At 34.0% G+C, this 72,089-nt stretch overlaps 1 protein-coding gene and 2 long non-coding RNA genes across 5 annotated transcripts; 2 read left to right on the top strand and 1 right to left on the bottom strand.

The window, feature by feature from the left end:
- Positions 1-14,604: 14,604 nt before the first annotated feature.
- LOC149937639 (uncharacterized) lies at positions 14,605-21,117 on the top strand. The gene is made up of 2 exons (XM_090178401.1): positions 14,605-14,789; positions 20,171-21,117. Exons 1-2 carry the CDS (start codon positions 14,736-14,738, stop codon positions 21,113-21,115), a joined length of 999 nt encoding a protein of 332 aa, XP_090034527.1. The 5' UTR covers positions 14,605-14,735; the 3' UTR covers positions 21,116-21,117.
- A 7,106-nt stretch (positions 21,118-28,223) lies between these two features.
- On the top strand, positions 28,224-33,586 carry LOC149937638 (uncharacterized). 2 transcript variants are annotated; one of them, XR_016481268.1, is made up of 4 exons: positions 28,224-29,110; positions 29,758-29,873; positions 31,651-31,680; positions 33,097-33,586. It is a non-coding gene; the product is annotated as an uncharacterized LOC149937638 (long non-coding RNA). The 2 variants fall into 2 exon arrangements; XR_016481267.1 differs by lacking the exon at positions 28,224-29,110 and having other exon boundaries at positions 29,503-29,873.
- Positions 33,587-39,613: 6,027 nt separating this feature from the next.
- On the bottom strand, positions 39,614-54,801 carry LOC149937637 (uncharacterized). Of its 2 annotated transcripts, none has more exons than XR_016481274.1 (4): positions 54,574-54,801; positions 42,881-43,055; positions 40,908-40,991; positions 39,614-39,957 (listed from the first exon to the last, which is right to left on the bottom strand). It is a non-coding gene; the product is annotated as an uncharacterized LOC149937637 (long non-coding RNA). The 2 variants fall into 2 exon arrangements; XR_016481275.1 differs by having other exon boundaries at positions 42,885-43,055.
- Positions 54,802-72,089: the final 17,288 nt, after the last annotated feature.

Below are 72,089 nucleotides of genomic sequence, written 5' to 3'. Positions count from 1 at the left end.
TAATAGTTACGGCGGAAACGCCTGATGTCGTTTTTGACAACTTTTCAAATAATGGAGTTCCGGATCCAGGGTGGTCGATTTATATTTAGAAAGTGTCACTGTCATTGCTCTACCACCAACCCTACCTATGATTTCATCCTCCTTGACTCAGTTTGTCAGTAGTGCCGAGAACCGCCGCTAGGGCACACATATAACAATTGTTAGCCGCAAAATTAGCTCTGAAAATCGTTGTTTTGTTTGGTTAGTCCATGGCTGTTAGATTCTCTCCGGTAATGAAGAAATATTTTCGTTTCAATTAAATGTACCTTTTTAACCATTTTTAATAACCTTCTGCAGCATTTTGAACCAAATTATCATAACAACATGAAGAAAATATCAATTTATTTTTAACTTAACGAAATGAAATGAAATATTATAAAGAATCAATTCATCAAATTTGGAAATTGTAAAAATTAAATCTTATCACTTCATTTATTTCATCAAATAACGACAAAATATTCAAAATTACCGTATATTTTTTAATTTTATTTTTTGAACTTCACACTGTTACCTCGTATTTGTTGGAACAGACTGGCCTTTGACAAAAGTGTCAGGCATGTGATTATATTAATTTAAAAGGTTTTCGTAAAAATGTAGAAATGCACTCGAGATTTTGACATTTCAATGGAACCACACGCAATGCAGTCACAATACGGTGGCCTAGGCGGATAATGTCTAGGGTCCCGAGAAGTCATTTCGTGGGTGGGGGGGGGGGCAAAGAAAAATTTGCCATGGGCTCATCTTATCATTGCTACGCCACTGACCACACGACTCCATGAGCCAAAATTTAGGTTTTAGGTACAGAGCTAAGACAAATAACAAAATAAAATCATACCAACCAATTTTTTTGAAGCAGTCTTAATATGAGAATAGAGCCTGAGGTTTATGATGTGGAACACTAACACAAACAACGTTGGCCATTCCCTTCTATGACTTTCCATATTTGTGGCGCTTGTTAGTGAATTGTCCATAAAGAACGTCTTGAGATTTAATTCCCTTTTAATTTTATATCGATGCTGGAAATCACTTTTTATTGATTTATTATTTTATAGAAATCGCAATACAGAGGGTTAATGCCGCGTCGGTGTTGAACACTTTTCCGCCCGGCACCTCCCTCGCGAAATATCTTTATTGCCTGTAAAGCCATTTTTGTGTCCTTCTATGTATTTACAGACTTCATGAAATAAATGAGATAAACTTTGTATTCATCATTTTCGTAACTTCTATCACCAATAAATTAGGTTTCTGTATTATATATTTAAGCTCTTTAAAAATACTCAACTTTTATTTTTTAATTTACGTACTTTACAGTCGACACATGATTAGTTAATGGGAATATAACATCCAAGGCGTTCTTTATGGAAGACTCCCTAATTTATCGCATTACCTCTCTAGTAAATGACTAAGCAACGATTAACAAAGGAACCCTTGGAGGGCGACAGAAATACAAGAAGTGGTATTCTCTTTAAAAGAGAATTGAATCTCAGGTATTTGATGGGGAACACAAATTTACACTTCCAACGTTGGCTCGTCCCTTCTATGGGATTTACATATTTGTGGCGCTAGTTAGTGAATGTTTCCTATATTTTTCTAATGTCATACTTAGCGGTGTTATGTTACTATATTTCGTTAAACAGATGCAGAGCATGTATAAATATTATTAATTTTTATAAAACTCGAATTAGCTTATTTTTCATAATGTATATGCGAGGTTTCTTTATTCATATTTATTTTGTTCATAGCCAAATTGTTTTCCGAATTATGTCTTTTAAAATTAAGACTTTGTGACCAATAATATGGTATATTTACGGATTGGCCTATATTTTTTACAGTTAAACGTTTGGATAATTTGAATTTTAATAAATCGTGTGTAACTAAGGGAAGTTTAGCGTTTGGCCAACAACAGGTTTAGACCCGAGACTGCAAGAACTCAATTGTTTATAAACTAGTGAGCTACATTCATACAAGTTCCCCCTAAACGTTATTAAGGAGGGCTTAAACAGTTGTCTTATATAAAAAATTATTAATGAAAAAATAATTAATTTACATTTTGTAGTAATGGCTTGACTAGTTTGGTTAAGTAGAATTATTTTAATGCTATCAGGGACGGCGGAATAGGGGGGTACGCCAACACGGTGTTCTCCAAGTCGAAATTACGCTGACCAACACATCGAAATCTAGGTTATATATTACCATACTGCAGAAAGTCATTGACAGCTCGCCTCACTGAAGATACGGACGGTCTTCTATCCGGGTGAGGTTGCTGGAAAATCGCACTCACTCTTCTTAGATTTATATCACCTTCTGCGTATTAAATGTCTGGCTGGCTCTTGCCAACCCTGCGAAAAACGTCTCTAACATCACGGCCAGACAGATTTTAAGCAATAAGACTTATTTAAGTAACCCAGTTTGGGGATGCACAATGGACCTTAGGTCGAAGTTTTTGGCTTGTACCCCACTCAATAATAATTATAATAATAACATCCTCACTTTGGGCCAAGCTGAAAAGCGTAATCAAGAGCAAACCTACCAATCAGCTACTATTCATTCGTCATCTGGCGCGATTGATGAAGCAAACCGCGCCACCAATGCATTTAATAAAATTCCCGGAACAAATCTTTTAAATATTCTCGGGGATACTCTACTAACTTCACACAAGGAATCTGGCATTCGTAGAGTGAAGAAACGTAAATCTCAATTACGCCGTATACGAGCGAAACGAAAAAGAACCAAAACGGTTTTCTCGACAAAAACATTACGTAATTTGAATCAATGAATTCTTAATTGGAGCTATTTAGCGAGCCTATGCTAAGTGCAAATATTGAAGGGAATAAATTAGAAGACTATTTTCCCATTGCGCTATTGACAAATGCTACTCAAATTGATTTTTAAATCCCAGGGGGTGATTATTACATTGAATTGTTCAACCTAATGTTAAGAGTTCGAATTCGAGTAGAAAAGAGCAAATGGAAGTTTAATTGATATTCTAGCGGCGTAAAAAAACGATTCCCCATGTAATCTTCCGCTTTATTCTATTTTTAACCAAAATGATGTATTTATAAATAAAACTTTAATTTAGAGAAGCAATAATTGCTACCCATACTTTGCATACCTGGCAAAACTTTTAAATTATGATAATGGCACAAAAAATCATACAAAACAGCCGATGGCTATTACGAAGACAGTTTTTTAGATCCTACCCAGGCCTTTGATGAAAAAAATAAGTCCAAAGAAAACAATGGAATTTTAAATTGAAGTAAAGATATTGCAGGAAAAAGAGTGTGTGAATTTATAGGTAGATTTCATGTTGATTGTTGTAAAATAGACCAATTTCTTCTAAACATAGTCAATTTAAGAATTTGACTTATAAAAAACTCCGACGAGTTAGTAATTATTTCCCAAGAAGCGGTGCAGAATAAGTATAAGGTAATTATTGAGGACGCTATTCCTACTGTTAAACATATTCTTCTGAACCCCGATCTTCAGCTGGCACATAATGCGATATTCAAAAACCGAGAGCTTTGTATGATCTCACCCAATCTGCTGTTTAAACATTTACAATTTCAGCTGGAGCGAGTGATTTAGTGAAATAAAATATTTTCTTAGTTAAAATACTGAATAGCGTAATAAAAGGTATGGTGAACAATTCCGCATACAATGGCTCACGCCAAGAGAATCCTTTTTCATTTCGACACAATAATTTATCCTATTTTCATTTATCTCTAGACGACCAAAATATTCCGGAAACTGCTCTCACTCCAGATTTTGGTAAAAATCTATACACTAGATCTTTCTACACTTTATTCTCGACAATGGATTTAAATGGAAATAACTCTGATAACTGTTTTAATTACGAATATTATATAAACGGAAATACGCTATTCGCGTTTGACCTAAACCATGACTCATCAGCAAATTCTAATAATCTTTAAATCCAACGGAATGGTAGTTTACGAATGGTAATGAAATCCCCCCCCCTTATCTAATATTCAAAACATAATTATTATTGGAGAATACGAAAACCGATTTGTCATTAATCAAGAACGGCAAGTTACATATATTACGGAATAAAACCAAAAGGACGAACAGACATTGCTTGGTTGCCTTGAAAATCGCTTAAGCAGGAAGTAAAGGTGATAGGATACGTTAACCCATCTATTAAAATATATCGACTAGACGCTTGCGCCGAATTTGAACTAAGTTTAGAAGTCTGGCAATCCCTTTTTACATTCGAAAAGGATATACCGGACTTCTTTCAAGATGATGTCACGAGTTTTCACACCTGGCTTCCTTTTGAAGGATTAAAGATTAAAATGACTGTTTCAAGGGTCAAAAACAAAAGCTTGCCGACGTGCTAGCTTACGCAAGATGTAAAAATCATTTGTATCGCCTCTTTTACTCAACAAATAATGGAGTCACCCTGAACCAAGCAGCGTGGAATAGATTAAAACATTGGTAACATATAATTGATCAAGCAATTAATTTAACCCTGACTCTGGGAGTAGGGGATATATTTTATGGATTACTTTATGAAAGATTTTTACTCTGAACGTCATTAAATGTGAAGTTTCCAAATTTGCGGTTATTGTCTTTTAGACAGAATTATTTTATTCTTTTCAATGGTTAGAGACCAAGAACAGGTAGTTTTTTTCCTCTTGATGCGTCAAGAATGTTTGTTTCAGCTGCTCAAAATTATCCAAGCTGTCATAATCGAGGCACTTGATTCGGTAATTTGGACCAGTTTATCCAGGAAAAATATGTAAGTATCAGACCTCTAATTCAATATTGCTCCTTTGGCTTAACAATGTTATTAACGGTGGAGATTCCCTGTTTGTACGATCGTTGTAAATTGATTCGTTAACTTGGCATGGTTTACACTGGATAAATAGAAAAATATGTATATATCAGACCTATCATTTACCGTTGCTCTTTTGGCTTACCAACCTAGCAAACACAACAACGTCCTTTGGACATCCGATAGACGTCACACTCGGATCTTGCCTTCGTCCGTAGGACATCCCAAAATCCGGGGTTGACGTCCGTTGGACGTTAAAGGACGTCCAAATGTCCGGTTTGTCTATAGCCGTAGTACGTCCCGGGGACGAGTTTTCGGACGTCCAACGGCGATTACGGCGGTCGTCCCCTGGATGTCTTTCTATAAAACCTAGAGATGTCTTTAGGCCTTTAATTTGGTTCAATCATGGCTCAATAGGGATGGAACTAGGACGTTCATTGGATATCGTATTCTGAACAAATAATTTAAAAAGCCAAACTTGATATTAAAATTTTATTCGAAACATTAAAATACAAGATAATGGAAAAAATCCAGCAAAAAGTGTACAATTTGATTGTAATAACACGGAACTCTGCAAGTATTAGCAGTTAACATATAAATTACAAAACTTATATAGTTATTTAAATTTTAGATAAAATAAATTTGGAACTAAACTATTAAAAAATTAAATAACCATCCTTATACAAATTCAAAAAACAATAAAATTAATTTTTAAATCAGAAGCAAAATAAAACTAAGCCATTTAATACTATTCTTTAAAAAAAATAGAGACTATGGGATGAAAATGTACTCTAGAAATTGCTGTTTCTCGAAGCTTAATTTTGATATCTATCCAAATCTTACTTTTGGAATTACAATTTAACTATTTAAAATATCACAGTATGAAATAAAGCTTTAGGCGAACCGTTCAGTGAGAGTAATGAATAATAAAATTAAAAAGTTAAATTGAAACATGTACAGGTCTAAAATGAACTTAAAAACAGCGAACCTTCCCAAACATTCGGAGAATTCAACGCAAATCTTACTTTTGGAATTCCAAATTCAATATATAAAATATAACAGTATGAAATAAAGCTTTAGGCGAACCGTTCAGTGAGAGTAATGAATAATAAACTTAAAAAGTTAAATTGAAACATGTACAGGTCCAAAATGAACTTTAAAAACAGCGAACCTTCCCTAACATTTGGAGAACTCAACGCAAATCCTACTTTCGGAATTCCAAATTCAATATATAAAATATCACAGTATGAAATAAAGCTTTAGTCGAACCGTTCAGTGAGAGTAATGAATAATAAACTTAAAAAGTTAAATTGAAACACGTACAGGTCCAAAATCAACTTTAAAAACAGCGAACCTTCCCTAACATTCGGAGAATTCAACGCAAATCTTACTTTTGGAATTCCAAATTCAATATATAAAATATAACAGTATGAAATAAAGCTTTAGACGAACCGTTCAGTGAGAGTAATGAATAATAAACTTAAAAAGTTAAATTGAAACATGTACAGGTCCAAAATGAACTTTAAAAACAGCGAACCTTCCTTAACTTTCGGAGAATACACTGCAAATTTTACTTTTGGAAATACAAATTCACTAAACTATTCACGGAACATATTTGAGCTATAAGTCCACCGTTCAGTGAGAGTGAAGATGAATACTCCATAAAGGTGAAGAGTCAAAATAGACTTTGATCAAACATATTTTCTTCCTACCTCTGTAAAAGACACATTAAAAAAATCGAGTTAAAATCATTAAAAAATCAAACAGTTTTTTAATAAAATACTTACTCTTATGATATATTATCAGCAATACTAGAGATTACTATGTTATAATCTTTAACGTTTGTGTAGAACGCATTATGGACTTTATGGTGACCGATTCCAAACTATCGAGTAATGGCGTCGTACAAAAGAAACTACAAACTGGGCTACCAGATATTTTAAAAGGCTTTTTCGCAGTAATTGGCTGTGATTGTAGAAATAATTCATCAAATGAAAATAATGGAAATAAAAATTAAGAAAATAATAATATTAAAAAAATATAAAAATTAAGAACAGATAAAATTAATTAAATAATTTAGTAATTTTGATTTTACACGTAATTTCATTAATTCACGTTAAATAAACTCGTAAATTTAAATAATAATATTCTAAATAAAATTAATATTTTGTGGTTCATTAATCATTATCAGCTCAAATACAAATACAGGTGAAACAAATTAAAATTAATTGCTGATAAACGCATTTATAGCATTGATGGACGAAACATTTCGGAGGAATAGTGGAGATCCATGCGACGTCGATTGGGCTGAATATCGGATGTTGCGAAATTGTTACTACGAGGACTAAAATGGGACGTCAGTTATTCGTCCCGTAGGACGAATTTTGGACGGGACCAAGCTGGGCTCTATGGACCATGCTGGGACGTCGCAGGGACGATTAGTGTTTGCTGGGAATGTTATTGACGGTGGAGATTCCTTGTGGGTAAGACCGTTGGAAGTATGTTAGTTTACTTGGTATAGTTTATCCTGGAAAAATGAAACCAATTGTAAACAACAAATCTTTCACGTTAATTAAGTATTCTTACCTTGTCATTGATTCCTCTGTCCCAAATTGTTTGTTAAGGTAATTTCTACCCCCACTTTTAGTTCTAACATTGGTCTTCTAACAGTGTCTAAATTATGGAAAACTGGCTAAGCCTTGTTCAGTTTGAAATATTTAATTTGCGCGCTACTTATAGGCGTGCGCACGATAGGGCCAGGGTGGGCCATGGCCCGACCTGAAAACTGAAAGGGCACAAAAAATCTGGGAAAAAAGGGCGCAAGCCTTAACATTGTAGGTGCCCAAAAGTTCCTAAAATCCACCAAAATAAGATTCTAAACTAGAACAAGAGTAAATCGATTAAAAGATAAGAATGTTAAAAGTATAGTTATCGGTGACATGCTAAAAAAATAATTGTTATTTGGTGATATTCTAGATTCGGACACGTATTTTATATTTTAATAAACTGTTTGTGAAAATGGCGACTGACGGACGTTGTCGTGAAATTAGTCGTTTGGAGCTATGATACGTTTTATGGGACTCTGTAGCGATTCGATAGTACATATTAAACTAGCTGCTAAAACGGTTTAACCGTTTCAATGCTAGTTTACTAAATGTAGTTCACACGAACCTTAACAAACAAGTAGTATTCGTTGTACAACGTTGTAACTATATTTGCTACAGCGAATTACATGACGACGGCTTATTAAGCATGGACTGTAGTCAGGGACGTCATTAGAGTGAGGCAGGGGCATGTCCCCCGGCATTTTTGTGAGCCAAAAAGGTCAGAAAAATTGCATATAACTACGTTAGAAAGGTCCTGTTTAATTTCATATACACATTGTCTTCGCTTGAATGCTATTATTTATTTCATTCTTAAGTAGTTGGCGATATCCATTTACGCTATGCAGATTCAGTGACTTAACACGCGATGGTCTAAACATCGATTTTTTTTTACATTTTAAACTGGAAAGTTTTGGACGTGTTGTTGCGTTTTTAGTAGGATTGAGCTGTAAGAGGAAACTATAACCAAAACAGCGGTATTTTCAGTAGTATATTCCATGAACAATTATACCCAAGGCTATTGGTTGTAGTCGGTGTACTATCGCTGGGCTGCTGGTTGTAGTCGGTGTAGTGTAGATAAAACGACGCCGGCAGGAAGCCGTAGAATTCGCGATGACTAAAATATTTAAAGCAAGGGTCGGCTCTGGGTGAAGTAGCTCTTTTTTCAACAGATGTCGCTGGTGTCGAAATCAAAACAAGATGCTTAAGCTACATTTTGACCCAAAAGGCGGGACATAAAAGTATGCTTCGCGTTGATTGGCTCGTTTGTAAATTTGTCAACAATTTCAATTATGGTAATTGTTTACAATATAATTTATATGGGATATATAATTTAGGTAAACTTCACTAAGAAGATTAAAATTTGTCTAAATATAATACTCTATAATGACTCTGATAACGTTATTGTTTCGCTATTTGGAATTTTAGCTTCCGTTTGCAAGAATAGATGGCTCCACGCTCTCCACGAATGTAATTTTTTTCGAAGATTCGGATAGATTTATGACCATCTCTAATAACAGGGGCATTTTCATAATACACGTGGCAATGATAGAGCCGACATTTGCTTTAAGCTTCAGTGAGTAAACAAGCCGTTGATTTCGTTTTTTTAGATTTTTAACTGGGAAGTTTTCGACGAATTGTACCGCTTTAATTAGGATCGAGCAGTATAAGGAAACTGTAACCAAGACTGCGGCATTTTCGGTTGTCCGTATTGCTGCAAAATGTAGCCGAAGTAGTGTAACACTGTCGGGGAGTTTCCCGAGTTTTTTTAAGAAAATAAAAAACGTAATTTCTTGCAAATTGTAATTATATCAAGTTCTGAACCCTCCTGAAAAATCCAGAAATGACGTCCCTGACTGTAGTCCAATGGGATTTATACCATTGCTGCAGTGTCGTTTAATCACTTTTTCTTCTTCGTGTATCCTGCTTTATCAGAAAAAGGTGCAAGCGAGTGCTTTCCCCGCCGAAACTCAAGCCGTAACTGCTCGCCGAACCAAAGATAATATATATTTTATCTATATTATTCTTGGCCCTACCGTCTTCGCATTGCTTCGCGAACCAACGCGTAGAAATAAATATGTTAAATCGAAAACCTTAATCGGGCAACGATTTTAAAAAGGAACGTCTAAAAAGGCTATAGGTAGAAAGCTAGTAATAAATCAAGCACGAAACTAGATACCTGGATTAAAAAGGATAAAGTAAAAGGTTTGACGGATTTTTTTTAATATAGAAAAATGTGATATTATTGGATTATGAAAATCAAATTTTAAAAAGTAGAACACGTTTTTGTTAAGCAAAATGCGGCAATGTAATTTTGTAAACTATATTGGTGTTTAGTCTATTTTAAAATAAAAAGTACTATTGTTTCGTGCCACATCTATTGAGGAAGAAAGGAACTACACAGGAGCGCCGTGGTATTTATTTATATTTATACCAATTTCTAGCAGTGGCGCCGATCCCATGGGGGCGGCGGGGCCGAAGCCCCCATTGGGAAAAATCAATGGGGGCAAAGGCCCCATTAGTAAAACCGCCGATGTTAAAGGCCGTTTACTTTTAAGCATCCGTAGCAAAAAAGTGTTGCCAGCAGCCGTATTCCAAGTTTATTAATAAGCTTCGGCCCCCATTGGGAAAAAAAAGCGATCGGCGCCATTGATTTCTAGCCACATCTATTGAGAGTAAAAGGAACTACACAGGAGCGCCGTGGTATTTAAAAATCTTCAGAAAAAAGGATAGAGGGCGCAAGAGCTTAAAAGGACGTAAAAAATAAGCTGGCCCGATCGGCTTTAAATGCCTGCGCACGCTTATGGCGCTACGCACGTTTCGACTAGATCGCGAGCTATTCCAAGTGCCAAAAATTGACCCCTTATCCGCGATTAATTCAATGGGGCTTATTGCTGGGAGCAGCGTTGCCAGGCAGAAATGATATTGCAAAGACAACAGAGTGTATTAAAACAGAAGTCTCGTAGCCTTCTTCAATGCAACTGGAATATTTAATATTCTTTGGTTTGCTTTAATTGTGTCAGTAATGGCTTGAATTTACGCGTATACAGATTATTTTGACCACTATGAGGTAAGTTAAATTATTTTTTTGAATGCTTGCATTTTTGCCGTTTTATTTCCATCGAAGGGCTTTAATTAGAAAACGAAATATGATATCGCAATATAATTTTTGAAAACCAAGGCTTAATAATCAGTAGTTTAACCAATGAAGTGAAAACAGATAATTTTATGTAGAGTGGAACCGGCGACGAACTAAGAAATATTGAATATTTTTAATACTTTTGGTTATTTAATAAAAAAATTTTATTGCTGAAAATGAAAGAGCACCCATTAGTTAAAATAATAATAGTAATGTAAAACTATCTGAGAAATAATATTATTTGTTCTCTTTGCCATAAGGCTAGCTCTTTTTGTATAGTTACAACTGTATTTTACGTTAATGGTTTCAATTTGTGGGGCCGGTCTAAGCAAATACTAAGTTTTAAAATAAATATTTAAATATATAAACTTGTAAAAATTTGTCTTGAAAGTTCAAAAATTTGTCTTGAAAGTTCAAAAATTTGTCACGAAAGTTCAAAAATTTGTCACGAAAGTTCAAAAAGTTGTCACGGAAGTTTAAAAAGTTGTCACGGAAGTTTAAAAAGTTGTCACGGAAGTTTAAAAAGTTGTCACGGAAGTTTAAAAAGTTGTCACGGAAGTTTAAAAAGTTGTCACGGAAGTTTAAAAAGTTGTCACGGAAGTTTAAAAGGTTGTCGCGGAAGTTGTTTTGATACATACATAAATATGTGTTGATATATACATAAATATGTGTTGATACATACATAAATATGTGTTGATACATACATAAATATGTGTTGATACATACATAAATATGTGTTGATACATACATAAATATGTGTTGATACATACATAAATATGTGTTGATACATACATAAATGTGTGTTGATACATACATAAATATGTGTTGATACATACATGTATGTGTGTTGATACATACATGTGTGTTGATACATACATATATGTGTCGATACATACATATGTGTGTTAACACACACGTATGTGTTGACACACACGTATGTGTTGACACACACGTATGTGTTGATACATACATATGTGTGTTGATACATACATATGTGTGTTGATACATACATATGTGTGTTGATACATACATATATGTGTTGATACATACATATATGTGTGTTGATACATACATATATGTGTGTTGATACATACATATATGTGTGTTGATACATACATATATGTGTGTTGATACATACATATATGTGTGTTGATACATACATATATGTGTGTTGATACATACATATATGTGTGTTGATACATACATATATGTGTGTTGATACATACATATATGTGTGTTGATACATACATATATGTGTGTTGATACATACATATATGTGTGTTGATACATACATATATGTGTGTTGATACATACATATATGTGTGTTGATACATACATATATGTGTGTTGATACATACATATATGTGTGTTGATACATACATATGTGTGTTGATACATACATATATGTGTGTTGATACATACATATATGTGTGTTGATACATACATATATGTGTGTTGATACATACATATATGTGTGTTGATACATACATATATGTGTGTTGATACATACATATATGTGTGTTGATACATACATATATGTGTGTTGATACATACATATATGTGTGTTGATACATACATATATGTGTGTTGATACATACATATATGTGTGTTGATACATACATATATGTGTGTTGATACATACATATATGTGTGTTGATACATACATATATGTGTGTTGATACATACATATATGTGTGTTGATACATACATATATGTGTGTTGATACATACATATATATGTTTTGATACATACATATATATGTGTTGATACATACATATATATGTGTTGATACATACATATATATGTGTTGATACATACATATATATGTGTTGATACATACATATATATGTGTTGATACACACTTATATATGTGTTGATACACACTTATATATGTTGATACACACTTATATATGTGTTGATACACACTTATATATGTGTTGATACACACTTATATGTGTGTTGATACACACTTATATGTGTGTTGATACATACATATATGTGTGTTGATACATACATATATGTGTGTTGATACATACATATATGTGTGTTGATACATACTTATATATGTGTTGATACACACTTATATATGTGTTGATACACACTTATATATGTGTTGATACACACTTATATATGTGTTGATACACACTTATATATGTGTTGATACACACTTATATGTGTGTTGATACACACTTATGTGTGTGTTGATACACACTTATGTGTGTGTTGATACACACTTATGTGTGTGTTGATACACACTTATGTGTGTTGATACATACATATATGTGTGTTGATGCGTACATATATGTGTGTTGATGCGTACATATGTGTGTTGATGCGTACATATATGTGTGTTGATGCGTACATATATGTGTGTTGATGCGTACATATATATGTGTTGATGCGTACATATATATGTGTGTTGATGCGTACGTATATATATATGTGTTGATGCGTACATATATATATATGTGTGTTGATGCGTACATATATATATATATATATGTTGATGCGTACATATATATATATATGTTGATGCGTACATATATATATATATATATATGTTGATGCGTACATATATATATATATGTGTTGATGCGTACATATATATATATATGTGTTGATACGTACATATATATATATATGTGTGTTGATACGTACATATATATACGCGTTGATACGTACATATATATAAGCGTTGATACGTACATATATATACGCGTTGATACGTACATATATATACGCGTTGATACTTATATATATATACGCGTTGATACGTACATATATATATACGCGTTGATACGTACATATATATATGTGTTGATACACACTTATATATGTGTTGATACACACTTATATATGTGTTGATACACACTTATATATGTGTTGATACACACTTATATGTGTGTTGATACACACTTATGTGTGTGTTGATACACACTTATGTGTGTGTTGATACACACTTATGTGTGTTGATACATACATATATGTGTGTTGATGCGTACATATATGTGTGTTGATGCGTACATATATGTGTTGATGCGTACATATGTGTGTTGATGCGTACATATATGTGTGTTGATGCGTACATATATGTGTGTTGATGCGTACATATATATGTGTTGATGCGTACATATATATGTGTGTTGATGCGTACATATATATATATATGTGTTGATGCGTACATATATATATATGTGTGTTGATGCGTACATATATATATATATGTTGATGCGTACATATATATATATATATGTTGATGCGTACATATATATATATATATATATGTTGATGCGTACATATATATATATATGTGTTGATGCGTACATATATATATATATGTGTTGATACGTACATATATATATATATGTGTTGATACGTACATATATATATATATGTGTTGATACGTACACATATATATATATATATATATGTGTGTTGATACGTACATATATATACGCGTTGATACGTACATATATATAAGCGTTGATACGTACATATATATACGCGTTGATACGTACATATATATACGCGTTGATACTTATATATATATACGCGTTGATACGTACATATATATATACGCGTTGATACGTACATATATATATATACGCGTTGATACTTACATATATATATACGTGTTGATACGTACATATATATATATACGCGTTGATACGTACATATATATACGCGTTGATACGTACATATATATACGCGTTGATACGTACATATATGTACGCGTTGATACGTACATATATGTACGCGTTGATATGTACATATATGTACGCGTTGATATGTACATATATGTACGCGTTGATATGTACATATATGTACGCGTTGATACGTGCAAATATATATACGCGTTGATACGTACATATATATATACGCGTTGATACGTACATATATATATTATACGCGTTGATACGTACATATGTATATGCGTTGATACGTACATATATATACGCGTTGATACGTACATATATATACGCGTTGATACGTACATATATATACTGTAGCCATGTCAGGCACCCTTTTAAGGTAGTCCGGGATGAGCTGGTAGCCCTGTTACAACTAAGCTACCGTCGGCTGCTTTACCGAGACATATACTCATTCCCAATCCTGAAGTCGCCCGGTATAGAAGCTCTTGTTTTGCACCCTGCCCGACATGTCTACCGGTTCATGCCCAGCACCAAGGGACGCCACGTTTGTCATACCAGCTGTGAGTCCGTTCCTTATTACCTATACATTCTAGTCTAGGCTTACGGTGAAGCTTAGACTTGGTTCTTTTAACATTGTGTAGTCACACCTTAAGCCTCCTGGGCCACGTTACCCCAACCTTATATCGAGTGTGGCTACATAATTGGTGGCAACGGTAAACGGTTATTTTATTATTATTATTGTGTGATATGCAGTCTGGTGGACCTCATGTTTGGTAGTTTTCGTCCATATTTATGCATTTTCGCCGTTGTGCGGTAGTTTTTGTCTCTTGTTTGGTCGGTCGCCATATTGTTTTTGCGGCCTCGGTAGTTTCGCGGTGAAGCCCCCTTCCTTACTGTTTTAGGGTTAGTTGAGTTGGTAATTCTCCGTAATTGCGTTGCAGTTATTTTTTAATATATTTTATTTAATTTTGTTCTTTTAGTTGTGTTGGGATTAATTTTTTATATTAAATTATTTACTTTTTTTTGTCGATTTATGGAAAATAAGCCTGTTGGCATTGGTTTGGTTCGGGCTGACGCATTTGACGTTTCTTCAGTCGATTCTACCGATTTGAGAATTAGCAAATTTAATACTGCCTTTTATAAATTGTGTGGAATATCAAACAGTGAAATGAGTCAGGAAGGGGAGCAAAGTGTGTCAGAGGGTGCTGATATGGGGAAGGTCGTAGAGCTATTGACCGAGATGGTAGCCGGCCGTAGGCCTAATAAGCGTCCGCCTGTGCCCAATTTCTGGTTTTCAGGGAAGGCTGATGACGACCCTAAGTTGCACTTACAACGTCTAAAGCGTTTTGCTCGGTCATATGACCTCACCATGGATGAGCTACTCGTTAAGTCAATTCCTTTGACCCTTACTGATCAGGCGGAGTTATGGTTCAATAACAATGAATCTAGATTTACTTGTTATGATAGATTTCACGCGTTGTTCTTGGAAAAATATTTCTCTCGGGAGTATGAAAGGGAGTTAAAAAGGCGATTAGCTCAACGAAGGCAGCAGCCGAATGAAGATCCCGAAAGTTATGTTGCCCAGATGTTAGCCCTAAACAATCAATTGACCACCCCTTGGGACTCATTAGATCTATTGGACCGCGTTTACGATGGGCTTAGTGCTGAACTAGCCTCTTGTTTGAACCTCAGTGTCTGTCACTCGGTACATGATTTAGAGCGTGAGATACCGATTGCTAAGCGTATTCTAGCACGGAAAAGAGAAGTTGATTCCTATATGTTGAGTAATAATAAGCCCATTCCCTCCCCGGTTCCTCAAGATCAAAGGGTATATAATGACCGTGGTCAGGTTGGTTATCAGCCCCAGAGACCCAGTGTGGGTCGCGGTTACCAAATCCGTTGTTTTAACTGTGGGGAAGATGGTCACATGGCAAATGAGTGTCGAAAGCCGAGGGTGCCGAGATCGTTTGGTAGTGATCATAATGAGACCAGACCTAAGGAGGTTATTAGCGCTCAGGCTCCAAAAAACTTGTAGGGTCGGGGACAGGCGATGGTGGCTTGTCTCCGACAGCGGTTAGTGCGATTAACGCTATTTATAGTTTTTCTCAGCGCATGGCGAGAATTAATGCCGTTTTACCAAACAAAATTAAGGTCGAATGTCTAGTTGATACGGGCGCTGATTTCTCTTTTCTGTCTGAGGCCGTATGGTCTCTGTTGTTTCCTAATTGGTCGCCGCGTGACGTGTGTGACATGGTTATGTTGGCTAATGGCCAGCAGTCGCCTATTTTGGATGAACAGAAATTAACAATTTATATTAAGGATAGACCTTTTACTCATACGTTTCGTCTAATGGCTGATCTTCCCCTCGACGCTGTTCTTGGTAGGGATTTCTTAGTTTTGCATCATGGTAAGCTCGATTATGAGAGAGGCACTGTGTCGTTGGGAAAATCTAGACCTATCAGTTTCTTTTTCTTATCGGATGGGGATGTTGAGGGGGTGTCTGAGGAATTTAAGACGTCTATTGATCGGGTAATGGGAAGAACTAATGTCCCGGCCGAGATGGGAGTGGCGTTATGTGGCTTATTGAGTAAGTTTCCAGAGGTATTTGCCCCCAAAATTGGTTTAGCCAAAGATGTTCGTTATCATATTAATACTGGGTCATCCCCACCTATTGCGCAAAGACCCTATAGGGTGTCAAGACAGAAACAGGTGTTAATTGAGAAGCATTTAGAGGAGATGTTAGCCCATAATGTTATTAGACATTCGCACAGCCCCTGGATGTCCCCGGTGGTGGTCGTCCCCAAGAAGGATGCTCCGTTTGAGTGTGTAGGTCAGAAACCAGTTGACGTGTCCACCAGGTTATGCGTCGATTTTCGGAAGTCAAACCGCGTAACTGTTAAGGATCCTTATCCGGTGGCGCGAATAGACGAGCTGATAGATGTTTTAGGCCAGCCGCGCTTTGTGTCGCACTTAGATCTTAGGTCGGGATATTGGCAGGTGGCCATGCATCCTGACAGTATCGAAAAAACCGGTTTCACCACCCATGCTGGTAACTTTGAATTTTTAAGGATGCCTTTCGGTCATATTAATAGTGGGTCAACCTTTAATAGGATGATGCAACAGGTGTTGAAGGATAGGCGCCGCTTCGGTGTGGTATTGTATTTTGACGACATTATTTTGGGTCATGCGACATGGGAAGAACACTTGGTCGCTTTAGAATACGTGTTACAATGCCTTCTTGACGCTGGGCTAACTTTGCGTTTAGAGAAGTGTGTGTTTGCTCAGTCGGAAGCCAAAGTCTTGGGTCATGTTATTGACAAAGACGGAGTGCGTATTGATCCGGGCAAATTGCAGGGCGTACGAAGCTATCCAAAGCCCAGGAACGTCAAGCAGTTGGAAAGATTCTTGGGTTTTGCGGGTTGGCATCAGCGTTTTATTGAGCAATATGCGTTCATTGCGAGCCCGTTATATGATCTTAAGAAAAAGAGTAGGAAGTGGGAATGGTCTGCACAACATGATAAGGCTTATGATGATCTAAAATCGGCTATGTTAAACGCTCTTCCATTGGCCACGACTAGAGATAACTGTCCTTTTATTTTGGTGACCGACGCGTCAGAGGTGGGGTTAGGTGCATCATTGTTGCAGTTACAGGACGGCTTAGAGGTACCTATTGGCCATATAAGCCGCATATTGCAAGCGGCTGAGCGTAATTATTCCACTACGGAGAAAGAATGTCTCGCAATAGTTTGGGCTGTAAAACAATTTCGTCATTTTCTGGAAGGGTCCCGTTTCGAGGTGATTACTGATCATTCGTCACTTCAGTGGCTGTTGAATCTTAAAAATCCACAGGGTCGTCTGGCACGGTGGGCACTTTTTTTACAGGAGTTTGATATGTCTGTTAAGTATAGACCGGGTAAACTGAATGTAGTGGCAGATGCTCTGTCCAGGGTTCATGAGCCGTGTGACTCGGGCCTGGTCGGGGAGGTGTTACCATCAACTGAATCTTTGATAAGCGAACCTGGCATGTTGGGTATGGTGACCGACGCTCGGAATCCGGCGCCAGTTGTTGATGGGTCGGGGAGTGCTTTAATCCCAACCCTAACGATGGTTGACTTCCGGAGGGCACAGGCAGCTGATGCTGAGATCAAGCGACTCTATGATATTGTAGTGTCCAGGGTTGACCCCTGTGTTAGTAAGGCGGCTCGATACTATATCGTTATTGATCGGGTTCTGCGCCGCAAGGTGTCGCGGGGTGGCCATAGGATAGTTGTTCCATCACGTATGCAGAAGGTTGTGTTACGTCAGGTTCATGATCATCCCCTAGCCGGGCATCTCGGTGTTGACAAAACCGTTGAGCGTATTATTAGCACTTTTTGGTGGCCTGGGTTGAGAAACAGCGTTGCCCTTTATGTCAAGTCCTGTATTGCTTGCCAGCAGAGAAAGTGTCGAAATTTTCGGTCTCCGGGCCAGATGGTTTCTAATTTGGTAGTTGCTCCTTGGTCTATGGTAGGCGTGGATCTAATGGGCCCTTTACCCATGAGTCGGAGAAGAAACCGATTTTTACTTGTTTTTACGGACTACTGTTCGAAATGGGTTGAATTTGTACCCTTAAGGGTGGCTAATGCGATGACTGTTTCCGAGGCGTTGGTCGAGCGGGTGATTCGGCAGTGGGGTAGTCCTAGGCGCCTGCTCAGCGATAATGGCCCCCAGTTCATCGCGCACGTTTGGAGGGACACTTGCGCGCAACTGCGGATAGTCTGCACGTATGCTTCGCCATATCACCCACAGACCAACCAAACGGAGAGGGTGAATCGGGTAATTGGCGATATGATCAGCGTCTTTGTAGGAAATCGGCACAGGGAGTGGGATGAGTGCCTTCCCTTGTTGCAGTTAGCCTATAATTCTGCTAAACATGAAGTGACTAAACAATCCCCTTTTTGGGTAACCCAGGGTAGGGAAGCCAGACTCCCTTGGTTGGAACCCGAGGACGTCGATCCAGATCTTGATATTGACGCTAATGCAGCCGATTTTTCTGCCAGTGTGCTGGAGCCTTTAGAGGAGCGTTTAGTTTCTATCAGAGAAGTGGTCCGGTTAGCCAAACAAAAGCAAAAGAAATACTATGATAAGACTAGGTTGGACTGGGCTCCGGATGTGGGTTCTTTAGTATGGAAGCGTACTCACCCTCAGTCTAACGCGGCTCTTGGGTATATGGCTAAGCTAGCCGCTAGGTGGGACGGTCCGTATCGCGTTGATAAAGTGGCAAATTCAGTATCTGTCACATTGATAGACTTGCGAACTGGGCTTAACGTAGGCCCGTGGCACGTCAGCTTATTGAAACAGTATTACTCGGGGGAGCCCGATTTGCCCCTTTTTCCGGCGGACTCGAGCGGCGATGGAGCTAGCGTTGCCGCTGATGATACTATTTTGCATCCACCTGTGGGTTTGGAGGCCCTGGGTGAGTTGTTCGGTGATCCTGATGAGGATGACGGTAACGAGAGTGTCGACTGCCATGGTGCTGCCTCGGACCCTGCTGGTGGTGCGGTAGGGATCGCGGAGATGCATAAGGACGGAAATGGTCTGGCTGCTCCCCAGGGAGGCCTTGGCGCCGTGGATCCGCTGATTGCTCCTTTTTTAAACGGGTGGTATCGTGCGGTAGTACACCGGTCTAGGCCATCTAGTGCTGGAGTAGCGCTGGACATTTACTATTTTTCTCCCAGAACTAATAACCAGGGTAACGTCGTAAAACTTCGGTCAGTTAACGATGTCTCACGGGAATTGCAGATAATGGCGGACTTGGGTCTCCCTACCCATGGCTTAGCCACACACAATTTTTGTTTCTCCAGGAAACCCATTTTTAGGGAGCCTCAGGAGTTCGTCAGACGGGCTGGTGAACCTGATCGTTTTTTGTAAAATCACTTTTAATTGTTTTCTTTTTCCTCAGGATGCCTTTCCCTCCGGTCCTGGTTTGAGCTATTTGCGCACACGATTAACTGACAACAAAATTGAAATGCCGGTGGATCTCGCTTTTTCCTCCGTTCCTTGGATCTCTTTCGCTGGTGTGGTGTCCTTGGGCGTTCGTTATAAGCTGCTCAGTAATGCTGAGTTGGCCTACTATAGTGACCGTGCTAAAACCCGTTTTGTAGGGGTTTTATTGGATATCAAGGTGTTTTGGCCTCGTGCTGAATGCGTGTTGCCGTTTCTGTTTGTCCAAGAGGAGAACTTGTCGCAGCCGAAGGTAGTTTTCGATCTTGGTACTCTTGCCAGGATGGGCCTGCTTATGGACTTCCGGTCTGGTGTCTTTCGGCTTGAGCCTTTAGACCATGTGTCGCCGACGCCAACGCCGTTTCAATTTATTCCGGCTCCAGCCCGTATCCGTTGCTATTTCTGTCGTGGCAACCACAAAGTTTACCATTGCCCTCGCCGGCCTAAGCCCTCAAGGAAATCCGCGGGTGGTCATACTAATCCGTCTACCGACGCTCCGGTGCCCCATTTGGATGAGATGACTGTTCAATCACGCCGTGACTACATGCACGCCGCCATGATTTCGCCTACTGCGTCGCCCGCTGTTCCTGTGGTCCAGTCGTCGTCCTCGTATGCCCACTCGGTTTCCCCGGGTGTGGCGCCTTTTTCGCCCGCCAGCGCAGCGAATGCTCTCTCCATTGATGATGATGTGCTACTCTTACATCCTGATCACACCGACCACGATACAGCCGTCTCCGTTGTATCTTCTTACACTGATCCTCGTTCCCATTCGCCGCCCAGGCGTTTTCACCGTCAAGTCAACTTTCCTCGTCCGCGTAAAGCCATTTCTCGGCCCCGGGTACCCAAACATTGCTCTTATTACGGTAACACGTCGCGTGTTTATCGTGGCCGTGCTCGTTTTTAGCATTCGGGCTATGTTTCTTTATTTCGTCCGTGGTGCGTGCTATGCCGGTTCGCGTTGTGTTTTCTTTTTGAGTGTTTCATCCGGATCATTTTTTCTTTTTTGTCGGTATTTGCTGTCAACTTATCAGGCCTTTATTTTTTTTTTGTTCAATAAAGTGGCGTCTTTTGGAATGGGGGGGTATGTAGCCATGTCAGGCACCCTTTTAAGGTAGTCCGGGATGAGCTGGTAGCCCTGTTACAACTAAGCTACCGTCGGCTGCTTTACCGAGACATATACTCATTCCCAATCCTGAAGTCGCCCGGTATAGAAGCTCTTGTTTTGCACCCTGCCCGACATGTCTACCGGTTCATGCCCAGCACCAAGGGACGCCACGTTTGTCATACCAGCTGTGAGTCCGTTCCTTATTACCTATACATTCTAGTCTAGGCTTACGGTGAAGCTTAGACTTGGTTCTTTTAACATTGTGTAGTCACACCTTAAGCCTCCTGGGCCACGTTACCCCAACCTTATATCGAGTGTGGCGTTGATACTTATATATATACGCGTTGATACGTACATATATATATACGCGTTGATACGTACATATATATATATATACGCGTTGATACTTACATATATATATACGTGTTGATACGTACATATATATATACGCGTTGATACGTACATATATATATACGCGTTGATACGTACATATATATACGCGTTGATACGTACATATATATACGCGTTGATACGTACATATATGTACGCGTTGATACGTACATATATGTACGCGTTGATATGTACATATATGTACGCGTTGATATGTACATATATGTACGCGTTGATATGTACATATATGTACGCGTTGATACGTGCAAATATATATACGCGTTGATACGTACATATATATATACGCGTTGATACGTACATATATATATATATATACGCGTTGATACGTACATATATATATGCGTTGATACGTACATATATATACGCGTTGATATGTACATATATATACGCGTTGATACGTACATATATATACGCGTTGATACGTACATATATGTACGCGTTGATACGTACATATATATGCATAATCATAAATAATAATATATTTTGTTTTTTCGGTCGCTTATAAACAAAATATATTTAGTGAGCAGAATTTAAAAGTAATATGTGTAAAATTATGGAATAGCTTAGATAATGAGATGACAATGAATTTGTCGCTCTCTTCATTTAAAACTAAATGTAAAGAGACAGTATCTCTAATTGACTCTTGAATTTGTTGACAATAATTATTTTATTATTTATTTATTTTAGTATTTATTTTAATTTAATTTAGGACTCCTTTGTAAAACAGTTTTAACTGAATGGGAATATCCGAATAAAGCTTTTTATTATTATTATTATTATTATTATTATTAATATATGTATATATATGTGTATGTTTAAACACCCATATATATGCATGTATAAATACGTGTTTATATATATATATACATATAAGTAAATTAGATTCAGTAACTGATCAGCTCTTATTTTAAATCAAAAAGTAGACTATAATTGATCACCTTAAACTGTACTATACACGCTTAACCAGAAATCAAAATTTGTTTAATCCTATTGATAAATATAATACTACCATTTTTAGTAAAGATAATGATTTGTTTATGAAGTGGAAGATCTAAAATACGAGTATAATTCTATCTAATATGTAATTTGAATGAGAAAATTTTATGCAAATTTTTATTTTATTTAAGTAGTTATTATGGCTAATGAGATATACCTGGTATTGAGGGGATTTGTAAGGAACTAATTTTTCTACCTTGGGCATTACAGATTTATATTCAAAATTGTAAGTCATAACTGATGTAAGTAAAACTAGTTTCTAATAGGTTAATGATGAGTAATTAATCACGAGAGCGAGTGCTTCGTAAAAACAAAAGGGCTAAACAACAGATAATTAAAAATGGGTTTAGTACAATTGGAAAATATCTAAGTAATAATGGTTATCAAGTGATGAGCTAATACTTTGTGACCTTAATGCTGTATTACTAGTGGTCAGGTAGGAGGGTAGAAGCAAGCCCTTAATGGATCGCATGTTGACAGCTCTCTACACTACTGTTATTTTATTTTGTAAATATATCTAAGTTAGTTGAAATACAACAGAATCTACAGCTCTGATTTTCAAACTCTCTGCCCTTTTGAAAAGTCTTAATTCTTAAGTCAAATTCTTTATGCTCAAAAATTAATAACTAAACAAAAGTATCATCTAATCACTTTGGTCGTCGTGTATCTTGACTTAAGGAAGCGAGTTGTAATATTATTTAATCAAACTTCCTTTAAAAAGTTTTAAATCTAAAACAATTAAATTTATAACTTTGACTTCTCATAATTTAAAAAAAAATACTTGGTTTTCCCATGTACCTAGTTTAAATTTAAATAATTCTTTTATAAAATGAAGAGACACGCATGGATTTTGTTTAACAATTTTAATTTGGTTGTAAAGGGACCTAATAACTGAGCTTTCAGCCCGTAGGCCTTCGTCAGAGTAAATGAGGTAAGAGCCACAAGATTGAAAATGTAAATACATCAAAGAAAAAAAATATCAAAAGCCATGTATTTTCACTTTTTTATTTTTAAATTGATATTTCTTATCTATAACCCCTCAACATTTTGCATCTTCAAACCCCTTATTCAAATTCATTAATTCTTTTTTATTATTATTAATATATACAACTTCAACAAGCCTACGTTTAAAAATATTGCCTTCTTTATACAAAACAGTGGGGTCATCAAAATTTACCACACAATCATTATTTGATTTCCAAACATGAACCACAGGACCATTTTCCTTGTCACCTTATGGCCATAAAAATGCTTGTTCAGAGGACGCTTTGTTTCACTAATATATTCAACCCCACACTTGCAAGAAACATTATACACCGCGGCATTCATATCAAGAACATCAAAATTGTTTTTTTGACAATTTTTTTAACCATGTGGATTAAATATTCTTTTTAAATTCATAAAACCCTTATTAACTGAAGTGATACCATTCTTTTTTAACAGACGCGACACTTTTTCACTGGTACCTTTGAAATATGGTTAAACCAGGACATTTCTATTTTCTTTAACATCACTAATAATTTTTAACAAAATTTTCATCTAGAATGTTATTTACAACCTTTGGGGAATAGCCTGAATCAACCAACTGTTTTTTAATAATATTTTTGTCACTAACAGGATTATCCGATATAAATTCAATCCTATGTTTTAAGGCTGTAACAACACCAATTTCAGTTTGTTTAGGGTGATGCGAGTCAAAATGTAAAAAACGATTACTATGAGTAGGTTTTTGATATAAACTAAACACTAAACTTTTACTTTCGAAATGTCTTTTCCAAGGGTAAATTTAATATCTTGATCCAGTGAATTTATGTAATTGAGAAAATAATCAATATCACCCCTATATTGTTTCTAAAAATTATAAAAATTTCATCCACGTAACGAAACCATTTTTTAATATGCCTACTATTCCTTTGGTCACTACAAACCTTCTCTTATTCTTCTTATTCGCTAGAATGGAGGAAAGGGGATTACATACCTAATTTCTTATTGTTTCATTTCCTTAAGAGGGGATACAAGTATGTTGAGTTTTACTTAATTATAAAGTTAAAATTTTTGGTTTTGTTTCCATTGCAACTAGTAATATATTTAAAATTGCCTAGACCTCTCTGTAGTAGCTAGTCCAGGATTTCTGAGAGATATATTTTGTGCTGAACTTTGGCCTAAATACTAGAGAGTTTTAGTGATATTTTAATACATTGAAATGGTCTAGGTCATGTCAATTGGAGAACCTGACTATGAGGAATAGTTTGAAAGTCAGGTGTGTCCACCCTTTGAATTTCAATATGACTAGAATCAGCGCATCTTAACACCTAGTGTAATGTCTCTAATTCATAAAAACCCAGTTTTAATAGTTTTGTTCTAAGATTTCGTACCGTCATAAAACTTCACTCAACAGAAATTGTAACAGCTGGTGGCGTGGTTTGCTCATAACTTTGTTCTTATTGTTAAAACCAGTGGACAGTGGATACTCTTTTATTAAAGTTCTTTACTGGTCAATATTGTGCTAGCTAGCTTCTATTGAAAGCCCAATCATTTCAGCTAATGTAATGTTTTGCTCCCATTTTTTTTATATGGCGATTTTTGTTTTGAGTCAATTTTTCTAAATAGAGAAAAGTTAATGTTTTTCTAATAATAATAATAATAATACACCAAAATTAGTTAGGAATTTGGCCGCAGTAATTTCAAAGTATTTTTTTATATTTAATTAATCTGTCACTTATGACGGCAACGTTTCCCGACATTTGGAAAACTGCAAGAGTAACGCCAATTCATAAAGGAGGAGATTTTGAAGATCCTGAAAATCTTCGACCAAGCCTCTCATTCAGTGGCGTAGATGAGAACTCAGAGCCCCCCCCCCCCCTGCAAAAATCTCTGTGGCCCCCTTTTTATTTTTTTATGGTGAGGGGGGCGCCCTCCCGAAGCTCGAGGCCCCCCTTGAAGCTCGAGGCCCCCCGCACCGCGGGCCCTGCGGACCATCAGCTACGCCTCTGCTCTCCTATAAAAACGTGTATAAATACTTGGAAGATACGAGTGTCCTGTATGTAAATCAATCAGGTTTCCAGACGGGCTACTCTGTAAATACAGCTATTTTTAATTTATATGAACAGATTATGCACCATCTAACAAATGGAGAGAATGTGATGGTTATTTTTGTAGACCTATCGAAGGTATTTGATACAGTGCAACACGATATAATCATAGATACTCTGAAAGAAAAGGGTGTTTCTGGTAATGTTTTAGAAGGGTTCATTTCTTATCTTAAGGACAGATCCCAAATAGTTGAAAATGATGGTACGGTTTAGAAGTCCCTGAAAGTCAAACATGTTGCCCCGCAAGGGAGTGTAATGGGCCCGCTTTTATTTAATGTGTATACATCTGACCTTCATTGTTATATAAAAAATGGTGTTCCAAACGAATATGCAGACTGTAGGGACCACCTATAGATGGCGATAGATTAATATATGACGTCACCATAAGTGACTAAAGGTAGTTTATATAGGGTTCCCTGGAGTAGGAAAAGAGGTAATCAAGTGAGACCACTCTTAGAAGCTAGACGTGCCCGTGCAAGAAACGAAGAACAGTAAAGGTGGAGGTATGAACTAATAAAGTGTTGATTAATAATTATATTGGCGTTTACCCTAAATTTAAATATAAGACGTGTAATCTCTCTGTAGTTTCATAATTTGCATTATTTGAAGGAGAGTTTATTACAGAAGATATCGCAATAGTAATTGCAGGTTTAAAATTAGACGAATTGGTAAAAAAGGCGAAGTTGACTTATATTGTTTAAATGAAAGCCTTAAATAGATAAAAACAAATGTGCTATTTTCGCCAAATAGAAAAATGAAAAAAGATGCCCTATGTGTTCGAACAATTTGAAATAATACGATAAAAAGAACGTATTCTTTCAAATATCTTGGCCTATGGATTGACGAGAATCGTACATGGGTCACGCATGTAGATTATCTAGCAAGTAAAGTAAAGTCAAGGTTATGGCTCTTAAGACCTTTACAGAATTCTGTTAGTGTTGATATTCTTAAACTGCTGAATGTAAGCTTAATTAAGTCCCTATTTGACTACGGTAGCCTCTTTTATAATCAAGCGACCAAAACTAACTTGCAAAAACTAAACTGTGTCCTAAATGCCGCCATAAAATTAATTGCAAATAAAACAAAATATTCATCTTTAACTGGGGGTAGTGAAATAGCCCAGATAAATAGCCTGAAGTTTAATTATTTCTATAGTCTTTATCAATTTATGTGTAAAGTGAAACAAGGAAATGTTCCACCATGTGTTGCCAAATGGTACCAAACTGAAATTAAGGGACCAATTACAACGGGTTGTTTAACGAATTTTTATGTAGAAACATGCTATACCCTTAGGAGCAAGAGTGTAATAGCCACGACTATAAAATATTGGAATCAACTCCCCACTGATTTAAAATCAGCTCAATCCTTTAGTATCTTTAAAAGTCAAATATATCTATATATGCAGGGCTTAGAATTGTAAACTTATAATTTATTATTTATGTAATGTAACTTTATTTAACTAACTGGACCTGGACCCTTTTGTAAACAAGTTAAACTTAAAGGGGTTTCCAATAAAAAAAGCATTTTATTATTATTATTATTTTTATAACCTAGATGACGTGCATAACACCCTGAGCACTCCAAAAACCTGCCCAACGTTTACGTAAAGTACACTAGATGTTTAGCTTTAGAAAATTAATTAAAACATGAGTAGTCTTGAAAATAATAGTTTAAAAATAAATATGAAAATTAAGGAATTATAAATTTTTAATGAAGTTTATATTGTTAGTTCAATATTGTTTGAATTTGGCATTGGGATGTCAAAAACTAAAGCCAAAAGATTGCATGTTAAGAAGAGATGCCCTCTTCAGCTCATGCCCTTGGACATATACTAACCGCATATTACTAACCCCTCCTAAAATAGGGCTTGCCTATTCTTCATCAATTAAGCTCTGTGATAACCACTAGCATTGTTATTAACTTATTGTCACCATATGAAACATACCAATTGTATTTTTAATTGTAAGAAACATAAGATTCATAGACATACGAATAGTACATAATAATACTAATATACATTTCTATTGAAATTTATCTTTAATATTAACATGTGCGGCTATTGCAAGAACTTGTTATAGTGTGCTCTAACAAGCGCTCACAATATAACAATTGTTATATTGTGAGCTCTTGTTAGAGCACACTATAACAATTTCAGTTAATTGTGAATTTTTAACCCCTGTCCCTAAAATGTTTTTCTGAGGATGGCCTACAAAGATGAGTATCAAAAGCAAATATAGCAACCCACATTTGAAAGCATCGCAAAAGAGCTCCATAGTGTTAAACTCTATACCATTAAATTTAACTACTTTGATCTGGGTTAAAACATAGAATTTATAAGAAAAAGATTCTCATCCTTCTGATTTAAATGTCTGCTGGAAAACCCAGAAGGATGTAAAGTAAATTACTGTTTTAATGCCTCAAACTATTTGTGGTTAAATTAAAATCATAATCCGGTACTCTGCTAAAAAAATTTAATTTAAGAAAGTGTTAATTAACAAGTAGGTAAATTAGCAGTTAATGGAAACTAGACTTGTGAATCATCTCACCTCCTTTTGGCAAAGTGATGTTTTTCAAGGAACACTAGAATGTTTCACCAATTCTTTCATTTTTTTAATTTTGCTTAAATTGATTTAGTAGTAGTATTTATAATAATAATACTAATTTTACGCTAAGGCACCACCTTAGGCGTAAGTCATCGAGCGACTTTTAAAGCCGTTAATTCAGGTGGCCGGGTTCCAATGCGTAGGAGGGTGGTGGCAAGCCCTGAAAGCCACGCGAGCCAACAGCTCCCTACACTTAACTATTACCGATAACCTCAACAAGTTTTTATGGAAGGGGAAACCGAAGAGCTCGAGGAAAACCTCTTAAACCAGTGGGGAGAGAACTTGCAAACTCAACGCAGAAGGAGTTGTTCCGAGTTTTCACCCTGTTGCATTAAGTTGGCAAGAAAATACTTTTAAGTTTGTAATTAGTTGGTTTTTAGTAGTCTAGTTAGTGTAAAGTTGTTTTTAGGTATGGTTTTAGTTAATATTAGTTTGTTTGTCTCAAATACAACATTTTTTTGTACATGAATGATTTATTAAAAGAAGTTTTTTAGTACTTTTAATTCTGGGTGATAACATTAATCAAAATCACAAAGTGTTGCAAGATTTATGGGTGCTTAATATTATCAGAATATTTTTTATATCATATCAAACTGGAAGCCAATCCGCATATGTCCACCTGAGTAAAAGGTTCCGAGTCTGTCTCGATCTGCAATAGATACAATCTGAATTTGGTCATTATCTATGGAAATGTAAGCGTATTTTTTCACTGTGTTGCTTTTTTGTGTTCGGCATTTCTTGTGTTTTATGATGCATCCATCATAGATGTTCAGTCCCAATTTACCTTAAACATTAATGTGCATAACTTATTTGTACCTAGAACGTATATATGTATAAGAACGTTGAACAAAAGGCATTGCTTGGGCCATGATTTAATCTCTCTCAGAATAACTCCGCCGTAAAATCCGTGTGCAGCCCGCGCTTGAACTAGAAACGGTTTTAACCTGTTGAGTGCGCTGCACCTGGTTTTTTGGGCGGAGTTATTAAATCATGGCACCAGGCGCCAATTTGATCGTTCAACGTTCTTATACATGTATACGTTCTTGGTTGTACTTAAAAATAGAAAAATTTCAATTATTCTTGACAATTGTACTCATTAATTCTGCTATAGCTATAATTTATTTTTCTCACAGCTTTTCTAACTTATGTAACTTTTCTCAGTGTAATTTTAATTTAATAACATCATTTGCAAATTATAATATCAAGAAATTATTATAATTTCCAAAAATGAATTAGCATTTTTATTTCTTTATCTCACAATAAAAATAAATAAAAAATTTTCTTCGAAAAATAATGATACATTTTTATCACTTTAGGCTTACTCATTATATCCTTGCAGAGAGCCATAGATTGTCAAAAGAATCCAACTCACAAGTTCTCAAGCTAATATCCCCAGAGAAGAACAATGTAGTTCCTTAACAGATGATTTATCTCCTGGATCACAAATTGTACAAGGTATTACTTCAATATTTCAAAACTGGGAACCTCGTATGGTGATATCTAGAATTATGGAATTAGTGTTACCAGTATTTGAGTGATAATTGCACACTTTTATTGGATAAATTAAAACATAAGTTACCTTAGTTTTCTTCGTATTACAAGGAAATTATTGTCATTAAGTAAACGTGTGACTAGGTATACTTTCCAGTTTAAATGAAAATAACAAATTAGAATTACCTACAGTTGTAAGCGGTGACGTTTTTAGTTTCAATTAACAAAAGAATCCTATTATCATAATTTGTGACTTAAAGTTGTATTCATTTTTAAAACGTCATCAACAAAACTTAATTTTAAGTACTTAATTTCCTGTTAAGTAAAGTGGTATTTTACATGTTTAAACAAGCTAGATCATGTTTCACCTGCAGTGAATTTCCCCAATACTTCTGAACGTGTTTTAAATGGTGAAAGTTCTTACAAAGTTGCACACCACTCACTTGCAAATTCAACTTCTATAGATCAGATTAATTCTTTTCACAGATGAGTTTTGAATGGAAAATAGACCTTTTCATAAATTCGCTATGATTGCCCAACTTGTTCTTGAAATTGTGCAGTCAAACCTATTAACGAATTCACTCGCTCTCTTTAGTGGGAGAGTAGGGGAAGCATTGTAGAAGTGAGGAAAAAACAGTAAACAAGAAGGCCACGTTAATTTATGGAAAGGCCTATTGTGTGAAATTTACCACAATGCATTTTACAGTTGGATATATTTTAATATATATATATGTGTGAGAGTTACAAAGCTACAAAACAGTTTTAGATTTTTCAACATTTGGATGAAGTTCTTTCCACCAGGGGCACTACAGTCTTTGAGCTTTTTATTGTTTTGAAAAAACATGTTTAGATTTATAAACATGGGTATTGGGTGGCTGAGTGGTTAGCACTTTCGCCTCTCAGCAAGGGGGGCCGGGTTCGATCCCAACTTGTGGCACTGGATGAAAACTCGAAACTACTCCTTCTGTGTTGAGTTTGCAAGTTCTCTCCTAACTGGTTTAAGGGGTTTTCCCCGAGTTCTTCGGTTTCCCATTCACATAAAAATTTGTCGAGGTTAACGGTAATAGTTAGTGTAAGGAGCTGTTGGCTCGCTTGGCATGAAGGGCTTGCCACCACCCTCCTACGCATTGTAACCTGGCCACCTGTTTAAAAGGCAATATAAGTCGCTAAATGACTTGGTGATTATTATTATATTATTCAGTAGCGGCCCTAACAAGTTTTGCGGGTGTTTGAGATCTTTTTGTATACAATCGCTTATTCGTGACAGCACGAGGTTAGGTGCGTTTTGGTCTTGTGTTCACAATTTACTGGTCCCTATCTATTGTTGAATTTCTGGTGCCCCCCTCCCCCCCTTGTTTGTAAAATCTACAAACAAGAATCATTCGCTCCATGATAAAGATCGCAATTATTTAAAACTTCAACCTACAGCTGCAGTAAGTTTTCTAATATTTTTATGGACTTAAATTGGCAAGTTTGAAATTTTTAGTGTGTAATTTCTCTTTAATGACCTACATAATATGGTATACTAAGTATACCTTGATGGGAATTAGTCTTGTGCAATTTATGTAACATTTTGGCCACAAAAATATTTAATTCTGAAGTGCTAGACACTTATTGTGTATTTAGAAAGAGAAATTGTCAAAGGTTTTCTCTTTCAGCTGGATTTTATAAGAATTTTACTCCACTCCATTTATTGCATAAATTAGGTTTATTAATGTAATTTTTTTTATCATGCTTACAGGTGTGCACAGATCCTAAAGAGTCTGACAAAGTATTTGTTTCAAATTTAATTTTTTGACTTCAATTGTCTTGGCTTCTGTTAAACCTTTAAGAAAATTATATATGTGTACACTTGGAATGTCTACACAAGGCCAGTGTAGGCCAGGTGCCTCTCATAGGAGGCATTATAATGAATTAGAGACTAATTTAAGATTAAGCATTGTCTTGAATAGAAGCAGTGCACTTACAAACTAATTTAGTCTTTTTTCATCCATAAAAAATCTTCAATTTTTGTAAATAGTCCAGCTATGTAAAGAGCATTACAAATGTTTCTAAAACTTTTGTGTGAGTTCGAATTAGGGTATCTTAATTGCATTCCCTGGTAAGTTAATTTTGTTGAAAGTGTCTTACATTTTTTAACGCGACAGCAGCCAGTCAATGATTTCATGCCCCTGCCTGTTGGTCAAAATCCATTTCAACTGTATACATATATTTTTTAGTTTGACCATTTCATGTTTAATATGTAATAAAAAGGTGTATTTAACCACTGAACAGTTTGGCCTTGGTTAAGGCTTAGCGGATATGTAGTATAATCAGTGGGTACCATGATTAAGAACCTTAACATTTGTGAATAGGAATTAGTGTTATATTTATATTTATTATGTTACTCATATTGCACCCTGATACTTACCAACAACAAATGAAATGTTAGTTGAAAAATACTTAGGCATCTGAATAGGGATCGACGCTAGTACTTATCTGTGGCAGGGCTAGTCACAACCCTCTCACGTGGTTTAAAATTCCCGGTATCACTATTTAAAGGGCCTCAGGACTGTTGCAATGAAGGTTATAAAAATAGCTTATAATTATTTTTATTCGTTTGCGTTATATTTTTGCTTTAAAGATTTGTCCATAGTTTCCCTTACCAAAAAATAAGTTGGCTAAAAACCACTTAGGACAACTTGTATTTCAACTTGGTTTTCAGTTTGTATTTGGGACAAATGCCTACTTAAAAATAACTTAAATCCTCTTTATTAATCAACTTATTTCCAACTAAACCAGAATCAACATTTACATTTAACTACTTAACACCAACTTAAATCCTACTAGGGAAACATCTAAAAACCAACTTAAAAATATTATGTAATTTCCTGACTACTAAAACCCAACTAATTATAAACTTAGCAAAAGCAGCATTTTCCTACCAACTGAATAACAACTTATTACCCCTTTAATAGAAACTTGAAATATGCTGACAACTTGAGCCTCCTTAATACCAACTCAATATCAACTAATAATGTGTATACAAACTAAATACAAACTGAAATCCAACTTATTTTTTGGTAAGGGTTATCATGTTATGAAAAAAGCTTTTATTTATAAATTTAAATTGATGTTCTTTTAAGTGATTATATGTTGCATATGCCAATACTAGAATTTGGATTAATGTATATTTTTTAATAAACAGGTTAAATCTGGTATGAAAAAAACCTACGGTGCTTTTTCTGAAGAAATATAACTTGTAGTGCTCACCTTATATTTATGTTATATAATTACACTGAAAGAAGCTCTTTCCTTAAAGAATTCATTACTTACACACACTGTCTAACATTCTCGCTTAGTCAAAATTGTTAATGGTTTTTGAGTTATGGTAGTTAATGCTGTAGAGTATGAATCCAATTTTTGATTAATTTGTAAAAATACATTGTTTAAAGTGTCGGCACTATAACAACCTAGGAAACCTGCAGTTTCTAGTTGAAACTAAAATCACAACTATTTTCCCAAGTACTTATGTCATGTTTTGTAACTTGTTTCATCTATGCTATGAAGTATTTTTCCTTGAAGATTTGTGTCAAAAAGAAATGTTATGAAAATACTTGTAGCAGCTAGTAGTATAAGTTTTTGAACTTGGTTTTTGGTTCTTTATGTAATGAAAAATATATCTTTTGAATTTAGCGTCTCTGATAATTTTCTTGTATTTTTAAATTTGTAATAAAGCCTAAAGGCATGCACTGCTTGTGTTTTTCTTCAATAAATATGATAGTTCCAATAAATTTTAAACATAGTACAGTGGAAAATCCGGTAAAGATGTTACTTTGACATTGTATCGACACATTCCACCATCTGTAAAAACATTGAAGGTGAAACACTGAATATTAAGTGAAAGTAAGTAATAAGACTAATAACTTTTCTTTAGCTCTTTGCTGTATCGACTGGTATCACAAACATTTTATAATTTGTGTATAATAAAAGAGCTATTGACTGTGTAGCCACCAAACAATTTCAATGATTAATAATTTTTATGAATAAATGTCAAGTCTGACCTGTGGATCTATCCAAAGTTGCTACTCTCAAACTCCGTGAACGGAAAATGGCCGGTTGCTTACACAGAGGCGTGAACGTAGAACGATGCTATAGCGACATTCCACCCAATCGTTACCTGCTATAACTACCATCGTATTTCGTTGCTTTTAGTGTCAGGTGGTAACAAATTTAGTTCACAAAAGAACATCGAGTACTCGTTTTTTTTTACTCAAACTCGACCTCGAATAAGTAATTGGAGAATACTCGTTGATTACCGCGTACCTAAATATTGCATATTCGGGTACCCAATTACTCAAATAAACTGCTCTCTAAACACGTCGAGTATTTATTTTTCCCATCGTCGTTGCTTCAAAGTTCAAAGAGGGGTTTTTACAACTTTCTGGTGGGCAATAAACAAAGTTATGGAAACTTTGGTTCATTTAAATTAAAGGAATATTTTTCAACATTGAAAGTTACTTCATACTCCTTTTAAATTTAATTTCATAATTACTTGAATAAAACCAGCTTCTAATCAAGTACTCGATAACCTGACTCATTAAAATTATTACTCAAGGTTTTTTTAAGTTACTCAACTCGAATAAGATAAATTTTCCCCTTTATCAAGTACTCGATTACTGGACTCGAATACTCGAAAAAAAATTAACACTTGATAACCGACTCAATTGCCTGAAACCACTAATCCAACAACCCTACAAATTGCTATGTCCACACCCTGTGAAACTCCTAAATTCTGTTTTTAATGCGTTAATTTCGATATTTAATTGGCAATTAAAGGGGAATTTTTGGCATCACAAAATTCCAGCAGCTTATGAATTACTACATACGATTTTTGGATATCCATTGGATATCATAAATAAAAATGGATTTGGATGTGTTTTTTAGATATGCATGGGATATTCTATGAATGAATAATTAGTGCTTGCTGGGTAATTATAGTTTTTATTTTTACATTTATTTTATAATTTAATTTTATATATTTAATACATTTCATAACTGTTAGTATAAACTGACTCATTGGTTGCATGCAAAACTCTTACGAAATAAATATTATTTTCCGATGGTATGCTTTTCCTGATGAAATAATTTAAATTAAGCTTAATTATAGGATCACTAAAATTTGTAATTGATCCTAATTTATAATATTACTGTTTATTTTTGTTTATAATATGCTTCCGTATTTTTCAGAATATCTTAGCTATTTATCTAAATTTAACTCAAACTGAGATTAATATCGATAAAAACCCAAAATATTTAAGAAAAAAAGTAGTCTAGCCCGAACTTTTATTTTCAACTTTTAACAACAACCATACCTCTCGTTGAGGTTTTACAAATAAAACTGTTCGATCCTCCAATATTTTCTTTCTTCGCGTTTTAGAGTTTTTACAAGATTTCACTTATAGTTTCATCTCAAACCCGTAGACTAGACGTGATTTATTTAGTTTTACATTCAATATTATTAATTTTAAATAAGTTTAACCATTGGAATTCAAAATTCCCGCCAAGATTTTCATTTCGAGGGTAGCTTAAATCTGCATTTAATAGTCTTAGGATCTCTAATTACCTTTGTAAATTGGGTTAGTTGGAAATATTTTCTATCGTTTCCGTAAATCGCGAAATTTCGCCCTTTCCGATGGTAATAAATTTCTGTGGAAAATTTACAGCACTAAATAATATAAACTAAATAGTTTTTAGGCTAAAGAAGTAGAAATAAAAAATTAATCTGCTAGAAAATAGCATTTAAAAATTGGACCAACGCCTGTAATTTCGTTCTTCACGCATTGCATAGACGTGTCGAGTGAAGCTCGCTACCAGTGTTTAGCTTAGTATTGCCTTCGCTATAGGACCCCTGTAAAGGTGTTACTTTTGCCGCATTTCGCTGCTCGAGGAGAAGTTGACATACACGTACTTTCAGCGAAATTTCGCGTTTTAGGAAAACGATAGAAAGGCTTCAAACTAGCCCAATTAATTTACAATTGAACAAGTAACTGTTTATAGTTGGTATTATATTGGTAGATATAAATAATTGAAAACTAATTAACTTATAATTTAATATATAAATAACGCGTCAAGTATAATGACTACATGCGATTTATAGGTAATTGAATACCAATAAACGAAAAAGTAATTGTTACTGATTGCAAAATAGATGCTGATTGAATGTGCTTGTTATGGATTTGAAACTGCGTGTACGTAATTGATGAATTAAATATTTCGTTATTATTGTAATCATTATACTAATGATATGAAACGTAATAATTTTCCAAGATTAATTTTACACAATTCTTAATTAATAATTGTTACTGATTGCAAAATAGATGCTGATTGAATGTGCTTGTTATGCATTTGAAACTGCGTGTACGTAATTGATGAATTAAATATTTCGTTATTATTGTAATCATTATACTAATGATATGAAACGTAATCATTTTCCAAGATTCATTTTACACAATGCTTAATTAAATTAATAACCATTTTGGTTATAATTCCTTGATATTTTATAATTTTAATTAAAAAAATTGAACTATTTCTTTTGCAATACATATTAACAATTTATAGATGAGCTGAAATAGCCGCAGTCGTATCTATCGTTTTTCTAAAACGCGAAATTTCGCTGAAAGTACGTGTATGTCAACTTCTTCTCGAGCAGCTAAATGCGGCAAAAGTGACAACTTTACAGGGGTCCTATAGCGAAGGCAACACTAAGCTTAACACTGGTAGCGAGCTTCACTCGACACGTCTATGCAATGCGTGAAGAACGAAATTACAGGCGTTTATCCAATTTTTAATTGCAATTTTCTAGCAGTTTAATTTTTTATTTATATTTCTTTAACCTATAAACTATTTAGTTTATATTATTTAGTGCTGTAAACTAAAGGAATTGTAAATTTTCCACAGAAATTGTTACCATCGAAAAGGGCGAAATTTCGCGATTTACGGAAACGATAAAAAATGTTTCCAACTAACCCAATTTACTAAAGTAATTAGAGATCCTAAGACTTTATTAAATGCAGATTTAAGCTATCCGCGAATTTAAAATCTTGGCGGGAATTTTGAATTCCAATGGTTAAACTGCTTTAAAAAGAATAATATTGAATGTAAACTAAATAAATAACGTAATCTACTGGTTTGAGATGAAAGTATAACTGAAATTTAAAAAAAATCTAGTAAAAACTACTTTTTTTTATAAATATTTTGGGTGTTTAAACGAAATTAATCTCAGTGTGAGTTTGATTTAGATAAATAGCTAAAAATGAAGCCATTTTAACTCGTTAATACATTTTCCCGAATTCAAATTTCCCGCTGAAATTTCAAATTTTAGGATCGCGCTTAAACTTAATTTGACGATTAAATGCTTTTCTTTGTATATAAATTTAACTACTTCATTGACGTGCCCTACAATTTCGTTTATGAATGCTAAGTTAATTTAATTTTGGCTTTAATTCCCATTTAGGGAAATCTAAAATTTTTGATGATTACAGGCGGGAATTTGAAATAACTTGTTTATAAACTAACAGTATTTTTTTATATTTAGTTTTGTTTATTCGCCTTTGGGTAGTTAAAGTTAAGATATTCTGAAGAATACGGAAGCATTATAAACAAAAATAAACTCATATTATAAATGATTAGTGATCCTTAATTAAGCTTAAATTTAAATTATTTCATCAGTGTTTTTTCAAACTTCATATATTTACCTGAGCAATATGCAGTCCTTTCGGTTTTTGGTTTTTGAGTACAGGTGTATATTGGGGGAGACAGTAAATTTTCTAAGACAAAAAGAAAGATTAGAAATATGACTGTCTCCCCCAATAATCACCCAGGGACCCTATGCAAAAACCGAAAGGACTACATATTGCCCAGGTAAATGTACGAAGTTTGAAGAAACACTTTGGTGATGTGATTAACATAGTCCGATCTAATAACTACGATACATTACTTATTTTGAAACCTGGCTAAGTAACGAAAATAGTGACTCTTTGGTGGAAATTGATGGGTATAAAATAATCCGTAAAGACAGAGAAAGAAACACCTTCCAATACAACTTCACAATTGGTGTCACGTTAACAACCCAAAGGCTCCATATTGGTGTATGCTAGTAACCTTAAGTGTAAATAATGTACATATAACTGAACCTTTTGATGTTGCTGAAGCTTTTAACCATTGCAGTTTATCAATCTCTGATAACAATGAAATTATCCCTTCAATATTTCCTCAATTTAGCTTTGAAAAAGTAAACGAGAAGACTTATCATGTGTTATATCAAGAAACTAAAAAATAGTACCGCAATAGTTACTGACGGTATCTCTGCTAAAACAATAGCGACCCATTATCTCAAGTCCTGGCCACAATTATAAATCTATCTTTTGAAACAAATCGTTTCCCAAACCTATGGAAAGAAGCCAAAATAGTCCCTATCTTTAAGTCAATCTGGGAACGACGAAGATCCCAACTCTCTCTATCTCTATTACAATAGATATTATTTTTCCAGACTATATTTTAACTATCTTTAATGACGCTTGTTCGCATTACCACATGACAAGAACCGACAGGTACGGTTTCACTGTGAAAAGTAAAATGTAAAAAAATGTGCAATATTTAGAAAAACAAATATGGAATAAATTACCAACCAAACTAAAAATTATTACTAGTCTGAACTCTTTTAAAACTGAAATAGCTAATTATGTAAGAAGTATTTGATTGCCTATTTCAGGTAATTTATATTGTAATTTAATACACACGGAACCTCATTGTAAAACAGTTCTTCTTTCTGCCAAGGCAAATAAAGACATTATTATTATTATTTTGTAAGAGCTAGCCAATGATTCATAGTTTATACAAACAGTTATTAAATGTATGAAATATATAAAATTAAATTATAAAATAAATGTAAACACTAATCCCCTTCAGATGTTCTAATGATATACAAACACATCCAAATCGATTTTTAATTATGATATCCAATGGACATCCAAATATCGTGAGAAGTGATTCATAAGCTGATGGAATTTCATCTGCTAAGTAGGCGATAAATTAAATACAAAAATAATTTTGACTCCAAACCGGATGAAGGTTACCAGCAGTCTGCAGAGAATGGTGTAAAGAAAACCATATCAGAAAAAATGTATGATTTAAGGCCTTTAAAAAAGTTTTAAGAGGAAAAAATAAATACATTATTTTATAAATTTTAAATACAATTCATTTACAGGAAAGAAGCCAAATGCACATTCAAACATGAATTTCTGGTATTAATGAATTGGTAGGGCTAGTTAGAGGAACATAATATACATTGTAAGGATAGGGGAAAGTAAGATAAAAACCTGTAAGAGTGGTTACCAGTGAATATACCATTAGGGGTTGGCAGATATAGTCATTGTCCAAAACAAAAAAACCACGTGGGAAAAAACTACTGTTATTTTTATAAGGGGGATCCCATATAATTTAGCGATAGGCTGGGAATAGTGTAAATACCTTAAAGAATAAGTGACTCAGGAATGTCATCAAGAGGTATAATGTCTTCAGATGAAATGGCATTCCACAACTGACGATTATATCTTGACGTGTAGTTTGAAGTAAAGCATATAGGGTTCATAATAAAAGATACGATTTAATTAAGAGAGATTAAGTTTTATTCATTGGTATAAAGTATTTACAACTGCGCGAAAACAATTTTGTCAAAGTTTTTTATTATACCATACGCTTATTTATTTTTTAAGTTTTCTATTTTATTAAATTTTTACAGTAATCATACTAAAGTAAAAATTAAAGCGTTTGTTGACAACCAAGTAAATAAAATGTTAAAACGGTGGACAATGTTATAGATATTTGGGACCTCTGGATGATGATTATTATTTCCTTGATAAATGAACTAATGTAATCTTCAAAGATCTTGATTTTAGGCTTTCAGATTTGCACAGGCCATATTATTAGCTACAGCAATGGGCTTCAAATGCACCCATCTTGAAATTGAGTGTGAAAAATTTTTAAACGTCCATGATACTCTATTTACCTGAAAAATAAAAAAACTATTAGAAATCAGTAATTTCTACTTTTCTTATTTTTACCAACACACAATTTAAAAGTTTTGAATAGTTTAACAAATGAACAACTCCACCAAGATCATAATCCAGTTATATTTGCAACCCACAAAATTCTTTATCAAGTTAACATAGTTAATTCACTACCAGATGGATATGTTATGAATATCAATAGACATAATAAGGAGGTAAAAAATATTTCTTTGATTTGGTTTCTTCCTTCTGTTATGGGAATATAAGTACAGTTGGCCATGAATCATAAAAATTTTTTCATTCATGAATCTCAAAATATGCTTTATTTTTTCAGTGAAGAATTAATCTGTTTATTGATTTGTGTGTTTAATGTTCGATATTGAATATACTTGTCTAGACAAAAACCAATAGAGCGCCCTAAAACAATAAATTGTTGTAATATGAAATAATAAGATTTTTTTAAATTACAGAGAAATACCCGAATGATTCTTCCAATGTAACCTATCTATTAAAAACTTTGTATTTTTAAAAAAGGAAGGGTCTCTGTTTAGACAATATTCTTGTAGCCCACAAGCAAAATCATAAACAAGAACACGTGGACCTACAAATGAAGTCAAATATACAACATTAAAAAGCGAAAATTCAACTAGTAACAGGTAGTAGAATATTAATTATTTTGAATGCTAGAAAATGATTTCTTATAAGAAAGATTGTCTTAAACATAAGTTTGTATTTTCTGATAATTTATAGGATATAATTAGGGCATGTTGTAGTCCATGGAATTTTTTGGGGAGCACATGATATGTGAGGGTGCTGTATATGCTGAGATTTATCGTAATCCAAGCTCGTACACAGTGGGAAAAAACTTAGAAAAAGACTAAGAGTATGCTTATATTAATGGAGCACATCCTATGCATGTTAAAAGTCTAGGAAAAACAATTATTCATACAATGATAAAATCTTGTCCTCAGTATAGAAAACTGTATGTTCACCAATTCAGATTTATGCGAAGCTTGAAAACCATAACAAACGCCTGAAAGAAAAAATATGTATATAAACATTGAAGAATCTCACCTAACATTCAGCTTACACTAGTTAGATCAACCTATTAAAATATATTTACTAAACATTTCATGCAATTTGGTTAGTTAAAAATGGTGCTGGCATGTATTTCAATAATAATAATTTTTTTTTCTGGGATCATAAATACAATGATGTCACCATAGGTTAAGAAATTATTGCCAAATTGTATACACATTTGTTTTTTTTTAAACTACCATATCTGAATTTCAAACAAAAATATGAATGCAGTTTTGGATATACGGCGCTGTAAGCATTACCCTAAATTATTGTATTTCCCTAAGTTCACTGTTAAAAATGTTTCAAATTTTACTATAGTATTGCAATTTAAAATTCCCTGTTAATGAGGTCAATGATTAACCCAACTTCTATAACTTGGCTATTTAGCTATTTTCTTCATGCTGTCAACATGAAAAACTTAACTCGGTTATTTTGGGAGCATGCAGCTTATAAAACTAAAATTACGATACACTATTTACTTAACACAATTACTGAAATAGCTTCAAAAATTTAAATCTTCAAAATAATGAGTATAACAAAGGAAAACATCTTTAACATGCTTGGAATAGATCGTAAATATCCCTGGCGCAAGTGTGGAATGCTTTCCGTAAAAATAGATCGTAAATATCCCTGGCGCAAGTGTGGAATGCTTTGCGGAAAAATCTTTCGAATAAGATTTGTCATTTGCTGACTTATCCACTACAAAAACTCCCCCTTTGCATTTCTTTGAGATTCCTCGAATGCATGCTAATTTATCACTGCTTTCAGCTAAATTATCTTGAGGATTTGCCAAATCTATTTCCTTTGACACATCCTGCGGGAAACAAGCTTTGGATTTGTTAGAAATAAGCGTTTTAGATTCAAAGGCATTTGACTCAAAATTTTCATTCCAAATCAAGTCATGCAACACTGGACATTCCATTGCTAAAGTTTCAATTGATCAGGATGTGCCTTATTTGCAATCCATTGTTCAATTTCTCTAACAAGTCCTAGAGTTGACTACATGGAAAAATTGCTTATACTGCCAAATCTTTAGATAGAAATTCTAAAAAGGACTTTTAGTTCTTTGGACAACACAGGTTTTCAGAATTTTCTACCATTGAAACCAGTAGGCACGCCAAAGTATTTGCAGCACCATCGGTGCTCTCAGCTTTTAACAAATGAATCCACAAGTACTATAAAATCCATCTTTGCTCTTAGAATTTACAAAGTTGTTGAATAATTTTCTGGTTCGAGGAAACTTTCGGAAGCACTGTCAGAGAACCTCTAAATGTTAAATCCTTAATAAAGTTAAATTATACTTCCAATGATTCTGTGGCACTACTAATGTTATTTAATAGGCCACACGGGCATTTGAAATTAACCATTTTCTAGAGTATGATCAGTCATATCTTCCAATTTTTTTTCAAATACTGGTGTGATCCTTAAATATCATACGAAAATAATATAATCTTGTTAGACACAACAATAGAACCAATATAAACAACAATTTATAAATAATATAAATGCAGTCTAGAGATAAATTTGTCATGATCTTTGTAATTTAACTATTCAGTTTGTTAATACCTTTTTCAAAAGATGTCTAATTACATCCTAGATGTCGGAGATTCTATAGCATTGCTTGCATTCAAGTTGCTTTATTAACATTCTTTTCAACAGGAATTTGTGTTTTAACTTCTTCACATAAGAAAAGTTAATTTACGTATGTTTATCTTTTTCGTTACAACTTCATTGTATACTTTAAAACATTACTTATGCAGATATTTCTCAACCTTGAACGCGGTATATTGCAGTTAGAAAACCCCATTTACACTTTTTACCCCTTCTTCCCATGGTATATACCTACTGCTCTCACAGGGGGCGTATATGTGTTAAACTTGAGCTTCTGGTATTATATTAAAGGGAGTATGAAGTGTTTGGAAAATTTGGAGTCGCAATTGACAAATCTTCATTCCAGTGTGGTTTTTTTTAAATGCATGGCTTGAGTTGCTTAGCTGAATCATCATCAACGACGATCCTAGAGGCGAAAACAAAATTATAGTTATTTCATGGAAAATGCTGATACCATTTTTATGGGAGTTTTAAAACATAATAATATCCAAATACGGGAACACATGGGTTGTAATATCTAACAACTTTTTACTTTAACATATTTAACATTGGCTGCTATGAGAGGTTTTTGGCTTCTTGATTATTGGTTATAACTCTGTACCAGTATTGAGTTACCATATCAATAAAATAGGTATCAGTTAAACATCAAAATCACTTTACATTATATTACATTACCAGCAAACACTTATTAATTATAATACCTAAAATTTACTTTGGGAGTTAATAATGCTTGATCTTAAAAACAGTTGCACAGTTGAATAAATAAGATTATCTTTGGGAATTATTTTTTGACAGACTGCACAGCATTATTCAGAATATTCAATAATAATCATTCGGACAGGCCACAGATAGTTGATCATTTGTTACGACAATACACAAATTACTACTAGTTTATACAATTGGTTCATTTACAGTTTATTTTTTTTAGTCTGCATAACCAATAATATAGCTGCTACAATTACAGATACGGGTTCCAACTGCTCTTCACTGAATTCTCTAAAATGCAATTTATGCCTTTAAATAAGTCAAATAAAAATTAACTAGCTATTGTAACGTTGTATGTTATGGCTCTCAAACCTTTATAAATGTTCCCCTATATTTTTTTCTGCTGTGTTTTGCTCTCTACGCTGGGTTTTACCCAATATCTCTCAAAATCCAAAAAACTATTATCCTAATTGCTAGCTGGTATGCCCAGTCTCGTAAATTTAAAAACAGTGGGAAGACTAACATGACCCTGTATAAATTTTCTCCTATCGAAAAAAATTCTTCTTCCCTATGCCCAGCCACTTGCCTTGCCCTTTAAACTACAGCTATCTAATTTTAGGTTTCATAATGACCAGGTAAAATTGGGATAAGCCAGCTAATGTTCTTAAAATAAGTTATTTACCACTCATAGCAGATTCTAAGATTTTAAGAACCCCATTTAGAGAAGTGGCACTAAGACTAGGTTAACATTTAGTCTGATGACCTCAATCTTACATTTTGTCCATCAATAAGGTGTCATAATAAAAAAAATTACTGCTGTCATTTTATTGAAAGAGTACCTACATTCTATAATATCTTGAGTGAAATATTAACTAGGAAAAACTTGGCACATCTCGTATGGATGCAAAAGTTTGCCTTTGCCATAAACTCTGCAAATGATCTTGTTATGCTTATGCTCTCAAAATGTACCAAAATTACAATAAAGGCAGAAATGTAGCAAAAATTTGCAGTAAAACTAAAAAGTTAGTTTTTACAAACACAATTTTCATTCCATACGGATTCACCAAGCCATGCCACCATGGGTCGAAGATCCCAACAAAGTTTTTAAGACATATTTCTGTGCTTATGAAACTAATTTTGATAGGTTTTTAGGTTAAAATAATAATAATAAATTTTTAACTAATGGTTATATCAAACTGTAATCGGTGGAATAACTTAGCTTATTTAAAGGAAAAGTCCAGGTTCGGTAAAACTTGGGTCTTTTTGAAAGATCATGTTTAAATAATGACGAGAAATTAATTTATAAACGAGCGAAATTTAGCCGCCAAGCGAGCTGCCATTTTCTTTCGCCATCCCTCCGCAGACCGCACGCGGAGCAAGCACGCGCAGGGAAAAGAGCGCTGTGATAGCGCGAACAGCGCGTGATTTAAGTCCTAAAACGTCACCGCTAAACCAAATGGCAGATCGCTTGGCGGGTAAATTTGGCTCGTTTAATAATTAAATTCTCGTCATTAAAAAAGATACAATTTTACGACTGATATTTTTGAGTATATTTAAACATGATCTTTCAAATAGATCCAAGTTTTATCCAACCTGGACTTTTCCTTTAAGTATTTTAAATAATTTAATTGTTTGTGCTCTGAGTAGAGAAGTATTCATGATTTTTGTACGGTTTTAAATGTGTTAATGAACTATTTGGATTTGAACTTTTTTCTGTGTATGATATTTGTGTTAAAGACCTTGATTTATTAATTTAATCTGGGAGCAAGTGTGAAAAAGAATGTCGATATGAAGTGATAAAGTCAAGAAAGTTTATTGCCATTTTTTATTCCTGGTTATTATTGGGGAAATTTGAAATTTTGTAACTTAAACTGTCGAAGTTAAGCCCCAAGAGGCTAGTGTAGTTAGGGTATAAATGAGTTGAGTAAATTTAGGTAAAGTTCTCAACTACGAGTACTCAAAAAAGTTTTATTATAGTCTGGTAGTAATATAGTTTAGTAATTAGTTAACTCTGAACTTCTTAATGTTGAAATTGAATCAATAATAACTTGTAATTATTATATGGTAATATTTTAAGAAAATCCAATAAAATCTAATTTTTCATTCTGAATTTGTTTCTAATCTTTGGCACTTACTCAAACAATTTGGCAATCTCAAATCAAATAAATTTTTAACGTAATGACAACAAGTGAATTGTTGTCAATTTATCGAGCAGGTTAGGCAAAATACTTCTTATTTTTAGCTCTGATTCCATAAAAGTTCAAATCTAGTAGTGAATCATTATAAAATTTAAAAGCTTATTTAACAACAGGCATAAATTTTAGATACAAACTTACTACCAGGTGCATGCAATATCTAAAAAGAGTAGAGGGAGGCTCTCTGTAGTAGATAGAAAGCTATTAAGTGAAAATCTAGCTTTCTTTGGTGACAGTAAGTTTACTATAGAAAAAAAATGACGGACATGCAAAATGGCCCTAATCATGTAAAAACTAAATAAGAAAGCATATCACATGAACATGTATAACCATCACAAAAAGTGACAAAAATTTACAATGAAATAAATTTTCATTCTACGGAAGGAAGGGTGGATTAAATATTTCCTCTTTGTTAAGCCATGCATATCATTCAATTTTACCTATGTAAGAAATTTAGAATATTCACACACTATACTATCTTAAACAAAATTAGCATCACCAACTTTATACATGGGAAAAGTTAGCATGAATACGATGCAAAGCTTTTCCAAGTGTTTTTGGCCTTGTAAAGTCAACTTTGATATGCATCTTGCTTTTATGTTTTCAAAAATTAAAGGAATATATAAGAGTTTCTCTTTTAAACAAAATTAGCATCACCAACTTTATACATGGGAAAAGTTAGCATGAATACGATGCAAAGCTTTTCCAAGTGTTTTTGGCCTTGTAAAGTCAACTTTGATATGCATCTTGCTTTTATGTTTTCAAAAATTAAAGGAATATATAAGAGTTTCTCTTTAGGAAAGAAAAGTAAAAGAAAAGACAGTTAAAATGTGCACAAAAATATTTTAAATAATTTTTTTTTGTGCACAATTTAACTTTCGTTGTCTTTTACTTTTCTTTACTAAATTAATTTGCACAAGTAGCTAGAATTATTAAATTAGAGTTTCTCTTTCCAGTCAACTTAAGATCTCATTAAAATGTCTTCTATTGAGATATTGTGCATAAAGGCATACCTATTATTGTGTTTGGTTTACTCTATAGGAGAAACTAATTTCGTACAATACACATTTGGTATGTGTATTATATGCAAGGTCAAAGCGGATCTAGGCCCAATGGCAAAGAAAATTAGTATATATATTTTACGCATACTTTCAGTAATATCTTTGAACAATTTATATGTCAATATAATCAATAGCTAAATTTGTATTCATTTTATTCTACAAAAAAATCCTTTTAGCATATAAAATTATGACCAGGTTATAATTGTGGGGTGATAAATCTCTCTAGTGACAGTTATTTTTAATTTCAACACGAAACCTATTTATCTAATTTATGAGAGTAAATTTAATGCAAGTCATCCCTTACCAAAAAATAAGTGGTTTAAGAACTATTTAAGTTGGTTTTAAGTTTGTATTTGAGACAAATACCAACTAAAAACCTACTTAAAAACAACTTAACACCAACTTAAAACCAACTAAAAACTTACTTAAAATGTTACTTAATAAAGACCACTTAAAGCCAACTTAAAACTTACTTAATAAAGACCACTTAAAGCCAACTTAAAAAATAATATGTAATTTTCTGACCACTAAAAACCAACTTAAAGAAAAAGGCATTTTCCCACCAACTTAAAACCAACTTATTACCAACTTAACTAGTTTACTGAAATATGCTCACCACTTAAAACCAACTTAATATCGACTTAAATGTCAATACCAACTAAAAACCAACTAAATACCAACTTAAAGAAAAAGGCATTTTCCCACCAACTTATTACCAACTTAACTAGTTTACTGAAATATGCTCACCACTTAAAACCAACTTAATATCAACTTAAATGTGAATACCAACTAAATACCAACTTATTTTTTGGTAAGGGATATGCAGGTTTTAATTGAGGAAATGAAAAAAAACTTTGTTAAGTTTAAATGTGGGAAAATTAATTAGAAAACTAGGGGTCCGACACATTTCAACTTGCTTTGGGGATCATCAATTATCAGCCACCTCCGTTAACACTGGATGCAAGTTCTGGTTCACCACTGGCAAAACCCTAAAATTTTTCAATTAAAAATTGTAAATGTTAAAATTACATCGCTAAATAGGTTTCCAATATTTATTTTGAACTGCATTTTTAAAAATAAAACTCTGTTCAAAAATATAATTTGATTTAATGCAACCAACTTCTGTTTGTTTTTGGTTTTGTTTTTCATTTATGGTTCTAAAGCACCATATATTTTAAAAGCAATGGGACAATAAGAGATTATGTGTCACTATAGTCTTAACATTAGTCACTAGATAATTTCACTATATCGCGAATCAAATCAATTAATAGAAATGAACTAATTTCTATTAAAAAACTCAATTCTTCAACCTATGTACCATCTTGTTATTGCGTCATGCAAAAAGAGGTAACATATAAATTGGTAATGATACCAGTTAATGCTGTTCTTAGAATTAAAAGCACTCAAAAATTTTAATAATAAGTAAATGAATTATTAATTATGAATTAAAATAAATTTATTAATAATTAATAAGATTAAAAATATTAAAATCCAAAGTTTATAAAGGACTTCCTTAAGGATGAAGCCTCTAAATTTTTATCTCAGTGTAGCATTAACTACTATTCAGACAGTGTTTAAAAGAAGCCAAATTTTGGTAATATTTAAAAAAAATTGTAAGAATGTAATATTTAGTTGAAGGAAAGGATAGGAGTGACGCAGAACATAATTAAATTAGCTTTCCTGCATACAGTTTTCATTGGTGCCATTCGATAGCCCTATAGCGATGTTAGTAAGTTGGAAAAAAAATTCATAGTTAAAAGTAATTTCCAATATGACGCCTACAGATGGTTTAAGAGTTGGAAAAGTTTACTCTCAACCATGTTTACATGAGGTTTAAATTATTATATTTATTTATAATATTATTATTATGGTAATCAAAATATTATTTTATAAGTGCTGGACAACAATGTGCTAACAACAGCTAACTTATGTATTTATTATATGTATTTGTGTGAAATATATTTATGGAAATGTGGATGGCCAAAAGTTGTACAAAAGGCCGCAGTAATTGTCCATTAAATTATTTTTATTTTAAGTGACATTTTCATCTTTCAAACTTATTAATTAATTTATTTAACTGCTCTGCAGCTAACTGTAAAATTTATTAGAACTTAGGAGCTAAACATTTTTATATATGTATAAATAACGACCAAAGATATTTCATACTTGTTATGTTATTTAAAAGGGTTAGGTTGATGACATAACTCGAGCTGATGGTCGACCATAATGAACCAATCCACTGATTTAGGGCTGCCAGATACTCAACATATTTTTCCCAATTATTACCGATTTGTATTGCGGGACAATATTATTACTGGATGAAGTAATTTAAGCTTCTTTAGTTTCACGTATCTATACATCTCACTGAGTCTAATGCCTAACGCCGGCAAATTTTGGGTACAGTGATTTTAGAAATCCTTCAATTAATTCGAGATTTTAGCCGTGATTTCCACCCAGATTTTGAGATTTCCAAGTTAATTTTAGGATTATGTAAAAAATCTCAATCACTAGACCAATAAGGGCTTCCACAGAGATAAAAGACAATTAACTATGTAGGATTTATCCCTTACAAGTAGGCTTCTGGTAAGATGTTAATTACTAAAAACTATGACCATTTATCAAGCTATAATCTAATTGAAGGGCAACGCTAGTGGGCTGGCCCTTACCAAAAAATAAGTTGGATTTTAGTTGGTAGTTAGTTGGTATACACATTTTAGTTGACATTAAGTTGGTTTTAAGTAGGCTCAAGTGGTTCAAATATTTCAATAAACTAGTTGAAGGGGTAATAAGTTGTTATTAAGTTGATGGGAAAATACTTTTTTCTTTAAGTTGGTAATTTTAGTGGGTTTTTAGTGGTCAGAAAATTACATATTATTTGTAAGTTGGTATTTAGTTGGTTTTAAGTTGGTATTTGGAACAAATACCAACTTAATTTCCTAGACCACTTATTTTTGGTAAGGGGCATATGTGTGCGAAATGCTAAATTTAAGGTAGATTCTACGTGGCCTCCATCAGTCCGAGTGGGCGTTAGCCTTTAAGGGACAGCAGCCCGAGGTTCTAAACCCCAATCCTTGCATGCTTTGCTTTACATTTTTATCACATTGTTTTGTAGGCCTACATCTATCCACATCCATGTTTGTGTTTTGTAACTAAAAAGCAGATAAACTTTTGCCACAAAGTATGTGAAGTGGTACTAGATAAAAATGCTATGATCCTACATTCTTAGGTACCTGAATTCATTCTTAGTTTGAGTCAAAAATGTAATTAAATAACCATGCTGGGAAAAATACTGTAATGTTACATGTTTTGCATAAAAAATAAGTTTTGAGATTGGTCAATGTCAATAGAAGAGTCTTGTTTCAGGGACAAGATTTATGGCATAAGTCACTGATTTAAATTACAAAGAATTGATTATTAAATCAAATAATAATTTCATGTGAAATAAATAAACCTTAATTTTTTATATTTAATTATCTACAAGGAATACAAAAACTTACTAAATGCAGTGAGTTAGTTTCAATTTTTTTTAATTAGGCGCTTTTTAGCTAGATCATGCATGTTTTATTAATATTTGATTCATTATTACAGTTGGTAATAGTTTAAAAACTATGGAAACTGGTATACCTTAGTTTTTAGTAAGAACGCGAAATTTATTTTACTCTATCTGGTCTAGCTATTGGCATAGATGCTCAATAGGGGATAGCACTGTCTTCCACTGAACTTGGTGCCCCCTATTTGGAATGCTCCCTGCTGCCCCCTTACCAAAAAATAAGTTGGATTTTAGTTGGTATTTAGTTGGTACACAAATTTTTGTTGACCTTAATTTGGTTTTAAGTTGGCTAGTGGTCAGAATATTTCAATAAACTAGTTAAAGGGGTAATAAGTTTTTATTAAGTTGTTATTAAGTTGATGGGAAAATCCTTTTTCTTTAAGTTGGTAATTAGTTGGTTTTTAGTGGTCGGAAAATTACATATTATTTGTAAGTTGGTTTTAAGCAGTTTTTAAGTTGGTTTTAAGTAGTTTTTAAGTTGGTTTTAAGTAGTTTTTAAGTTGGTTTTAAGTAGTTTTTAAGTTGGTATTTAGTTGGTTTTAAGTTGGTATTTAGTTGGTTTTAAGTTGGTATTTGTTTGAGTATGTGTTAATGAGAATGTGTGAGTATGTGTTAATGAGAATGTGTGAGTATGTGTTAATGAGTATGTGTGAGTATGTGTTAATGAGAATGTGTGAGTATGTGTTAATGAGAATGTGTGAGTATGTGTTAATGAGAATGTGTGAGTATGTGTATATGTGAATGCGAGTATATATGTGTATATGCCCTTACCAAAAAATAAGTTGGTTTTTAGTTGGCTTTTAGTTGGTTTACACATTTTAGTTGATATTAAGTTGGTTTTAAGTAGGCTCAAGTTGCCAGCATATTTCAAGAAACTAGTTAAAGGGGTAATAAGTTGGTTTTAAGTAGGTTTTAAGTAGGCTGGAAAATTCTTATTTTTTCTAAGTTGGTAATTAGTTGGTTTTAAGTGGTCGGAAAATTTCATATTATTTTTAAGTTGGTTTTAAGTTGGCTTTAAGTTTGTGCTTGTATCGCGAGAAGGTTTAAAATGTTTTGACGAATATTTTTCTACTAAATAACTACGCTCGTCCAAATATGCAAAGAACGTATTTATATTTCTAAGAACCTACGAGGGTACTTTGTAACGATCCGTCCAAGGGTCGCTCTTTATCAGAATATTTCGGGCACATTTCATGCTTGTGACTAGTGTTGTTCCAGCAGAGGCGTAGCGAGAGAAAATGGCGCCCGGGGTATTTAGCCGCTTTTGCGCCCCCCTTAATATATAGTTTTAAAGGGAGTATGTATATGTATATTTTAGTAGTTGTTAAGTGGTTTAAAGGCCTAGGTTTGCTTCTGTCAGTCCGCCTTTATATTGACTTGCCTGCAGTGCAAATACCCTGGTGGTAGGCCACCCACTAAACATGTTGTTGTCTTTACTAAGTAAGTTTCAAGTTGGCTTTAAGTTGTCTTTATTAAGTAAGTTTTAAGTTGGTTTTAAGTAGTCTTTATTAAGCAAGTTTCAAGTTGGTTTTAAGTTGGTTTTAAGTTGCCTCCATTAAGCAAAATCAGAGTTGGTTTTAAGTCTACTTCTAGTTGGTTTTAAGTAGGTTTTAAGTAGGTTTTAAGTAGGTTTTAAGTAGGTTTTAAGTTGGTATTTGTCTCAAATACCAACTTAAAACCTACTTAAAAAAAAGTTTAAATATTTTTTAGCCAACTTATTTTTTGGTAAGGGTGCTTTAGGCATATAATTATATATATATGTATATGTGTGTGTGTGTGTGTGTGTGAGTGTTTGCATATTGAATTAAATTGATTTAATGTGCCATAAAACTGTACAGAAAGTTGCACCAGCAAGTTATAACACAGGGTGATCATATTGTAGCATATGGATTTCAAAGAGGATGTGTGCATTAAACAGTAAACTTAAGTCACATTAAAGGTATATCTTATTAGCCATAATATCAAATTAAATTAAATCATTTATAATAAAAATTTCTCATTAAAATTACATATTAGATAGAGCTTTCACTTCATAAACAAATCATTATCTTTTCTAAAAATTGTGGTATTATATTTCTCAATAGGATTAAACAAATTTTGATTTTCGGTTAAGCGTGCAGTACAGTTCAAGGTGATCAATTATAGTCTACTTTTTTATTTAAATTAAGAGATGATCATTTACTGAATCTAATTTACTTATATGTATATATGCCCCTTACCAAAAAATAAGTTGGATTTTAGTTGGTATACACATTTTAGTTGACATTAAGTTGGTTTTAAGTAGGCTCAAGTGGTTCAAATATTTCAATAAACTAGTTGACGGGGTAATAAGTTGTTATTAAGTTGATGGGAAAATACTTTTTTGTTGGTAATTTTAGTGGGTTTTTAGTGGTCAGAAAGTTACATATTATATGTAAGTTGGTATTTAGTTGGTTTTAAGTTGGTATTTGTTCCAAATACTAACTTAAAGTATTTCCTAGACCACTTATTTTTTGGTAAGGGTGTATAAACACTTATTCATACATACATGTGTTTATACATACACATATATGCGTGTTTATATATATATTTACTTATACATGTACCTATCAACACGTATATATACCCTTACCAAAAATTAAGTGGTCTAGGAACTTGGTTTTAAGTTTGTATTTGGGACAAATACCAACTAATACCATACATAAAAACAACTTATTACCAACTAAAACCATACTGCCAACTTAATATCCACTTATTACCCCTTTAACTAGTTTATTGAAAAATGCTGACAACTTAAAACCAACTTAATACCAACTAAAATGTGTATACCAACTAAATACAAACTAAAAGCCAATTTATTTTTTGGTATGGGTATATGTACCTATCAACACATATATGTACCTATATGATAGGTATATATATATGTGTGTGTTGATAGGTACATATGATATATGTGTGTGTTGATAGGTACATATGATATATGTGTGTGTTGATAGGTACATATGATATATGTGTGTTGATAGGTACATATATATATGTGTTGATAGGTACCTATATATATATATATATGTACCTATCAACACATATATATATATGTACCTATCAACACACACATATATCATATGTACCTATCAACACACACATATATCATATGTACCTATCAACACACACATATATATATATACCTATCAACACATATATATGTACGTATCAACACATATATATGTACGTATCAACACATATTTATGTACGTATCAACACATATTTATGTACGTATCAACACATATTTATGTACGTATCAACACATATTTATGTACGTATCAACACATATTTATGTACGTATCAACACATATTTATGTACGTATCAACACACATATATGTACGTATCAACACACATATATGTACGTATCAACACACATATATGTATGTATCAACACACATATATGTATGTATCAACACACATATATGTATGTATCAACACATATATATGTGAGTATCAACACATATATATGTATGTATCAACACATATATATGTATGTATCAACACACATATATGTGAGTATCAACACATATATATGTGAGTATCAACACATATATATGTGAGTATCAACACATATATATGTGAGTATCAACACATATATATGTATGTATCAACACATATATATGTATGTATCAACACATTTAAGTATGTATCAACACATGTATGTATCAACACATTTATGTATGTATCAACACACATTTATGTATGTATCAACACACATTTATGTATGTATCAACACATATTTATGTATGTATCAACACATATTTATGTATGTATCAAAACAACTTCCGTGACAACTTTTTAAACTTCCGTGACAACTTTTTGAACTTTCGTGACAACTTTTTGAACTTTCGTGACAAATTTTTGAACTTTCAAGACAAATTTTTGAACTTTCAAGACAAATTTTTGAACTTTCAAGGCAAATTTTTGAAGTTTCAAGACAAATTTTTACAAGTTTATATATTTAAATATTTATTTTAAAACTTAGTATTTGCTTAGACCGGCCCCACAAATTGAAACCATTAACGTAAAATACAGTTGTAACTATACAAAAAGAGCTAGCCTTATGGCAAAGAGAACAAATAATATTATTTCTCAGATAGTTTTACATTACTATTATTATTATAACTAATGGGTGCTCTTTCATTTTCAGCAATAAATTTTTTATATTAAATAACCAAAAGTATTAAAAATATTCAATATTTTTTAGTTCGTCGCCGGTTCCACTCTACATAAAATTATCTGTTTTAACTTCATTGGTTAAAAAAACTGATTATTAAGCCTTGGTTTTCAAAAATTATATTGCGATATCATATTTCGTTTTCTAATTAAAGCCCTTCGATGGAAATAAAACGGCAAAAATGCAAGCATTCAAAAAAAATAATTTAACTTACCTCATAGTGGTCAAAATAATCTGTATACGCGTAAATTCAAGCCATTACTGACACAATTAAAACAAACCAAAGAATATTAAATATTCCAGTTGCATTGAAGAAGGCTACGAGACTTCTGTTTTAATACACTCTGTTGTCTTTGCAATATCATTTCTGCCTGGCAACGCTGCTCCCAGCAATAAGCCCCATTGAATTAATCGCGGATAAGGGGTCAATTTTTGGCACTTGGAATAGCTCAGATCGCACGAGTGCCTGACGAAGACTCGTGCGTAGCGCGCCAATTAAATATTTCACACTGTACAATAGTTGATTTTATTTTGAAACTAAGTGTCTTAATTATTATCCGGAATCGTATAAGGATTTTCTTTTGTGGGTCTCATCTTACCAATACAATGCAGATTGCATACGTAGTGGTGTTTCAAACTTATAGAAACACCACTTAGTAATTTACTGGCAGTAATCCATTAACCACACAATTCCATATTGATATGTTGCTTTCCAGGTTTCGGAACGGGGTGAAAAATAAATGTTTTATGATACCCCAGCAAACACAAGTCGTCCCTGGGACGTCCCAGCATGGTCCATAGAGCCCAGCTTGGTCCCGTGCAAAATTCGTCCTACGGGACGAATAACGGACGTCCCATTTTAGTCCTCGTAGCGACATCCGATATTCTGGCCAATCGACGTCGCATGAATCTCCACTATTCGTCCGAAATGTTTTGTTTATCAATGCTATCTAGAGGCGCGTTTATCAGCAATTAATTTTAATTTGTTTCACCTACATTTGTAATTGAGCTGATAATGATTAATGAACTACAAAATATTAATTTTATTATGAATATTATTATTTAAATTTACGAGTTTATTTAACGTTAATTATTGAAATTACGTGGAAAATCAAAACTACTTAATTATTTCATTAATTTTATCATTCTGTTCCCAATTTTTATATTTTTTTATATTATTATTTTCTTAATTTTTATTTCCATTATTTTCATTTGATGATTTATTTCTACAATCACAGCCAATAGGCGCTTAAATAAAACATCATTCCAGAAATTGCCAAGAAGTAATATTTCTGACCGCCAGGATACGTAAGTTATTATTTATATAGTGCTTGTTGAAATATTAGAAAGCTGGAAACTTTTTCGAACGTAACATCGGTTTTTTGCTAAGCCTTAACATGCCAAAAAAGTTACCTGGTTAAATGGAAACACTTTTTGCATACCGTACTGCAAAAGTAATATGTTTAGTTCTAAAGGAATGAGTTTTCATCTTTTTCCAAAAAATAATTTTTTACGAAATAAATTAACTCTGCCACCATGAGAAGCTTTAAAATTGCCCGGTATTATAAAAATATTACATATAATTTTAATTATTTATACCATAAGAGGATGATAATAATAATATTATCTTCTTATACTTAGTTTTAGTAACATTATATATTTACCTTAAAATAAATTATCGAAAATTAACATTAGTATGTTCCTTATTCACGTGAACCGACGCGTTTCTTATCAGACGCAAAATTCTCAAGAGGGCAAACACGCGTCTCCGTTGGCTTCAATATGACGTTTTGGCTAGTCATTCTAACCGTTTAACCGACCGACCGGAAATAGCTCCTTCCCAGATGAATTTGGAGAGGGGAGTAGAAACCGAGTATCTTTTATTGAAGCGTCCATTACTGCGAAAAAGCTGATCTCAGTTGGCCGCGTTAAAGTTCTTTTAAAATATCTGGTAGCCCAGTTTGTAGTTTCTTTTGTACGACGCCATTATTCGATAGTTTGGAATAGGTCTGATTAGGTCACCATTAAGTCCATAATGCGTTCTACACAAACGTTAAAGATTATAACATAGTAATCTCTAGTATCGCTGATAATATATCATAAGAGTAAGTATTTTATTAAAAAACTGTTTGATTTTTTAATGATTTTAAATCGATTTTATAAATGTATCTTTTACAGAGGTAGGAAGAAAATATGTTTGATCAAAGTCTATTTTGACTCGTTACCTTTATGGAGTATTCATCTTCACTCTCACTTACTGGTGGACTTGTAGCTCAAATGTGTTCCGTGAATAGTTTAGTGTAGGGTCAATGGAGGTAAGTGTGATCAGGGGGTAAGTGTGATCACCCCTTATTATTTCCCAAAATAATAACATAATATTTGATGAATGGATATTGAAATATACTTAATTGTACACATTTGGTATATTGTTAATATTAATTTGAATTAAATTTCGTTTTTAAAACTTTTAGTTGAAAAAATGTTATACTCTTCTACTCGTGTTTAGAGATTTTATGCCCAGATGAAAAGTTCTGTATTTTTTTTTCTAACTGACAAACCGATTTTACATTTTGGTATTTTGTAGTCTGCTTAACCTTTTACCTGCTAGGAAAATTTGGTGTTTTTGCTAATATTTTGAGGTTTTCAAAATTTAATCTGAAAAAGACCACACGAAGATATTATTTTACAGCTATGAAAAAAATTGAGCTTTATTGGGACACTATATTTATCCGCTGTATACAATTTCATTGCGATTGATCAAGGATTTCACAAGATCACAATTAACCAACCTTCCTATCACACTTGCGCCGCATTTTGGGGGTAAGTGTGACCACACGAAGATATTATTTTAGATCTAGGAAAAAATAAAGCTTTATTGCGACACCATTTTTAACCTCTGTATGCAAATTTAGTGCGATTGGTCAAGGATTTCAAGTGATCACAATTACCCCACCCCCCTATCACACTTGCCCCGCATTTTGGGGGTAAGTGTGATCAGTAACGGAGTTAAATTAAATAATAAATATTTATATAACTATTTAATTGATATTATATTTGATAGCGTGGTTGTGTAGGATAAAGGGGCCGTATTAATTGCACCAATTCTTAAGAGGGTGCTATTTGTAGTTTAAGAGTAATTTCAGGTAAACGCCAAAAAAATATTTTGATCACACTTACCTCCATTGACCCTATTTGTATTTCCAAAAGTAAGATTTGCAGTGTATTCTCCGAAAGTTACGGGAGGTTCGTTGTTTTTAAAGTTCATTTTGGACCTGTTCATGTTTCAATTTCAATTTTTAAGTTTATAATTCATTACTCTCACTGAACGGTTCACCTAAAGCTTTATTTCATACTGTTATATTTTATAGATTTGGATAAATATTAAAATTATGCTTCGAGAAACAGCAATTTCTAGAGTACATTTTTCATCCGATAGGCTTAATTAAAAAAAAATTGAATGGCTTAGTTTTATTTTGCTTCTGATTTAAAAATCAATGTTATGGTTTTTTTTACATTTGTATAAGGAGGTTTATTTAATTTTTTATAGTTTAGTTCGAAATTGGTTTTGTTTTATAAAAATTAAATAACTATAGAAGTTTTGTAAATTATATGTTAACTGCTAATACTTAAGTTTCCAACTTACGAAAACTTACCGTAAAAACTTAATAACCTTATATAATAAATTTAATTTCTTAATTTTTATGCAGACTTCGTGTTATTACAATCAAATTGTACACTCGTTGCTGGATTTTTTCCATTATATTGTATTTTAATGTTTTAAATAAAATTTTAATATCAAGTTTGGCTTTTTAAATTTTTTGTTCAGAATACGATATCCCATGAACGTCCTAGTTTCATACCTATTAAGACATGATTGAACCAAATTAAAGGCCCAAAAACATCCAGGCGACGACCGCCGTAATCGCCGTTGGACGTCCGAAAACTCGTCCCCGGGACGTACATTTAGTCGTCCTTTAACGTCCAACCGACGTCTTCCCCGGATTTTGTCTTACGGACGAAGGCAAGATCCGAGTGTGACGTCTATCGGATGTCCAAAGGACGTTTTTGTGTTTGCTGGGACCTTGAGTAGCTTAAGTGCAATTTTTTCCATAAAGATTGATTACAAAGTCAAGTAAGAGACTGTCAATCTAAAATGTACTGCAACGTTTTGTCCACTTTTTGTTGGGAAGTAAATTTTGAATTTACACATTTAACTATAACTCTTTAGATTTTGCGGTAAAAATACTGGACCAATTAACCGGTTTCCAACAACACCAATTTAAACATTCAAGCGCCCAAATTGAAATTGGTGACGGTGTTCATATCGCCAGTGTGGATTTGTTTCTTCCCAAACATTATTTTTTTGGTTATTGTAAGGGCCGTCTCTTGCAAACGTGGATTCATCCGAGAATAGCATGTTGCGGAGATATTGTGGGTCGTCGTGCATGGAATTTAGCAGCCAGTTGCAAAAATTTAGCCGTTGTTGAGCGTCTCCATCTCTTATGCCACGGCGGAGCGTTGCTCTGTAAGGATGGTACTTATGCCTATGTAAAATTTCCCAAATGCGAGTTTAACTGTGAGCCAAGTCCCTGCTCGCCGCGGCACATCTACTACGTGGGTATGCGGCAATCTAGACTAAAACGGTGTTTTCAAAGCCAAACTCCGCTGAACAGGCCCACGGAATCGAGGTTGAACGTTACCATACTGGAGAAATTCATTTACAGCTCGCCTTATAGTAGTTATGGATGGTATTCTATCTGGATGTCGTTGCTCAAAGATCTCGCTCACTCGTCGTAGATTTCTTCCAGCTTTCGCGTAGTAAATGGCCACACGTTTGGTACGATCAACTCTGGAATATTGAGGCATGATTGTTAAGATGGATTACGACAATAATGTTACACGGTATGTATTACAGTTATTTAAATACTTAATAAATTCAAGGTTTTTACTGAGCTTTAAACCTGGCCCTTAATGGGTTAGAGTGTGCAATAACTGGTGGCTTTACCGGGGAGTCAGGGTCCAGCTCTTGTAACCCATAAGGGCGGTGGCGCACTGGGAGTTGTTATCTCTGATCAAATGGTCCTATCTCCACCTCCGACTTCGGTCAGGTTTGGGCGGGATACTGTGCTTCGGCGCAGGCTAACGGAGAGGGTCCGTGCAAACTGGCTGCCTCGGCGGATTGGGTAGCCTGCTGTGGGGCGCCGGGCCTCCGTATGAGGGCACGGCGGTCCTGTTTCCCGGCCTTTTGGACTTACACCGTGATCTTCGGTGCCAGCTGTGCCGAGTTACTTGGACTAATGTGTGCTCGTCGTTCCCCCTTAGGAGCTCTCTCCAAAGAGTTTGACTCTTTACCTACGTAGGTAGGGTGTCAGCTGGAGTTGCTACAGCATCCACTCTTACTCCCATTGCTGTGTGCGAAGTGGGGATTGGTCCACCGATTGTTGCTCCTTCTGCTGGGTTGAGTGGCTGGCGTCAAAGGTGCGGCCATCAGTAGTAGGGTTCTGCTACCCATGCTGGATTTTTCACCTATCCGGGCTTGGGGACGCTGGCGTAGGGCACTATGATGATAGGCCTCCGGTGGTATGGTCTCTGTTACTAGGAACATTAAACACCAGATTAACAAATTTCTGACTTTCATAAAGTTACACTACTCTCCCAATGGAATTCAAAAAATGTTATTTTAGCTTGCCGAACTGGTCACTTTTTCAAGTCGCCCCGACTTCTGTGTCAAATACCCCCTAAGTGTGGAATGCATTAGTAACGTAGTTTTTCAAAGCGTGTACAAAGATCCAAATTCTGTGAAAGTATCGTCATTAGATATAACTAACTGATATCGCGAAAAACTTGCGGCGATAGAAAATTCTGAAACGCTAGAGCACCTTGGAGAAAATGTCGAGATTTTTAATGAAATATTCTTAGTTTTTGTTCACTGCATTGAAGATTTTAAAAGGGGCCTCAGCATTTTACGAGTACTGGATGCAATTAAACGGAACCCGGGGGTTTTAGACCATTAATGGTGGCTAGTAGCCAGTGTATCAGAATTTATAGCCTGGTGTACCTAGTAACAGAGACCATACCACCGGAGGCCTATCATCATAGTGCCCTACGCCAGCGTCCCCCTAGTCCGGACAGGTGACAAATCCAGCATGGGTAGCAGAACCCTACTACTGATGGTCGCACCTTAGACGCAAGCAACTCAACCCAGCAGAAGGTGCAGCAATGGGTGGACCAATCCCCACCTCGCACACAGCAGTGGGATTAAGAGTGGATGTTGTAGCAAATCCAGCCGACACCCTACCTATGAAGGTAAAGAGTCAAACCCTTTGGAGAGTGCTCCTAAAGGGGAACGACGAGCACACAGAAGTCCAAGTAACCCGTCATAGCTGGCACCGGAGATCCCGGTGTGGTTCCAAAAGACCGGGAAACAGCCCCACAGCAGGCTACCCAATCCGCCGAGGCGGCCAGTTTGCGCGGACCCTCCACGTTAGCCTGCGCCGAAGCACAGTATCCAGCCCAAACCTGACCGAAGTCGAAGTCGGAGGTGGAGATAGGACCATTTGATCAGAGCTAACATCTCCCAGTTTGCCACCGCCCTTATGGGTTACAAGAGCCGGACCCTGACTCCCCGGTAAAGCCACTAGTTATTGCACACTCTAACCCATTTTGGGCCGGTGGGTAGTAGCCACAAAAAAATTAACGAGATAAGATATGGTTAGATATTTTAAAATCGTTTACTGTTCTGTAAGGTGATCGAAGAAATACACGCGAGAGCCATTTGCTTTTTCCTTTTTTGAAAATTATATTATTGAAATTGATTTGAAGTTTAGCCTTGTTTCTTTTGAAAACTTGTTAGTTTTCGCTACTGGAGCTGACCATGAACCACCAATGGTGGCTTTTTTTTCAATTGAAAGATTAAATTTCTCCACAAAGATGATATTTACGAACCTAGTCATTTTCCAATAGCCAACACTTGTTCCTTAACGCTTAATCTACTCAGTGTTATTTGGACTTCCAAGTCCGCTATGGATTTTGTATTAATATCAAACTCTGATTTTGGGCTAGCGTCAACTAGTAGATTTAAAGCATGACCAATTTTATCGAAGTTTGATAAATAAATATTATTGTTGACAAATTTTATTTTCAAAAGAGTGATTAAATTTATTGTTGGGCAAGTTCATTATATAGTTTTAAACAAATATCACTGTTAGCGATAATTAAAAATGAAGTGTTTAGTAAAACATTGTTTATATTGGTGGTCTAATTAAACAAAAATGTAAAAGTCTAGCAACAATTAACAACAAGAAGAGTTGAATATAAAATATTGTTAACTAACGTTTTAAAACTTATGATATCGCTGCTGGCCTTTAATAAAATATTGTTGGCCAATTAAAAAGTGTCGAATCAATATTGCTGTTGGCCTTTATTAAAAAGTGTTTTATATATAATGGTTGTTAACCAAACGTTTTTAAAAAGTGTGAAATATCGCTACTTGCCTTTACTAAAAATTGTAATAAAATATTGTTGGCCTTTATTAAAAAGTGTTTACTATACAATTGTTGGCCTTCACTAGATAAAATAAATTAAAGCCAGTAACCCCATAGTTTCAAAACGTTCGGTTTTAATATTTAAATGATTTTTTTCTCACAAATTTAATATTTTGGTTTTGGAACTCAGCTAGATAGCGAGTCTATGACGATCATTTCGGCTTTAGATTTAAGTACGCCGCTGCGTGGCGATTTAAATCCGCAGGCCGAAGGAGCCCTTTAATGTATTTTTGTGTTACCTAAATATTAAGAGAACTTTCCCAGGCGTGAATGAAATATAAAATAGAGAAAAACGAAGTATGGATATAGCAAGAGGTAATATTTCGTTAAAAGATGGGCATGGTAAGTTTTTTGATTTTATCATAAGTCACATACCATCTTTAGGTATGACACTTCTTGAAAAAAATCAGCTAGGCTAGTCCTGTGCGTTTCGAAGTGAAGTTTTGGGTTTGACCGGAACAAATGTTTTCGGGGCCAAGAACACTAAAAGTGTCACAAATTTCTTCTAAAAACCTTTATTCCTTCAGAAAAATATTGAAATGGCACTATTCCCTCGGAAATGGCCAATGTTGGCGTACGGATCGTAACAACCGCGCCGGTAATCAATGTCGTTTTGACATCATTTTGAAACACACAATAACTTAACAATTTTGCATTGTAAAAATTTTAAGTTTCATGCTTTATTAAATGATATTATGTAATTTATGTTACTTATAGTGAAATGTGTAAATTCAAATTTACTTCAAAACAAAAAATGTACAAAACGTCAAAGTACATTTTAGATTGACAGTCTATTCCTTGACTTAGTAATCAATCTTTATGGAAAAAAATTGCACTTAAGCTACTCAAGGTATCATAAAAAGTTTATTTTCACCCCGTTCCGAAACCTGGAAAGCAACATATCAATATGGAATTGTGTGGTTAATGGATTACTGCCAATAATAGCGAGTCAATTAATGTTTCAAACTTAAAGAAACACCACTACGTATGCAATCTGCATTGTATTGGTAAGATGGGACCCACAATTTAGACGCTAAGTTTAAAAATAAAATCAACTATTGTACAGTACAAAAAATGGACAAAACGTCAAAGTACATTTTAGATTGACAGTCTATTCCTTGACTTAGTAATCTATCTTTATGGAAAAAAATTGCACTTAAGCTACTCAAGGTATCATAAAAAGTTTATTTTCACCCCGTTCCGAAACCTGGAAAGCAACATATCAATATGGAATTGTGTGGTTAATGGATTACTGCCAATAATAGCGAGTCAATTAATGTTTCAAACTTAAAGAAACACCACTACGTATGCAATCTGCATTGTATTGGTAAGATGGGACCCACAATTTAGACGCTAAGTTTAAAAATAAAATCAACTATTGTACAGTGTGAAATATTTAATTGGCGCTACGCACGTTTCGACTCGATCGCACGAGTCTTCGAAACGTGCGTAGCGCCATAGGCGTGCGCAGGCATTTAAAGCCGGTCGGGCCAACTTATTTTTACGCCCTTTTAAGCTCTTGCGCCCTCTATCCTTTTTTATGAAACTTTTTAAATACCACGGCGCTCCTGTGTAGTTCCTTTCTTTCTCAATAGATGTGGCTAGAAATTGGTATAAAAGAGTATGTGACGAAACAATAGTACTTTTTATTTTAAAATAGACTAAAAACCAATATAGTTTATAAAATTACATTGCCGCGTTTTGCTTAACAAAAACGTGTTCTACTTTTTAAAATTTGATTTTCATAATCCAATAATATCACATTTTTACTATATTAAAAAAATCCGTCAAACCTTTTACTTTATCCTTTTTAATCCAGGTATCTAGTTTCGTGCTTGATTTATTACTAGCTTTCTACCTGTAGCCTTTTTAGACGTTCCTTTTTAAAATCGTTGCCCGATTTACGTATTCGATTTAACATATTTATTTCTACGCGTTGGTTCGCGAAGCAATGCGAAGACGGTAGGGCCAAGGATAATATAGATAAAATATATATTATCTTTGGTTCGGCGAGCCGTTTCGGCTCGAGTTTCGGCGGGGAAAGCACTCGCTTACACCTTTTTCTGATAAAGCAGGATACACGAAGAAGAAAAAGTGATTGAACGACACTACATCAATGGTATAAATCCCATTGGACTACAGTCAGGGACGTCATTTCTGGATTTTTCAGGAGGGGTCAGAACTTGATATAATTAAATCTGGCAAGAAATTACGTCTTTTATTTTCTTAAAAAAACTCGGGAAACTCCCCGAAAGTGTTACACTACTTCGGCTACAGTCTGCAGCAATAGGGACTACCGAAAATGCTGCAGTTTTGGTTACAGTTTCCTTATACAGCTCAGTCCTACTAAAAACGCAGCAATCCGTCGAAAACTTCCCAGTTAAAATTAAAAAACTAAATCAACGGCTTGTTTAGTCACTCAAGCTTAAAGCAACTGTCGGCTCTATCATTGCCACGTGTATTATGAAAATGCCCGTGTTATTAGAGATGGTCATGAATCTATTCGAATCTTCGAAAAAAATTACTTTCGTGGAGAGCGTGGAGCCATGTATTTAAGGAAACGGAAGCTAAAATTCCCAATAGCGAAACAATAACGTCATCAGAGAGCCATTATAGAGTATTATATTTAGACAAAATTTACTCTACTTAGTGAAGTTTAACCTAAATTATATATCCCATATAAATTATATTGTAAACAATTACTATAATTGAAGTTATTGACAAATTTATAAACGAGCCAATCAACGCGAAGCATACTTTTATGTCCCGCCTTTTGGGTCAAAATGTAGCTTAAGCATCTTGTTTTGATTTCGACACCAGCGACATCTGTTGAAAAAAGAGCTACTTCACCCAGAGCCGACCCTTGCTTTAAATATTTTAGTCATCGCGAAACTACACCGACTACAACCAGCAGCCCGGCGATACTACACCGACTATAAGCAATAGCCTTGGGTATAATTGTCCATGGTATATACTACTGAAAATACCGCTGTTTTGGTTATAGTTTCCTCTTACAGCTCAATTCTACTAAAAATGCAACAACACGTCCAAAACTTTGCAGTTTAATATGTAAAAAAAAATCGATGTTTAGACCATCGCGTGTTAAGTCACTGAAGCTGCATAGCGTAAATGGATATCGCCAACTACTTAAGAATGAAATAAATAATAGCATTCCAGCGAAAACAATGTGTATATGAAATTAAACAATACCTTTCTAATGTAGTTATATGAAATTTTTTCGTGTCCTTTTTGGCTCACAAAAATGCCGGGGGCAATGCCCCTGCCTCACTCTAATGACGTCCCTGACTACAGTCCATGCTTATTATGCCGTCGTCATGTATTTCGATCTAGCAAATATAGTTACGACGTTGTACTAACGAATACTAATTGTTAGTTAAGGCTCGTGTGATATACATTTAGTAAACTAGCATTGAAACGGTTAAACCGTTTTTAGCAGCTAGTTTAATATGTACTATCTAATCGCTTTCGTCAACGTGTGACCGTGGCTACAGAGTCCCATAAAACGTATCATAGCTCCAACCGACTAATTTCGCGACAGTGTCCGTCAGTCGCCATTTTCACAAACAGTTTATTAAAATATAAAATACGTGTCCGAAAACGCCTTGGAGTGTATTTAGAATATCACCAAATAACAATTATTGTTTTAGCAGTCACCGATAACTATACTTTTTACATTCTTATATTTTTATCGATTTTCTCTTGTTCTAGTTTAGAATCTTATTTGGTGGATTTCAGGAAATTTTGGGCACCTACAATGTTAAGGCTTTCGCCCTTTTTTCCCAGATTTTTTGCGCCCTTTCAGTTTTCAGGTCGGGCCATGGCCCACCCTGGCCCTATCGTGCGCACGCCTATGCGCACGAGTTAGGTTTTCTTGGTGATTGTTTTGAATTCAAAGCTAGAGTCGTATTCTTTTTTAATTTTCCTCTCTAAATATAATATGCGTCATTAATATTTTCCTTCAAACATAGCTCAGACCAGTCAAGGCCAGATATGTTAACAGCAAATTTATTTAAATTTTTTATACTGAAGGTACGTATTTGAATTTTTGGTTTATCGATTTTTAAACTGGCCAGCTAAATAGATTGGGAAGTGATCAGTAATGTCTCTATAAATGACAATAGCGGTGACTTCGAAATTAACAAATACATTATCGATACATTTCTGGGAGATTCTGATAGCTGTAAAAACAGAATTTTTTAAAACTCGTAAAGATATCAATTAACGTTGTTGAGGGGGGCGTTGCTACGTTTAAGTCTATATTGAATAATTCGATTTTTAATATTTGTATCGTGAGCAGCGGAAATTAGGCTTTCACAGGAATTTAAAAAAACATTTAAGGTAGCCAAATGGGGCCTATAAATTATTATGAATATATCGTTAGTTTTGTTATCTTTTATGCCATAGCTTTCTATATTAAGATTAAGTAAGCTCATTTCGGTGACTCTCGAGATATCGAGATTATTGATGTAGTAAAATCCTACACTTCCACCTATTCTATTTCCAATACCTCTAACAGTAAAATTAGAGTGATAAATGTACGCATCATCACGAAACCAAGTTGCAATGGGCACTTTTAATATTTGCATAAATGTCATTCATAATAAAATATCTATTTGGAATCAACAGTAGTATTTATAGAATTGGATTATTCTTTACATTCGACCTTACTAGTAACGTCATTATAATAAAACAATTCTTCTATTTGGATTAAAACATTTAAGATAAATTTACCATGACCATGTCTATTGTTTTTAAGATATTGTCTGAGATAGTATCGGGCCTTTTAGGTGTGAAATCTGGGGCATTGTAAATATTTGTACCTGCCAGTTTGTATTCTTGTTTAACAAGGTCTATTTTAATCTGGGGTTGGTTTAGTTTAACTACGATGCACCTAGCTGTTTATTCCTCATTTGTGTAATAATAAATTTTTACAACTAAAGACCACCAAAAAAAATTTAGTGCTCGAACCATTTTCGTTCAAAAGGATCCTAAATTCTATGGATTGTGATTACTTTTAAAAAATATAAATTTTATGGAAAATATTCTACACCAAAATTTTTATAAAATATGAAAGCCATACTATACATAAACAGTATGTTTAGTGAACCTACAGACAGATTTTTAAAATCATTACCAAAATATGTAAGCTCTGTTACATTATTTTGTTGTATAAAATTCTAACTTAACGAAATTCTTGGTAGATGTGCCGAAAAATATCCTTCTTGGTTTTATAGTGTGATAGCTGGTTTATATAAACCTTTTCCCATCGGTGCGTCATCACCTTTACATGGTAACCCTCATTGTATGAGCTATCATTTAATAAAAATAATAAAAATAATAATCAGCGAGGCTCATACCCAAGGCACCACCCTAGGCTTAAATCAAACACACTACTAAATTAACTGAGTGTAAAATTATACAAATATACTAAAAATGGGGTGTGAGTTCCTATCACAATTTGGAAGTAAAATAAGTACAGTTTTTAGAAAACAGCGCATAACTCTTAAATCAACCCTATTCTTGATTAAAATAGTCTTTAAAATATTAAATACATAACTATGTAGATTGAAAAGAGATTTTTCTTTATCATAAATAATCTTGAGATTTTTGAAAACAGTTTTGTACATTTTTTGGGGATTTTTAAAAAATTTAAGAAAACAAAAGTTCTTAAAATTAACAGCATACACTATGAAACCAACATTTCATAATTTTCACTACGTTGCTTACATTTCCATCGTTTTACCATATATTTCAAAGAACGAGTCCTGAAAAAGTTACAAAATGCTTCTACATTTCAGTCGGTAAGTCAAATTCAAAACATAAAAAAGGTTAAAGCAAGCATCAACTGCTCTCAAGAGTGATTTCCTAGAGAAAAAATCTTTTTCCACAACAATATAGCAGATGGAAGGTGTGAGCATATTTCCGCTAGTTACAATGTGTGGTGCCGGTACGCTGCAATTTGCAATATAATCTGCAATTTCTTCTTTATCCTATGGAATCTAGAATACAATATATTCACTATTATAAAAAGCAGCCTTCGAAATGTAGAAACTTTAGCCGAGGAGCGCAAAAATATGGTTCATTGTTCCTGGTCATTTGCCAGCGTTAAATTTAAATTAGAATACTTTACAGCAAGATTTCCAATTATTATAGTGCAACGTTATAATGTAACTAAAAATAATTAGTTTAAATTATGAAAACCAGATGAAGTTATGTACGAAGTACTACATAGTATTTCAATTTCCAATAGCAACGCCGTGTTCACCTTTTTTAAATCACTTATACAAACCCATTGTCCATCGCCTCTTTGCTTCCATGAATTGACTTATCCAGAAACTTCCAAAATAATCCTAGTAACGGACTATCTGACAACGTCGTCGAAAGTGTGAATAATTTAGTAGGACCAATTTCTGGTGCTGTAAAGTTGTCAAATTCAATTGCATCGCTGGCAAACTACCAGAAAAACTATTTATGCGCTTTCCGAACTAGAATTTCAACATTTCAAGGCTCCTTTGGAGAGTAATTACAACCAATAAAATACCTACACTAATGTTGGCAATGAAGCATTTTTTTGGCTCTTCAATTGAGGGTTTAACATTTGTTTTCCAACAGCGGTAAGACATTGTTGGAACCAAGTGTGGCAAAATTTTTTCAATGTTAACATCTTCCGCATCCGTGTTCCTTTCAAGTTGAAACTGTTTCAAAACTTCCTGTTTTAAATTGACTAGCGCATTGTTCTTTACTAACTCACAATTTTTTTAAATTAATTGGTTTTGAGATTTTCACAGTTGTTTGGATACATAAGTGCGTAATCTTGCTCTACCTAATTTAGAAAATGGTTTAAATAGTACACTTTAAAAAAAACAGCTGAAAGATACCATGCCAGGGACTTCCTAAAGAAAAGGGAATTACCGTCTGGTGATTGGAATAATCAGTCTGATATCTTATTCCCATCACCAGATGGTAATCACTAGATTCTATCTGCTCTCCCATCCCCAATCGCTTTTTCTTATCGTTTCCATTCACCAGAATTTCCAATCACCAGAATTTCCAATCACCAGATTCTCTCTCTATCTTACCCCTCCCCCTTACCCCCACTCTAAACTCCAGAATTAGTTTTCCTAACACAGTTTTTTTTGGAGAATGGATTTCACCCCCTCTTTACTTCAACCCCCTGATCACCAGAATTTGTTATCACTACCATTCACTATAATTTATCGCTATTCCACCCCCCCCTCTCGTTACCCATAATTTCTTAAGCGCTGCTAATTTCAATAATTCCTGAACTCTAAAATATCCACCATCGCTCCCAATAGCTAGAAATCGGTTTTTCCCCCATTCGCTATAAATCGCAGCAGTTTGCCAGAATTAGTTTTACCTCACCGAAATACTTCACGTACCCAAAATTGGACCGCAAATTGTTTCTTTTTAAGGGAATCTCTATGGGAGTTTAACATTACATTAAAGCTAAAGGTCCAGTTTGGGGTTCTTTTGGTCCGAAATGGGGTACATAGGTCCGAAAATGGTGACTTTGGTCGTTTAAAGGGTACATTTGGTCCATTTTGGTCCATTTTTGGGTACATCAGAAATGCAGTTGGAAAAACAAAGAGCCGTAATTTTTTCCACCCATCCCCAAACTCCATAAATTTATCGATATAATTCCGAAACTCTATAATTTCTTTATCGCTTCCCAACCCCTTAATTTCTAATCTATAGGCAATAAAAACAAGTTATTTAAATTTAATTAATTTTTATTTTAGAACTTTTGTTTACATGAGTAGAGATGGACTAAAACCAGTTTTTGACCTTGGAAAAAAATCATCAAAATATTTTTGTTTTCAATCTCAAATTTCAACTTGAAGATAATCCTTGACTTCGACGCTTGATCCCTGACCACAACCCCTAAGCCTCGGTCTATCACCCCAACAAGTTTGGACACAATCGGACAAGCTCGGACCGAGATATCGGCGGTAATATTTGAACCCACCAAATACCTATGTTAATTTACTTTTGGTGTCATTTGTTTCGTTTTTTAGTTTTTTAGCCGTTTAAAATGCTAATGAGTTAATTGCGAGATGGGGAAACGAATTCGCGACCTTCGCTTTATAGCCTTGACAAGTTTTGACCCCAACCAAAATACTTTAAACAACTAATAAACGAATCTAAAATGTCGATAAAAACTATTTCTATAAATAATAATTATTTTCACATATAAAAGCCAAAGGATATGTGTAAGCGTAAGACGTCTCAAAACTCGAGCTCTTTAAAGGTTAAAAAAATTAGGTTATGTATGGGAAAAGCAGAAGTTAAATGCAAATCTCCTACCGAGAACCCTTGTTATTACGAGGAGCCATGTCGCAAACACGCTTTAAATTTATTTGATAATTTAAAGAACAATATCTTGACAAGACAATTTATAAACAACACTTAATGGATCAAATTAGTATTGATGTTTGTGATTGTCTTCATTCAAAGAAACCAGAATATACAACCAAAGAAGAAATATTAGACGATCAAATTATTGATTATTTGAACGAGTTTAACGTAAAACATCGAGAATGGTTAAACGAGTTTGTTAATGATAATGGAACTCCAAAGAAAATTCTACGTAAAAAAAGACAATTGCTATTAAGAGTGAAGAAAGTTTAAATTCAACAATGAAACCAAATGTTGTATTTCCACCGGACTTTGTCATGCCGTCTGATGAGCAGATGGAAGCTATTATCTTTTTTCAAGAATATTGTAAAAATAATCAAATTTTAAGTCTTAATCAAGTTGAAACGCCCATTGAGGTTTTGGAAAATCTTGAAAAAACTTGTCAAATGATTGAAAATATGTGAATAAATCTGTTTTTCTAATAAACATATTGTTCTTATTTTTCCTTCGTAAAAATAGATATTTTAACTCTTTCGTGTTAAGGTTTAGCGTGGTAGATCGGTAGCGTTGCAGGATGCTAATCAAAGAGTTTAAAGTTCAACTCCCAAGCTTTTCGATCTATCACGCTAAATCTTTTATTAATATAAAACGAGATGTCGCCCAACTAGTCAAGTTTCGTAGTATTTCTACCTTCGAACGCATCACCCGATATATATCCAGAAAATACACCTTCTACCTTTAAAGTACAGTTATCAAAACCTTTAAATTTTAACAATGGAAAATGGGCTTGCGCATTAGCAGAGATAATTCTTCCTGAAACTTATTCGAATATAACAAAGGAGTATTCGCATTTCCAAGTAGGGCACGTGTCAGATGTATTTCACCCGAAGAAAATCAATGGGATTATATTAAAATTGAAATTCCACCCAAACGTTACGAGGGTGATCTAGACCGAAATAAGAATACTATTCCAACATCTCTTCAAAATAATATACTTAACGAGTTTGCTAAAACTATTGAGGCCAATCAAACACTTAAAGGAAAAATAAAAGTAGATGAAAACGAAGATAGTTCAAAATTAAATATACAGTTACAAAAAGATGTGCAAGTAAGAATACCTCAAGCATCGCCCCTAGCTTCTGTTTTGGAATTTCGAGAAAATGATTTTGTCGACAGTGATTATCTTTCTAATTATCCACTCTCAAATCACGCCAAAACTATTTCTTTAACTTACGCAACAAATTTTATCGAAGCACAAATAAAAATGCGTTAATTGTTAATAAATATCAACAAAAATATTTACCACGACAAATTCCCGTGAAAGAAATCCAATCACAACGCAGGAGGAAAAAAACAGAAAATTAACAAGAAACCAAAACTAAATCTAGAAGTGAAACAAGAAACAAAACCAAAACTTGAACCAAAACTAAATTTAGAAGAAAAGCCAAATCTGAAACCAGAAGAAAATCTAAACAACATTTTACCAACAGATCATTTAATTCCAAATATTAATGGAGACGTCAACCAACCAGAAGTTTTAAATCCTTCCGAAGAAAATAATTCACCAAGTTATCTTCCAATAGCAATTAATCTACCGTCTCAACCTGTTATTAAACATATACAATGGAATAATTACGCGATTGTGTTTGAGGCGGGCAAATATGAGGGAGAAAGACAATATAATAATGAAATTCAACCGTTCACATTACACTTAATTATACGCGATTTATTAGAACGATGTAAACCGAGACAGTTTGATGGATTAAAAACCGCGATATCGTCCGATGAT

The sequence above is a fragment of the Leiobunum rupestre genome, chromosome 6, assembly GCF_980474605.1.
Source record: "Leiobunum rupestre chromosome 6, qqLeiRupe1.1.hap1, whole genome shotgun sequence".
Taxonomy (NCBI): Eukaryota; Metazoa; Arthropoda; class Arachnida; order Opiliones; family Sclerosomatidae; genus Leiobunum; species Leiobunum rupestre.
The sequence above is the reverse complement of the archived record's forward strand: the minus strand, read 5'-3'. Positions and strand labels throughout refer to the sequence as shown.

What these genes read in the sequence shown, in the direction of transcription:
- LOC149937639 (XM_090178401.1), top strand. Translation starts at nt 14,736, where the DNA reads ATGTCTACCGGTTCATGCCCAGCACCAAGGGACGCCACGTTTGTCATA. An exon ending in CCACGTTTGTCATACCAGCT is followed by an intron (nt 14,790 to 20,170) that starts GTGAGTCCGTTC and finishes CTTTTTCCTCAG; the next exon opens with GATGCCTTTCCCTCCGGTCC.